General features: G+C 52.2%; 3 protein-coding genes across 7 annotated transcripts; 2 read left to right on the plus strand and 1 right to left on the minus strand.

Moving 5' to 3' along the window:
• Nucleotides 1–9875: 9875 nt before the first annotated feature.
• On the plus strand, nucleotides 9876–25729 carry Aifm3 (apoptosis inducing factor mitochondria associated 3). 2 transcript variants are annotated; one of them, XM_051150616.1, is made up of 20 exons: nucleotides 9876–10073; nucleotides 17496–17709; nucleotides 17808–17917; nucleotides 18116–18225; nucleotides 18320–18364; nucleotides 18560–18656; nucleotides 18739–18851; nucleotides 19680–19766; nucleotides 20149–20240; nucleotides 20332–20462; nucleotides 20577–20692; nucleotides 20775–20846; nucleotides 20935–20998; nucleotides 21518–21594; nucleotides 21730–21847; nucleotides 22942–23040; nucleotides 23926–24001; nucleotides 24392–24496; nucleotides 25113–25133; nucleotides 25348–25729. In XM_051150616.1, the coding sequence occupies exons 1-20, from the start codon at nucleotides 10043–10045 to the stop codon at nucleotides 25385–25387; spliced, it is 1818 nt and encodes a 605-aa protein (XP_051006573.1). In that variant the 5' UTR covers nucleotides 9876–10042; the 3' UTR covers nucleotides 25388–25729. The 2 variants fall into 2 exon arrangements, with proteins under 2 accessions (XP_051006573.1, XP_051006574.1); XM_051150617.1 differs by lacking the exon at nucleotides 25113–25133.
• A 1459-nt stretch (nucleotides 25730–27188) lies between these two features.
• Nucleotides 27189–45934, plus strand: Lztr1 (leucine zipper like transcription regulator 1). The gene is made up of 21 exons (XM_051150619.1): nucleotides 27189–27697; nucleotides 28089–28151; nucleotides 30260–30316; nucleotides 34438–34517; nucleotides 34910–35018; nucleotides 36922–37005; nucleotides 38026–38083; nucleotides 39158–39297; nucleotides 40134–40335; nucleotides 40580–40735; nucleotides 41125–41235; nucleotides 41842–41934; nucleotides 42025–42120; nucleotides 42205–42370; nucleotides 42667–42836; nucleotides 42994–43150; nucleotides 43823–43949; nucleotides 44073–44222; nucleotides 44753–44858; nucleotides 44936–45016; nucleotides 45193–45934. Exons 1-21 carry the CDS (start codon nucleotides 27507–27509, stop codon nucleotides 45307–45309), a joined length of 2514 nt encoding a protein of 837 aa, XP_051006576.1. The 5' UTR covers nucleotides 27189–27506; the 3' UTR covers nucleotides 45310–45934.
• Nucleotides 45935–47237: 1303 nt separating this feature from the next.
• On the minus strand, nucleotides 47238–50293 carry Thap7 (THAP domain containing 7). 4 transcript variants are annotated; one of them, XM_051150620.1, is made up of 5 exons: nucleotides 50170–50286; nucleotides 49922–50001; nucleotides 49371–49526; nucleotides 48082–48222; nucleotides 47238–47881 (listed from the first exon to the last, which is right to left on the minus strand). In XM_051150620.1, the coding sequence occupies exons 2-5, from the start codon at nucleotides 49999–50001 to the stop codon at nucleotides 47329–47331; spliced, it is 930 nt and encodes a 309-aa protein (XP_051006577.1). In that variant the 5' UTR covers nucleotides 50170–50286; the 3' UTR covers nucleotides 47238–47328. The 4 variants fall into 4 exon arrangements, with proteins under 4 accessions (XP_051006577.1, XP_051006581.1, XP_051006578.1 ...); XM_051150624.1 differs by lacking the exon at nucleotides 48082–48222 and having other exon boundaries at nucleotides 50170–50293; XM_051150621.1 differs by lacking the exon at nucleotides 50170–50286 and having other exon boundaries at nucleotides 49821–49960.
• Between the last annotated feature and the right edge of the window lie 8005 nt (nucleotides 50294–58298).

The raw sequence follows: 58298 nt of genomic DNA on the forward strand, positions 1-58298 counted from the left end.
CTAATGGTCATTGGGAGTTTGGGGAGGAGTGTCATGTCTCCCTGGGTGTCGCTTTCCAGAAAAAAAGTGGTAGAGATTAGCTCGCTTTGTCTCTGAAAGCTGCCATTTCTAGCCAGACCTGTTAGTGGGCATTCTCAGAGTTTAGGCCCCAAATTGCCTAGAACAATATTTGCCTTCTGGCCACTGACCCGGTTCAGCCCTAGGCCTTTGATGCCTGCTCTGGAGTACATGCCTTGTCCATGAAGGGCACAACCCCCAAGGAATCACACCCCATTACTGGGGCTCACACCTCATGCCTTACACATGCTAGATAAACCCTCTGCCAAAAACCCTGGCCTCTTTTGTAGCTTTGAGATGGGATCTCCATAGATTGTCCAAGCTGCCTTCTAAATTTCCATCCCAGCCTCACCTGGAATTACGAAGGTTGAGTCACCACACCCAGCTCTTTAGGTCTTAGACTGCATTTAACTTGAGGGCTTGGTGCCTTTGATGATAGCAGCTTGCTCAGCACACGCAGCCATTTTTGAGAGCAGGGTTTCCCTTCTCCGAAGCCTGTTGACCACGAAAACTCCATGTGGAGTACTTCAGGGTCAAAATATCCCATGCGCCTGGAATTTGGTCCATGTAAACATCTACAGCTTCCTCAGAGATCCAGAGCTGAGAATGAAGACTTCCCTCTCAGGATATGTGCCAACAGTAGTAACTTCCTGCCTTGGAAGCCCATCGATCTCTAATCAGGAACACTTCCTTTCGCACTGATAGAAAGAGGCATCTTGCCTACGTCCCAGTTCGGGGAAGACACTCGGTCTCAGAGGGGAATATGAAGCAGGGGGCTTTCCTCTTGCCATCATCACTGTTGCTCTGCGGTGTTGTAGGAAATACTGAGATGGCAAACCCACTCACTATGGGCTGTTTATCTGAGGAGACAATTAGGTAGTCGACAGCATTGACAGCTAGATTAAAACCTGTTGTCTGCACAGGACACCCCACCCCTACCCTGTGCAGAAAGCATCCTTGTTACTTCTGCATTGCTTTGAAGCCACCTGTTTCGGGGTTAACAGGGTGCACTGGCTTTGGTCACCCAGCTCAGAACCCTCTGCTCACCGGAAGAGACTGTGCCCTCTCTTGGAGTTGCACGTTCCTGGCACTGTGCCAGCCTTCCTCTACAGCTGTTTACAGACAAGATGGGCCAGGACTGATGGCCACTGCTCTTGTAACCTTTGCTCAGAAGAATGATGAGCATTTTTTAAAAAAGGGATGATGTGGTTTTGTTCCAGGTGTTTATAATTTAATCTTTTAATATTATGTTCATTAACCTCCTAAAATGAGTGAATTCTTGATTGTTTGGACACAGTACCTACAGCTCGTGCTTTCTGTCACCCTCACCATGGACCAGAGACCCACATCCCTGGTAGCTGCCGTGAGTGTGGACACCGAGCTGCTTACGTATTGTAAAGGGGCAGGAGGACAGTTCTGAGACGGGAGGAACAGTGGCCTTGCTTCCAGACGGTCTTCACTGTGTGTTTTAAGATGACATGTATAACTTAAAGATCATAAACATCAGGCAATAATATTTTCTGTGTAAGCTTTTAAAATTATTTTTGGGGATCATAGCTTGTTTTATTTTGTGCTATAAAATTAACAGTATTAAATGACTTATATTCTTAGAATACATTGAGTGTCTTTTCTTAACAGATTAGTGCCTTTTTATTTTTGTATTCCATTTTACGTTACTGGTCCCAGCATCAAAACCCTTGTTTCCATGGCCTGTTTGTACATTGTCTCAATAAAACGTGCACCAGCCGGCAGTGGCAGCAGCTTCGGTGTTTCAGTGTCTCCTCAGTCAGACCCACCAGCCTCTCCCCACAGTTAAGCTGTGGTGAAGCCCCTGGTACTCCTCATAAACCCACTCACGCTGCTTTTGCCTTCTTACCCAAAAAATGGCTGCTTCCGAACCTGGGACCCTCCTCCCAGAGAAAACAGCTGTTCTCTGGGTATGGCAGGTTCTGTGGAAGAGCCTAGCACTTGACTTGGTGTTCAAGCAGGAGGTGCAGGGGTCTGCACACTGTGAAGCTGTTTTCCTCCCATCACCTAGACCCGGATGCACTGCTCTGCTGAGTATTTGCCAAGCATGAACTAACCATGAGGAGCTCGGGGGTCAGAGAAAGCAAGCCGACCCTGCCTGATGTCTGCTGCCAGTCCTGCCTCTATTTGAATCTCCTGAGCTTTGAGGATCCTTGGGGAAAGAATGTGTGTTGGTGTCTGCCTTAAAAGCCTCGCAAACAGCTGGAGCGTGGTGGTGCAGGCCTTTAGTCCCAGCACTTGGGAGGCAGAGGCAGGCAGATCTCTGAGTTTGAGGTCATCCTGGTCTACAGAGTCTAGGACAGCCAGGGCTACACAGAGAAACTGTCTGAAAACAAACAACAAACTACTTTGGCTGGAGTCACAGTAGTGGAACATGAATGACCCCAGCAAGCACATTTCATCTTTTATGCACATTTTTTATGCCTATTTTATGTGTGTTGAGCCATTGAATCACCCTGCGGGAAGTGCTGGTATTGTTGCCATGTGCAGGCATACTTTGTCAGCTGTGTACGTAGAAGGGATGAGAAACCCCGCCCTGTTGTAGGCCTGCCTCTGAGATACCCAGACCTTTAGACCCCACACCAGCAGCTATGATGGAGATACACCCATGCCAGTTCTGAGCGCTGGAGGTTTTAGAACCACTGCCGGTGAACACCCCCCTCTGGTCCCAACTCCAGAAATGTCCAGGCAAGGAGCTGTGGTCCATCTAATATCTTGAATTAAAAGGAGCTAGGTCCCATGGGGTTCAGAATGGCCCTTCCCTTGGGGACACCAAGGCCGTGGCCATGGTAGCTGGGTCCTGGTTCTGTGCTTCCCAGCTTCCCACTACCATTTACTTCAGGGACAACCCATCGACGAGCCTTTGACCCGGGGCACCCTACGGCGTGCAAGTAAGGCAGGGAGCTGCCCTCTCCACCTTCGTACAGGAAATGTTTGCTCCAAATCGCTCTGCTGCACACTTGGGTCACCTGGACTTGAAACAGCCTCACTGGCCAGTTCTTGTGGTGCCCACTTGACAGGACACAGAGCGCACCTACTCTCCCAGATGCCATAAGCCCGGCCCCAGGAAAGAGCTATGGCGGCAGTGACTACCCTGCCTTCCAGGTGGGGGCATGGTGGACATCACATCCTGAAAGGGACACCCTAGCCCAAGGCTGGAGTGAGGGTGAAGGACCCCAGAGACGGTCCAACCCTCCTAGACACTCCCTATTACCCTTGTGTGGAGCAGGGTGGGTGGGAGTCGGGTGGACAGAGAGTAGGAGGCCATGGCGGCTATGTTTCTGCCCAAATGATTTTTTTTTTTTGGTTTTGGTTTTTCAAGACAGGGTTTCTCTGTGTCGCCTTGGCTGTCCTAGACTCGCTTTGTAGGCCAGGTTGGCTTTGAACTCACAGCCTCTGCCTCCCCCAAATGATTTCTTACATTAATGCCTTCCCATCTAGAAACTCACCTCACTGCCAGAGGCAAGGCAAACTCACCAGAACCTCCACACCAAACCAGCTTCCATGGGGTGGCCATGCCATCAGTCCCAAAGCTAGCTGCTGGGACTAGCTCACTGTTGCTTTTCCTTTCTCTCTGTTGGTCTTTCTTAAAGAGTGGGGATCACTGAGATGCCCTGGGGCTGGGAGCAGCATGAGGGGGTTCCCCATTTTCCCTACACTCATTACTTAAGAAACCAACCCTTCTTCCAGGCTGTACGTTGTGGTCATACACAGCCACTCCAAGCCACTGCCCTGTGTTTGGCATTGTCAGGACACCGGGGCGTGTCCCCTTGCCAGAAGCATCCTTAGAGCAAGATGAGGACCTCGGGCTGCCGGACTCAGCATCTTCCTGGGTCCTTGTGGGTTCTCTTGCCACAGGAGCCATCCTTAAGTCAGAGGCCCTTTCTGAGGGTAGCTGTCCTAACTAGTCCTTGGGGTTAGTGTTTGTCCTATGAAGCTTTTGCCACTTGTGCCCTCTGGGGCAGCAGGAACCTGAAGCTTGGTGCCCTGGGCCCCAAGGGTGCAGAGTGGACTTGGCCCGTGCCGACGCTCTTTCCCTGTGGCCTTCCTCTTCTTCACAGTGATGTTCTTCCAGCTTTATCTTTCACACCTCAAACTCAGCAGCCCCTATTCCACTTCCGGAAGCACTTCCTACATGCTTGGCACTGCATGTCCTGTCCTGCCAACAGTCCTGGGGATGCTGCAGCAGGGGGGTTCTCCAACTTCCCTGCAATTGCCATAAAACCTTATGCACTAGCACAGGGGACTCAGCCTGTCAGCTCAAGTCCCATCCCTGTCAACTGGCAGCTGTGTACTCTAGGGGAGAGGGGGTCCCTAACCTCTCTGAACTTCAGTTTCCCCATGTCTGACTAATTGTGAAGAATACATGCTAATCAGCCCTATTAGTTTATGACTAATCTCAGCTACCCAAGAGGTAGTTGAAATGAAAGTTCAAGGTCAGGCTGGACTACAGAGCCAGTTCAAAGCCAGCCCGGGCAACTTAGTGAGACCATGTCTCAAAATGGAAAGTAGGAGAACATAACCAGTGGTGGGTGGTGCATACCTTTAGTCCCAGCATTCTGGAGGCACAGGTAGGCAAATCGAGTTTGAAGCCAGGCTGGTCTGCAGAGTTCCAAAACACCGAACACTACAGAGAAACTCTTGCTTGAAAAAACAAAAACAAAGGGCTGGAGAGATGGCTCAGAGGTTAAGAACACTGCCTGCTCTTCCAAAGGTCCTGAGTTCAATTCCCAGCAACTACATGGTGGCTCATAAGCATCTATAATGAGATCTGGTGCCCTCTCCTGGTATGCAGACATACATGCAAGCAAAACACTGGATATATAATATGTAAATCTTTAAAAAAATAAAGGGGCCAGAGAGATGGCTCAGTGGTTAAGAGCACCGCCTGCTCTTCCAGAGGACCCAGGTTCAATTCCCAGTAATCACATAATAGCTCACAACTGTCTGTGAGCTGACTCCCTCACAGACACATGCATGCAGGCAAAACACCAATACACATGAAATTTAAAAATTATTTTAAAAAAAGAAAATGAAAAATACAAAAACAGTTGAGGGGGCTGGAGAGATGGCTCAGAGGTTAAGAGCACTGACTGCGCTGGGCAGTGGTGACACACGCCTTCAAATCCAGCACTTGGGAGACAGAGGCAGGCAGATCTCTGTGAGTTCAAGGCCAGCCTGGTCTATAGAGTGAGTTCCAGGACAGCCAAGGCTTCTCAGAGAAACTCTGAGTCAAAAAACAAAAAACAAAACAAAACAAAACAAAAAAAAGAGCACTGACTATTCTTCCAGAGGTCCCGAGTTCAAATCCCAGCAACCACATGGTGGTGTGCAGGCATACAGGCAGGCAGAACACTGTATACATAATAACGTTTGTTTTTCAAGACAGGGTTTCTCTGTGTTGCTTTGGCTGTCCTAGTCTCACTTTGTAGCCAGGCTGACCTCGAACTCACAGCGATCTGCCTGCCTCTGCCTCCAAGTGTTGGGATTAAAGGCGTGCGCCACAACGCCTGGCCCACATAATAATAAATCTTTTTTATTAAGTTGAGGATATAGGTTAGTGGCAGAGTGCGTATCTAGCCTGCATGAGACCACGGATTGAGTCCTCATAATTTCAGAAATAATAAAAATAATAAATAGCAAGTAGTAAGCCCGGAAGCTGAGGCTGAAAGCCTTCAGGTTAGGAGTGGGATAGATGGCACAGCGATTAAGAATGCTTACTGTGAGTGGTTCCCAGCATCCGTCTAGGCGGCACATTAACTCCAGTGCCATGGGATCCAGCGCCCTCTGCTGGCCTCCACAGACACTGCATGTACATGTGCACAGATACACAGGTGGGCAAAACACATGAAATACAAATAAATATATTTTAAAAGATTACAGGCATGGTGTGATGGCACACACCTTTCATCGCAGAGGCAGGTGGACCTCAGTGAGTTCAAGGCCAGCCTGGTCTACAAGATTATTCCCAGGACAGCCAGAGCTACACAGCTAGATTCTGGTTCAAACAATTCAGTTTTGAGCCTTTAGCTCTTGAATGTACAGGCCCTGAGTTCAATCCCGGGTCCCTAGTATAGGGCTGCATAGTCCCAGCATTAGGGAGAGAAGAGGGTCAGAGGTTCAAGGTCATTCTCAGTTACAGAGCAAGTTTGAGGCCAGCTTAAGCTAACTGAGACCCTACCAATAAATAAATAAATAAATCTCCCACAAAGAATCTTTTATTTATCCTTTTATTTCATGTACCTCAATCACAGACATCTCCAAGTCTCCGTTCCCACTCCACCCCTCACCCCCGGTGGCCAGCATGTCCGTCTCCTCCCTTCATGTTTTTTCCTTGCTTTTGCTTTTTTTATTTTGTTTTGCAACGTACTGAACCTTAATTAGTGCTGCCTGTTGGTTTGTGTGTGTGTGTGTGTGTGTGTGTGTGTGTGTGTGTGTGTGTGTGTTTAGGATTTTGTTTTTTGGAGACAGGGTTTCTTTGCATAACCTTGGCTGGCTGTCCTAGGCTCGCTTTGTAGACCAGGCTGGCCCGAATTTACAAAGATCTGCCTGCCTCTGCCTCCCGAGTGCTGGGATCAAAGGCGTGCGCCACCACGCCCAGCTTTGGTTGTTTTTCTTTCTTGCTAGGGTGAGGCTAGGGATACAAATCCTCAATGTGGAGGTGAGGCCAGCTGGTTTGAGGTCAAGGGCACCATGCCCCAGCACCTCCAGTGACGGAACTCTTCAATGGACGGGGTAGCAGGTGTGGAAGAAGAGGAACCACACTCAGGAAAGACTGTCCTGCGTCCTCCTTTGGGAGAGGCCGCCACCATGGCTGTCTTGAGTGTGCAGGCTCTGCATCTGTGTTCTGAGCAAGATTCAGCCCCTAGGACCGTATTTCCACCTACAAAATGGGTTGGGACAGAGAAAGTGAGCGCTGCTTGCTCACTCCCAGCAGGCCTTGGGCGGCACTATACGTTTTAGCAACAACAGAAGTACTGCCACCGGTTCCAGTGCTGGAGGGACAACCTCTAGCTGACCACAATGGCTCAACCATGGAAGGAGGTGGGCAAAGTAAAATAGTGGGAACACCCAGAAAAGTGGCAATCCTGGCTAGCCACAGACGGCTTCAGGAAGGGAAAGCACCAGGACAAGTCCCAGGAATTCTCCTCGAATACAGGGTGAAAAAAAAAAAAAAAAAAAAAAAGTAATAAAACGCGACAAGTGTGGGAGTGGGGTGAGATGGAGATAGGAGACCTAGGAGGGGGGCATGATTTGGTTTCCTTCTTCCGGGACATTTCATCCAGAAGTTCAACCGCCATCCCCTCCCGGGGAGTACCGGGTGCGCAGTGCCTCAGGGGTCTCAGGTGGCGCCCGGCAGCCCCCTCGTGCTGCACCGCCGGCAGGTGGCTGGAAGCCTGACGTTGACCTGACTTTTGCTGCGGGGCGGGGCGGACGCCTCGGGCTCGGGCCCGCAGTGTAGCCGCAGCGCCCGCCCCGCCCCCGCCCGCTCCGCCCTGCAGGCCGGCCGCAGCCCGGCGCGGATCCCGAGCGCCCGCCCGCCAGCCCGCCCGCCCGCGTCCGCTGAGCCAGGTGAGCGCGCCTGGCCCTGTCCCGCACGCGCCCCGCGCCCTGGGCCAGCGCGCTCGCGGATCTCTACCTTAGCGGCCGAGAGGGGCACTCAGGAGGCTGCAGCGACCCCCGGTCCTTGCTGCTGCTCCCCAGCACCCCTTTCGGCTCCCCGGAGCCCTTCCTACCTTCTGCTGGTCCGTTGGTTGGCCGCTGCGTCTGCCGAGGGAGCCGCAAAGAAGCCGGTAAGGGTGCTGGAAAAGGCTTCCCAGACCGAGGAAACTGCACGTGCCAAGGCAGGGAGAGTGGACAGGAGGTTACGTCAGGGGCCCCCTCCCCCCGAAAAGGAGAACCACACACTGATGCGCTCCTAGGTAGCAGTCCCCAGGGCAGCTGAAGACACTGAGGGGCCTAGGCTAAGGGGGTAGAGGGGGGCCGGGGGTGGGGAGAGAAACCGACCTCCCACTCAACACACACCAGGAGCTAAGAGTGGGACCTGAATAGCTAGTTTGCACCCAGGGGGGTCCTGGGAGCAATGCTGGAGCCGGGGATCCTCTGTAAGGTGGAGGGTAACTCAAAACCTGTTTCAGGTTGCTGGAGTCCCTGGGACGGGCAATGTAGAGTGTGCCGGGCAATGTTAGAACTTTTCGGGGCAACAAAATGCAGAGTCTCTCCCTGCAGGCCCAAGAAACTTTGCCTTTGAGTGGGAATCCCTGGCTCTAAGCTAGCCTAGCACATCCTAGGTGCAAAACACGGACCCTACCGAATCTCCTACCAGGCCTGAGCTCCCGAGAATAAACTTCTGGACACTGGGAAGGGAGGGACCCCAGATTCAAAAGCCAGTCTGCTTGTAGGACCTCAGGCCCAACAGGTGAGGGCTGAAAGCAGGCCAGAAGGAGGTGAGGCGAGCTGAGGCGCGGTGACGTGAAACCAGGACCTCTGAAACGGCTCTCTGGTTCTCAGGAAGGGAGCAAGTAGGGCAGCTGGCACCTAAGTTTTATAGACAGGCCTTGGTGACAAGGAGGAGAAAGGCTCTGGGCTCCTCCTCACCTGCAATTTGCAGCTAAAGTGGGGAGCCCTCTCCCACTCCCTCCTTCCTTTTAGCCTCTGGCTCTTTCCTGGGGGCTGGCCTAAGCAAGTGACTCTCAGCACTGCTTCAGTGTAGACTTCAGCAAGAATTTCCAGGTGGAACAGGGCTGACTGTGGGAGAGGATGTGGAGAGACTTTGTAAACAGGGTAGTTACACCTTTGTCCCGAGCCTTGGCCAAAGTCCACATCTTCTAGAAGGCCCACCTATGGCCCTAAGGACACCATGGCTGCACTGACCTATTGACCAAGTACTCTTGTCCTCCCGTGTGGAGCCCCAGAGTGACCTGGGGATCTCCCAGATCTCTGCTCATCTTAGGATTTATTAGGGTGAGGAGTGGGTCAGGCCACACTGATACCCCTAACTGCTGCTTGACCTTGATAAGACCTTGGATCCCCAGTCTTTTCTGTCTTCTGTGGGGCATGACCTCAGCACTGCACAGCCAGCATGGGGGTTGGGGGAACTTACGGCTGCTGGACACGGGGCAGAGGCACGGCTGTGTTTCCCCCTCCCCCCCCCAACTCCATCAATCCTGGGCTGGCTGCCCACTCTTTTCCCCACAGAGCTGGGTTTCCCTGGGGACCAGTGGCTTGGCCTAGCCCCACACCCACAGCCCCCTTCCTGGCCACAACTCTCGCTAGAAGGAGGGCTGGACCCTCCTGGACCCTGGCCCTCCCTTCCCTGCTGCCCGAGGCCCAGTCGTCTTTCTCCATTGCTGGGCTGGGAGCAAGGAGCAATGACACCCCCGGAAGGAGGTAGGTGACTAGGGCTTGCTAGTCAGGGTAGCAGCCAAAGCTGGGCCAAGACCCTTGTCATTCTCAGTGGAGGAAGGAGGACACTGGTTGCCAGGGTTTGGTGGTCTTACCTAGGAAAACTGAGAGTCCCCGAGTCCCCCAGACTTGTGGGATTTAGGAAGGGGAAGTCTGGGGCTAGGGCCTCTGTATTTGCAGGCTACTTGGAGAGTGGCAGACAGTAGGGCACAGAGGGTCTCCAACAGAAGGGGAGTGTGAGAGTCCTGTGCCTGAAAGCCCCAAGGGGAGAAAGCTGCTACCCAGAGCACTCTACAAACCGAGTTCTGAGCTCTCCATGTGGGGCTCTCCCAGGACCCCCTCAGGATGTCTCTGACTCTACCCACACCTGCATCAGTGCCAGAACCCAGTGTCCCATCTCCCCTCCAGGTCCTAAAGCAACTGGTATGGCAGCTCCAGCCTCTCTGCGGACCACCGGGGGTCCAGTCCTGCAGGGGACATCCTAGACCTTGGACGGCTGGACAGCCTGCCATCTGTGCTCCTGCCAGCCAGGCCAGATCTCAGGCCATTCACCATGGGCGGCTGCTTCTCCAAGCCCAAGCCAGGTACCTCCCCTTCTCCAGCAGCCTCCCCCTCCCTCTCTGCACTCCACCAGCCTCCAAAGTAGGTCAGGCTAGGCAGGAGCCCAGAATGTTAATGCATTGTGGGCAAGAGGGGTAAAAGGCGAGGCAGGCTCTCCTGGGCTCCGCTCCCACAGCAGCCCCTCTTCATCTGGGACTTTGGGTCTTAGTGGTAGGGACAGCAGCTGATCCCTCTTAGAAAGTGGAAGGCCCTATGCCTTGTTGGGGAAGGGGCTGCTCCCTCCATTGCTGGAGAAGTGAGGCTCTGGGGGTTCTTCTTAGCCCCAGCGTGACTTCTTTGAGTCTCAGTTTCCCACTCTACACAATGGACCTGGATGCTAACCTCTTATAAGGTAGCTGACAGGGTGTGATGGGAGGGGTCTCTTTACCTTTTCTTATCGCCTGTGTTTTCTCAAATGTCCTCGTCACCTTCGCTTCTGTGGGCCTCTTCTCCTGTTTTGTTTTTGTTTGGGTATTTGTTTTTTGAGGCAGGGTCTCGCCATACTGATAGACCACGCTAGTCTCAAACTCACAGAGAGCCTCCTGCCTGTGCCTTGCAAATGCTAGGATAAAAGGCATGCATCATCCCCTTGTGTCGTCTCCGTTTATATAAGAAGTCCTGGCCCTCCAGTCAGAGATAGGATCCGTCCAAGGTACTAGAAGACCTGGGATCTGCCGTGCCACTGGACTTATGCCTTTGGGTTTCTCCCTTCTTCCCTAGTTATAACATCTAGGAAGCAGGCCCCTTAACCATGCCAGGCATGCAGAAACCGAGGGCTTCAGAGCCCAGCCAGTGTTCCACTCACCCCTACACAACTTGCCCTGGCTGGCTCACCCCTGCTGGCTTGCTCAGCTCTCCTTACCTGATACCCATCCGCTCGGTTACCTTGGGACTTTTCTCCCTTGCTTGGGTCTGAGGTAGGACTCAGGGGAGAGGGCAGAGCTGTGATCCACTGGCGGTGTCAGTCGGGACTGCCCTTCCTCGCCTGAGTCTGTGCCGGGCCCTACAACCTCTGCCATAGGAGCCTACTGTCTTTGCCTCAGTTTTCCCTTCTCAGAGTGGACATGGATGTGCCAGCAGGATTCCACCCCAGTCCCGTACTGGGCACAGGTGGGACTGCTTGGCTGGCAGGAGACCATGGAAACAACCTACAGTGATTTTGAAGTAACCCCAAGAAGCTGGCCTAACCAGGGACCCCTGACTCCAGCACTTCAGATGCAGAGCTAGCCACTCTCCCCTGGCCCAGCCCTTGTCTGTCTGTCTGTCTGTTTAGTTTTTTAGAGACAAGATCTCATACAGCCCAGGTTGGCCTCAGACTCACTATGGAGTTGAGGATGACCTTGGACTTGTGATCCTCCTACCTGCGTCTCCTTAATTCTGGGGTTACAGGAGTGCACCACTGTAATTAACTTTATTTAATACTGGGGATGGAACTCAAGGCTTTGGGGGATGCCAGACAAATACTCTACCAATTAAGCTGTATCATAATCCTTTGCTGATGTTTTTTCATGTTTATTTTTATTATTTTGAAGTGCGTGTGTGTGTGTACGTATGTGAGTGTGGGTGCATGCAGAGGTCACTAGACTCAGAGCCCCTTGTATAGGTTGTTGTGAGCCATCTGACGTGGGTGCTGGAACCCACACTCTGGAAGAACAGTATGTGCTCCAGCCTTGCTTTCTTTTGTTTTTTGTTTGTTTGTTTGTTTGCTTGCTTGCTTGTTTAAAAAAAAGATTTATTTTTATTTTATATATCTGAGTGTTGTGCCGGCACGTGTGTGCCCGTGGTCTCTTGAAACTGGAGTTACAGACGGTTAAATGTAAGCCACGCTGTGGGTCTGGGAATCAAACCTGGGTCCTCTGCAAAAGCAGCAAATACTCTTCACTCTTGACCTCTGAGCCATCCTACTCCCCTACTTTTTAAAACAATATTTATTTATTTATTTATTTATTATTATATATACAGTGCTCTCCCTGCATGTGCACCTGCATGCTAGAAGAGTGCACCAGATCTTGTTGGTGCTGTGAGTCACCATGTGGTTCCTGGGAATTGAACTCAGGACCTTTGGAAGGGCAGTCAGTGTGCTTAACCTCTGAGCCATCTCTCCAGCTCTCCAGTGCCCCTTTTAAAGACAGAGTTTACTATGTAGCCCTAAATGACCTAGAACTCACTACATAGACCAGGCTGGCCTTGAACCTGCTGTGAGCCTCCCATATGCTGGGGTTACAGGCATGAGCTATCACACCTAGTTTGTTTTTATTTTGTTTTTGTTGTTGTTGTTTCTTTTTCTTCTTTTCCCTGAGACAGGGTCTCTCTGTGTAACCTTGGCTGTCCTAGACTCCCTTTGTAGACCAGGCTGGCCTCGAACTCACAGTGATCCTCCTGCCTCTGCCTCCTGAGTGCTGGGATTAAAGGTTTGTGCCACCACACCCGACCAGTTTATGTTTTAAAACTTTGTATTTTAAAGGAGGAGAGATTTGTTTTGGCTTACAGTTGAGGGCACATATGTGGTGAAGGCCTGGCTGAGGGTGGCTTTGTGATGGTGAGAATATTCAGTAGCTGGTCACATCTCTGTCTTCCCCTTTCTCCAGGATGTTGCTGTGTGGCTCTGGCTGGTCTCAAGGTGGCTGGCTAGTCTTGGTACTCACAGGCAATGTTAAAACTTGGACTCTTTAACTCTTGAGACAGGGTTTCTCTGTGTAGCCCAGGCTTGCTCTGTAGAGCAGGCTGGATTTAAAGTCACGGAGATACGCCTGATTCTGCCTCCCGAGTGTTGGGATTAAGGGCTTGCGCCATCACTCCTGGCAGCTCTTTGTTGCTTCCCTGTGTCAGAACCGGTGGAGATTGGCTGAGAGGATGGCTCAGTAAGTAAGGTACTCACACACAAGGTGATGAGGTCCTGGGTTCAGATCCCCAGAACCCACGTGAAAACCTGGTGTGGTGGTGTGCACCTGTAACCTGGCCCTGGGGGTAGGAAGAAGGCAGTGTGGCCAAGTGGCCAATCACTTGGGAAGCAGTGGCAGGATCTCTGTGAGTTCGAGGCCAGCCTGGTCTACAAAGTGAGTCTAGGACAGGCAGGACTTTTACACAGAGAAACCCTGTCTCGAAACCAACCCCCAAAAGTGGGTATGTGGCGGGGGTAGGTCAAAAGTTTTAAAGACTCCTGACGCCAACTACTGGCCCTCATATGCACACTCAGATAATGTGTATGTACATCCCCCTACACACACACACACGCACGCACGCACGCACGCACGCACGCACGCGCACACACACACACACACGCACACACACACACGCACGCACACACACACACGCACGCACGCACACACACACACACACACACGCACGCACGCACGCGCACACACACACACACACACGCACACACACACATCTACCCCCATCTTCAGTGTCCATCACACACTATTTAAAAAAAACAAAAACAGAAACTACTGGAAGTACAGTTCTCTTGATCTGGCCATCTCTTTACCTTCCCTCAGAGTTTTGTTCTTTATCATCTCTTCAGGAAGCTCAGAGCTCGCTGACAAATCTCTACTACTCAGGGCTGGGATGTGTAGCTCAGCTGTAGGGTGAATGTTGAACACGTTAGAGGCCGTGGGTTTAATCCCCTAGCACCAAAACCAAACCAAGCCCAATTTAAAAAAAAAAAACAAAAAAACCAAAACACCTGAGGGGCTGGAGAGATGGCTCAGAGGTTAAGAGCACTGACTGCTCTTCAAAAGGTCCTGAGTTCAATCCCCAGCAACCACATGGTGGCTCACAACCATCTATAATGAGATCTGATGCCCTCTTCTGGTTTGCAGGTGTACATGCAGGCAGAGCACCGTATGAATAATAATAAGTAAATAAATAAAAAAACAAACCTGAAAAAACTACTGCACAGTTCCAACATGGAGCCTTTGTTCTAGTGACATGATCAGCAAATGGGCAGGTGCCCATGGTTCCTCTCTAACCCTTTTTAAAAATATATATTTATTTATTCATTATTTATACATATTCTGCCCACATGTGTGCCTCTCTGCCAGAAGAGGGCACCAGATCTCATTGTAGATGGTTGTGCGGCACCATGTGGTCACTGGGAATTGAACTCAGGACCTTTGGAAGAACAGACAGTGCTCTCAATCTCTGAGCTGTCTCTCCAGCCCCCTAACCCGTTTTTGAGGCAGGATCTTACCTGGTAACCCAGGCTGGCCTAGAAATCATGGTGAAGCCCAGGCTAGCCCTGAGCTCATGGCAGTTCTCTACCTCAGCCTCCCAAGTGCTGCCATTCCCGGTGCAGGTCCCTCCCTTTTGCTGCTGTGCACAGCGGGACTCCCTTCAGTGACCTCTCCATACACCGGTCTCTCATTCTGTGGCTCCAGGCTCAGAAGGCTTGAGGCTCTGGTGGGCTGTTGAGGTCAATGAAGCTAGGGTTGACCCGGCTCTGTGTGGAGGTGGGGTCCTCCTCCTAGCCTTCCTTTCTGCTGTTTCTCCTGACCTCGGACTCCCCAGTGAGCATGCCTTGGAGTCTTCTAGAAGGAAGCAGAGCCTAGCAGCCTGACTTGCTGGCAACCGGCTTCCTGCCAGGCTGTTCCTGTGGACTCCCACAGCTCTCACCACTGCTCTCAGCTGAGCCTGACATATTTTTCTTCTAAACATGCTAACACCATTACATAAAGCGTGTTAGGAGGAGTCCCCACCCCCACATGACAGACTCTACAGAGTGGCTGTGTGCTCGTGGGTCCTCCTCACCACGCCCAGGCAAGTTGCTGCTCTTTGCCTTTGTCCCCTGCCTGAGTGGGAGGCTGAAATGCAGAGGAGGGGCACTTGGCCCAAATGCAAGGATCCAGGACTCATGTGGGGTGTACAAAGCCAGAGGACACAACTATGGGAACTGTACCTGAGCAGCTGTGTGTGAGCTAGCCACCATTGGAGGGATGGGGGTCCAAGTACAGGCCAAGAGGTGTGTGACTCAGAAGCCAGGCTGGTCCTTGTTGTTTCTAGGGTGTCAGGTCTGAGATGGAGGAGTTCAGAGGTACAAACAGGAGAGAGGCTTTGATGCCTGGGGGGGATGGGGAGAGGAGCCACCTGCTCCAGATAGCCCATGCTGGGCCAGCGGCTTAGCTTCTTCCTCCTCCCTACCCGAGCAGCCCAGGAGACCGGATTAGGGCTGCTCAAAATTCTGTTTATTGTTCTCTTCTAATTAAAAAAAAACAAAACAAAACAAAACAAAAAACACGAAACACCACAGGCATGTCACGGGGATTTGGGGGAATGCAGAAAAGTTCAAAGAGGAAAATTTGAGTGTCCAGCTCCCTCCTCCTGTTCTCCTGGAGTAGGCCCCATGGACACTGCAGTGCCTCTGCGTGGTGGCTGTGGACCTGCCCCTCTGTCCTGCCCATGTGTACCCTTAGTGGTTGCATTGCCAGGGCTGCAGACACAGAGGCGTCAACCTCATAGGGTCTGGTAAATGCTGAGTAAATCTCAAGCTGATGGATGTGGCCATATGAAAAAGTTGAAAGCCAGGCAGTGGTGGCACACCCCTGTAATCCTAGCACTTGGGAGGCAGAGGCTGGCAGATCTCTGTGAGTTCAGGGACAGCCTGGTCTACACAGTGAGGGAATTCAGGACAGTCAAGGGCTACACAGAAACCCTATCTAAAAAAAAAAAAACCAGAAGAAGAAGTTGAAACTAGGGGCTGGAGAGATGGCTGCTCTTGCAGAAGACCAGGTTTGATTCCCAGTACTCACGTGGCAGCTCACAACTGTCACTGCAGCTCTAGATCTAATGCCATCTTCTGTCTCTGTGGGTGCCACACACACACATGGTGCCCAGACAGACGTCCAGGGCAAACACCCATATACATAAAAAAATTTAAAAAAAAAATTTTTTTTTTTTGAGACAGGGTTTCTCTGTGTAGCCCTGCCTGTCCTGGAACTCACTTTGTAGACCAGGCTGGCCTCGAACTTACAGGGATCCACCTGCCTCTGCCTCCCGAGTGCTGGGATTCAAGGCATGTGCTACCACGCCCGGCTACATAAGACAACTTTTGAAATTTGACATGTAAGGGGCTGGAGAGATGGCCAAGCAGGTAAGAGCACTGGCTGCTCTTCCAAAGGTCTTGAGTTCAGTTCCCTGCCCCTACATGCCAGATCACAGCTGTCTATAGCTGTAGTCCCATGGGATCTGATGCTCTCTCCTATGTACAGATAGACATATAGACAAAACTTCCACATTTAATCCCAGCACTCGGGAGGCAAAGGCAGAGGCAGGCGGATCACTGTGAGTTCGAGGCCAGCCTGGTCTACAAAGCAAGTCTAGGACAGCCAAGGCTACACAGAGAAACCTTGTCTCAAAAAAAAAAAAAAAAAAAGTAATTATTTTTAAAAATCGTGTAGATAAAAAGAAGTTGAAGTCATGCCCTGTACTTGTGGCATTGGAGACGTGGCTGCGCCATGCTAGGCCATTCTGCTACCGAGCCATGCCCTGGCCGGAGTATACCTTTTCCCCCAGGTAGGAGCCCAAGGAGGACCTTAAATTCCTGATCCTCCTGTCTCCACCTCCTAAGTGTCAGATCACAGCTGTGTGCTGCCCACTCTGGCTTTTAGAAAATTAATTTGTTGTTACTGCTATTGCTGCAGCTCTGAGGATCTAGAGGCTGCGCGTGCAAGCACTGCACCACTGAGCGATAGACATTTGCTGGCTGTGGTCCAAGCAGGGCCCGCCTGTGAGCACACCGCTTGGGAAGCGAGGCAAGAGGACCAGGAACTCAAAGATGCCATCAGCTGTGTGTTGAATTTGAGGCTGTAATATAGTCTGACTACGCTAGACTGTCTAAAAACCAACCAACCAACCAAACAAAAAACCCAAAACAATAGTAAATACTTAAAGCTGCCACCAGGAAAGTTGCAAGGAATGTGGTCCCTGTCCCTTCCTCTATCCTTCTTGTCCTTTGATGTCGGGTCTCACTTTGTACTCTAGATCGGTCTGGAGCTGTGACCACAGGTCCGAGCCCCATTGTCAGCCAGAACAGTGGACTCTGTTCCCCGTTGCCTGGAATCACTGGAGCTGCAAATGTGTCTCCAAGCGGGGACACCATCTTTGTCCATCGTTAGAGAGATGAGTTGGCATGGAGGTTCTTTCCTCTAGACATTCCTAGATAAAATGGCTCCAGGCGTGACAAGAGCTGTGTTCTGTGACTCCCTCATTAAATTTCATCAGTGGGAAAATAAAAGTCTCTGGGCTGGCTGTAGCTCAGTGGTGGGGTGCTGAGCCTGACCGGAGGGAGACTCTGGGTTCTTCAACAAGAAGACCACACATAGAAGTGAATGAAGCCAAGCACCTCTTGCTGGCCTGTGGGGCGGCAACAGGGCTGCTTCGGCTAGGGCTCATGGCTGCTCTGTCCACAGTGGAACTCAAGATCGAGGTGGTGCTGCCAGAGAAAGAACGAGGCAAGGAGGAGCTGTCAACCAGCGGAAAGGGCAGCCCCCGGGCTTACCAAGGCAACGGCGCAGCCCGCCGCTTCCATGCCGAAGAGCGTCTGCCAGCCCCGCAACCCTACCCCAGCCCTCAGGACTGTGTGGAGGCTACTGTCTGCCATGTCAAGGACTTGGAGAATGGCCAGTGGGTGCTGGGCTGGGAGGGTGGTGGTAGGGCTTGGGGTGGAGGGCTTGATCTGTTCTGGGCTTCTGGCTTGATCTCTGAGCACAGCCCCTCCCCAGGATGCGGGAAGTGGAGCTGGGCTGGGGGAAGGCGTTGCTGGTGAAGGACAGTGGGGAATTCCACTCCCTGGGCCATAAGTGTCCTCACTATGGAGCACCCTTGGTAAAAGGTAAGAAAGTGTGAGGCACACAGAGGAGGTGGGATTATGACGTCCTTGCCTATATAGGGGTTCCAGCAGGCCGCAGGGCCCTTATTCATTTGTGGGGGCTCCTGGGTTGAGCAGAGGTCCAGCAAGATCCAGTTTCAAGGAGCCCTAGAGTGCAGTCACTGGGCATGCTCTAGCCTGGCACCCATTTGCCTCCCCTAGGTGTACTGTCTCGGGGCCGCGTACGCTGCCCCTGGCACGGTGCCTGCTTCAACATCAGTACGGGGGATCTAGAGGACTTCCCAGGCCTGGACAGTCTGCAGAAGTTCCAGGTAGGGCTGGGAAAGTGGTGTTGTGGGAGCCTGCGGTGTGGAGTCGGGGACCAAAGCATCTCAAAGTTTGGTGCTGATGCTGCCGCCCTCTCAGGTGAAGATTGAGAAGGAGAAGGTGACTGTCCGGGCAAGCAAGCAGGTACCAGGGTGACTTGGGGGGTTCCCGAGGCCCAGGTTTGAGAGGAAGGGTGTCAAACAGGCTGGGAGGGTATCTTGGCTGGCAAGAACAAACCTGTGGCATAGCCATGTGGTGGGAGGGAGCCTGGTCCGGGAGTGGCTTGAGGGATCGTAGGGTGGAGATGAAGCTGCCCTTCATCCCCCGCTCCACTCCCAGGCCCTGCAGCTGCAGCGAAGGACAAAGGTGATGGCCAAGTGTATCTCTCCAAGTGCCGGCCACAGCAGTAGCACCAACGTGCTCATAGTGGGTGCAGGTTGGTGTTGGGCTAATGGAGGAAAGGCGGAGCTTGGAGGGTGGGAGAGACCTTGGCCGTGGCCCATGGTCCTGTTCCTCAGGTGCTGCAGGCCTACTGTGTGCGGAGACCCTGAGACAGGAGGGTTTCTCAGACCGGATCGTCCTTTGCACACTGGACAGACATCTGCCCTATGACCGGGCCAAGCTCAGCAAGGTAGGAATAGGATGGGTCAGTACCTGGGTCCTTACTCCTCTGGGTTCCGGTCACGTCCACGTGGAGCCTGGCCTGTCACACACTGGAGGTCTGGCTGACTGTTTTCCCCTGTCTATGGTACTCCTAAGAGATCTGGGTTTGTGCAGTTCTGCCCTACAGCCCCCACTTGACCAGAGTGCCCTCACCCTCCCTGGCCTCCATGTCTTCTCTACAGTAAAATGGAATGTCAAGAATATAGGTGCTGGAGAGATGGCTCAGTGGTTAAGAGCACTGTCTGCTCTTCCAAAGGAGCCGGGTTCAATTCCCAACACCCATGTGGCAGCTCACAACTGTCTATAACTCCAGTTCCAAGGGATCTGACACCTTCACACTAATGCACATAAAATAAAATTAAATAAATTGTTTTTTTTTTAAAGTTTATTTACTATTATGTATACAGTGCTCTGCCCTACACCTGCAGGTCAGAAGAAGGCATCAGATCACATCATAGTTGGTTGTGAGCCACCATGTGGTCTCTGGGAATTGAACTCAGGACCTCTGGAAGAGCAGTCAATGCTCTTAACTTCTGAGCCATGTCTCCAGCCCTAAATAAATTATTTTTTAAAAAAAGAATGTAATGCATGTACCTCTCATGTTAGCACTTAGGAGGCAGAGACAGGTTGATCTCTGTGAGTTTGATACATACAACTAGTTCCAGAGCAGCCAGAGCTAAAACCTGAGACCCTGTCTCAAACAAACAAACAAACAAACAAACAAACAAACAAAAAAGTGGAATAGCCATCATCCCGCCGTCTGCCCTGACTCGTGGGCATGGTGGTGTTTCCCCAGTCCCTGGATGCACAGCCTGAACAACTGGCCTTGAGGCCCAAGGAATTCTTCCGGGCCTATGGCATTGAGGTGCTCACTGAAGCCCAGGTATGAGGGAAAGGCGGGAACGGGTGGTGAAAAAGCTCCCAGGGAACCAGAAATGACCCGAGGGCACGTGTACCCCTGGAGATGCCATGGGTGCTCGGCCTTGTGTCCAGGCCTGGGACCCACTAGGGAGTTGTCTTCCTGGGAGTGGGGGTCGGGGGGGAGGGTCTGATCCCGACAGATACCAGAAAAAACAGCTTTGAGGAGTCAGGGGATGCCTAAAGTTTAGAGAGAGGAGCCCAGGCTGTGGGGCTGCCCTGAGGTTACCGCCCAGAATTCTAACTTCCGGGTCCTGCGGGTGTGTGTGTGTGTGTAGTGTCTTGTGAGCAATGGGGGGGGGGCCACGCCTGTGCTGAGATCTTGCTCCGCCCACTCCGGGCTACAGGTGGTCACGGTGGACGTGAGGAATAAGAAGGCTGTATTCAAGGACGGCTTCAAGCTGGAGTACAGCAAGCTGCTGCTGGCCCCGGGAAGCAGGTAGGGTGACCGCCTTCTGCCCTAGCAGGCGCTAGGCAGCTAGCTGGCCATCCGCCAGGGCGGCAGCCCCACTAACACTGCGGAATCTTAGCCCTAAGACCCTGAACTGCAAAGGCAAAGATGTGGAGAATGTGTTCACCATCCGCACACCCGAGGACGCCAATCGCGTGGTGCGGCTGGCCCGGGGCCGCAATGCTGTTATTGTGGGAGCAGGCTTCCTGGGTGAGTAGTTTCAGGGGGAGATGGGCGGTGGTTAGCCGCCATGGCCCCGTCCTAGGCTGTGTTGGCCCTAGGTGTCCCAAGTGCCAGCCTCGCCACTCCCTGCCCATCACCCAGGGATGGAGGTGGCTGCCTATCTGACTGAGAAGGCCCACTCAGTGTCTGTGGTAGAGTTGGAGGAGACGCCGTTCCGGAAGTTTCTGGGGGAACGTGTCGGGCGTGCCCTTATGAAGGTGAGTCCGGTCCACTGTTCAGGTGGACTAGCCTGACCCCAGGCTCGTGTCTCACCCATGGCTCATGCGTCTCCTTGCACAGATGTTTGAAAACAACCGGGTGAAGTTCTACATGCAGACTGAGGTGTCCGAGCTGCGGGCTCAGGAGGGCAAGGTGGGCTTTTCTCTCTGCTGCTGCTGCTGTTTGTCTCCCCCTGGGCTCAGAAACTGTGCCCGCTTGCTCACCCACTCCCTCCCCGCAGCTGCAGGAGGTGGTGCTGAAGAGCAGCAAGGTTCTGCGGGCAGATGTCTGCGTGGTAGGCATTGGTGAGTAGGAAGCTAAGCAGGTGCTAGTGAGCAGAACTGTCTATGTGCCCTCCAATGACTTGGGACGCTACTTGAGCCTCAGTTTCCACATCTGTAAAACGGGACCTCAGTGGTACCCGCTCCACAGGACCAGTGGGAAAGGTGTGTACCTGGCTCAGCCCAGGCCTCTCATCAAGCAAGTGCCTGCTGTCAGCTAATACATAGGACACAGACAAGTCTTTTATTGGTTCCTATGCCCGTTGACGTAGTAGTTTGGGGAGGAGTTGAGATGGAAGATGGCAACACAGGGTTGGAGAGGCATGGCTGTGATCCCCATCAGAGAGTTGTATAGCATTTGTTGGGGCCCAGTGGGAAGCACAGAGCCTGCAGATGGGGTACAGAGGGCAGGATGCATGAAGACCCTAGGTGGGCAGCCTGTGGGTGATTAACCTTGAACAGGCAGGTACAGCAGGAATAGAGAAAGCTGAGACAGGAGAAAGGTGGGACCAGGCTGTAGACGCATGGCTTCTGTCCCGTTAGGTGCGGTGCCTGCCACGGGCTTCCTGAGGCAGAGCGGCATTGGTCTGGATGCCCGAGGTTTCATCCCGGTCAACAAGGTGGGGATGGATGAAGTGGGTGGGATGCTGGGTGGACCATGGCTGGACATCCATGTCAGCCCCGCCCCCACCTGTGCCCCCATCCCCCACCTCCCCTTCCATGCCACCCACAGAACCCTGGCCCTCTCCCCACAGATGATGCAGACCAACATCCCAGGCGTGTTTGCTGCTGGTGATGCCGTCACCTTTCCTCTTGCCTGGAGGAACAATCGGAAAGTGAACATCCCACACTGGCAGATGGCTCATGCCCAGGGTATGGCCAGCCCTTAGGCAAGTTAAGGGCTGGCTGGTAGGCCATCCCAGGGTCTCAGGCACCTTCAGGCCCATTCCCCAGTTGCCGATCCGGGTCTTAAGTTCAAGGCTTGGTGGTGGCTTGTTCACCAATCCTTATCCAGTGGTCCATCAGTGTACAGAGCGGGCTGTCTCCGAGACCCCCTGCATATACCAATTAGCTGAGCAAAACCCTCTTCAGTCCATTTGTCTTTTCACCATCCTTTTTTGTTCTTAAGGTCATGTATTTGGCAGAATTTCTCCTTGGCCAGCAGTCACCACAGAGAGGGAGAAAGGGTTTATTTGGTGGGCTAGCTTCATACTCAGGGCCTGTCTTTCTTGCACCATTAGGACCACCTCTGCGAGCTCAGTTGCTTTATGAATCCCTGGAGGCAGCTGGCTAACCCAGATGCGGCTGGGTTCTTGTGCCTTTTGTGGAATTGCCTCTCTCAACATCTGGTAGCCACCAGGTTCCCTGAGCCTCGTGGACTATGAACAACTAGTCTTAGTCCCTAAGATGCGTGTACCAGTGTGTCAACAGCCTCAAGACCTTATAAGCGACCTTCCCACTCCTAGTCTTGAACAAAGGACGTCCCCCATGCCTTGCTTATCTTCCCTTTCTTCTTCCATCACCACTATCTGAAGGCTACTCCTTGGCCAAATACAATCAGGACTTGGGGCTCCCCACAGATCCTTCAGTGTCCTCTGCTGTGGATTCAGGAGGAGCTTTAGGAGTGGAAAGCCACCTGTGCTAACTCTGCAGGCACTACATGTAGCTGTCATTTCTCCTCTGGCCTCTGTGTTCCATTGTCCTCCGTCTTTCTACCTGATATGTGTGATTAGTTGTCTGTGTACACAATTATGGAGTAGCTCACAACCCTGGTAGACCTTTCAGAAGTACAACAGATCATTCAAAGAGGAGTGACGTAAGTGGATCTCTTGGGGCCACCAGTTAACTGGTGGGCTATGTATGGGCTGAACACAATGCCTGTCAAGGGTCCCGAGAATGGGCTGGGCAGGCCGTGTCAGGTGCAGGTGGGGGGAGGGGTCCAGCTCTCATCACCTTGGGTCTTTCAGGGCGTGTAGCGGCTCAGAACATGCTGGCACAGGAGGCAGAGATCAACACAGTACCTTATCTGTGGACCGCCATGTTCGGCAAGAGCCTGCGCTACGCGGGTAACTAAAAGCCTGTCGTGGGGATGGGGGCTTGGCCTACAGCTGTTAGGGGTAGGGACTGAAGGCATTTCAGGTTTAAATGTGAGGGTTGGGTCCAGTATGGACTAAGAATTGGCAAACAAGAGCTGCCTTGGTGCAGGTGTGATTGTGTATTGGAATCCCAGCAGTGTGGAGGCTGAGAAGGGAAGGTCAGGAATCGGAGGCCAATTTGGGCTAAATGTTGAGACTTAGGTGGCGGGGCTAGGAACTAGTTAGGAGTAGAGGGTTAGTGAGATGGCTCGATGGGTGAGGGTTCTTGCTGCCTTGTTGATGATCTGAGTTTGACTTCTAGGACCTACATAGTGGAAGGAGAAAATCAACTCCTGAAAGTTGTCGTCTGACCTCTATACACACACACTAAATATATGTAATAAAAAAAGAGTAAGGGGGCTGGAGAGATGGCTCAGAGGTTAAGAGCACTGACTGCTCCTCCAGAGGTCCTGAGTTCAAGTCCCAGCAACCACATGGTGGCTCACAACCATCTCTAATGTGATCTGATGCCCTCTTCTGGCCTGCAGGCGTACGTGCAGGCAGAGCACTGTATACATAATAATAAATAAATAAATCTCTAAAAAAAAAGAGTAAGGGAGGAGCCAGGCATAGTGGCACAAGCCTTTAGTCCCAGTACTTGAGAGGCAAAGGTAAACAAATCTCTAAGTTCAAGGCCAGCTTGATCTACAGAGTTCTAGGATAGCCAGGACTACACAGAGAAACCATGCCTCAAAAAGCCGAGAGGCATGAAGGTGGGAGGGAGGCTGGCTGTTTGGACAAGAGTTAGGAGGGCAGGCTAGGGAGCCTGTGACGACTCTGTCCCCTTCCCCAATTCACACGGACACCCTCCCACAGGCTACGGCGAAGGCTTCGATGATGTCATCATTCAGGGGGATCTGGAGGAGATGAAGTTTGTGGCTTTTTATACCAAGTGAGAGCAATGGGGTGCAACGGGAGCGTGGAAGAGCGGGAGTGCTGTTGGGAACAGGTAGCGTTAGCCAAGCAGGAGGGCGAGGCAAGCGAATGGCAAGCAGGGCTTAGTCGGGCAGGAGACATTGCAAAGGGAAGATGAGGAGGAAACAGTAACAATCCTTCCATGCATCAGACAACACCGTGTCTCCTGGACATTTCTTTGAGGTGAGTGTCCACACTGAGGTAGGTGTCTACAATGAGGGAAGAGGTACTGGTAGAGAAAAGGTAATGAACACTAAAGCGGGGCCCACCACTGAGCTGTGCTAAGGGCTGGAGCTTCCTAGGGCAGCTAGAAGTGCTGGGACCAGCGGAGGGCTGGGTGCTCAGGACATCCTGTTTCCCTGAACAGAGGTGACGAAGTGATTGCTGTGGCCAGCATGAACTACGATCCCATCGTATCCAAGGTGGCTGAGGTGCTGGCCTCAGGTCGAGCCATCCGGAAGCGGGAGGTGGAGTGAGTGCAGGGTTGGGAGGCTTCGGGGTGTGGGGTGTTGGGGGTGGGTGTCCTGGGTGGGATCTATTCAAGTTATGTGGCCTCTTGTCCTCAGTCCTGTGGAGCTCTTCTCACTGTCAAGCCCCATGGCTCCTGGGTAAGATGAGGGATAGATTTGTGGTTCAGAAGTTGACAGGACGTGATCCCAGGGAACCAGTGTGTGTCCCAGAGAGGAGCAGCGCTGTTAGGTGGAGGCAAAGCCCACTGCATTGAATGCACCCAGCCCGGGGCTCCTGACCAATGTGATCTGTGCTAAGCTTGGCAGAAGCTAGGTGGGAAGATACAGTGATGTTGCCAGATGTGCCATACACGGAGAGTCAGGTGGTTACACGGCATATGGGAGGCAGTGGACACCAGCCCTTATCTTTATCCCATCATGGTGCCAATGAGAGTCCCCTATAGCTTGACCTGTGTGTACAGAGAACTTCCAGGGGCCAGGGCCAGGGCCAGAGGTGGCTGAGGAGCTGAAGGCTAGGTGATGGATAAACCCTAGAGTGGAAACAGTGGAAGACTCAGTACACCTGATAAATGACATGCTTTCTCTGGCCTTCTGTTTTTCCCTCTTGCCTTCACAAAGGTTGTTTATGCTGCACAGCAAGTACGTGTGTTCTCTGTCTTTCCTGTGGACTGTTCTGCATCTTTCTTCCCCCAGCCCAGTGGAGAACCCTCCTACCCTGCCCAAGTCCTTTCCCTATGGGGCACCCGGCTTTGATCAGTCCCTGCTGGTGTCTTCGAGAGTCATTTGCTCATGGTGCCTAGAGCGGGGAACCGGCCTTCTTCTGCCCTGATCTATCCTCCTCTCGTCCCTGCAGAACCGGTGACATGTCTTGGCTCACAGGAAAAGGATCCTGAGCTCTCTCGTGGAGTGGACTTGGGCAGGCCCCGGGGGCACCAAGGTCAGAGGCCAAGTCCTGGGGCAAGTGCCAATCTCCAATATCCCAGGATCTGCCCGGGTGAAATCTGAGTCCTCCCAGGGCTTGCCTTCAACTGTCTGCCTCCCCCAGAGAGAGGCTACTACTGCCTCCAGAAGATGGTCCGTCCCCAAGGCCTCAGCTGCCTCTGACAGCTGGGTTTACAGGCAGGACAGGCTCTGCCGCTGTGTCCTCTACCAGGACCATTTTCCCCAGCAAGACCTTGCAACATTACCTTAAAATTAAAGCAGACGTATCTGCAGATGCCTGTCCCAGTGTAATTGAGCCAACCAACACGTAAGAGGGAGTGCCAGGTATGAAGTGACGAATTGGTAATAGCAACACTCAAGGTAGAGGCAGGAGGATCACAGTGTGAGTCCATCCTGAGCTACCAGAGATCTTGTTTTGGCTGTGGTGGCGCACGCCTTTAATCCCAGCACTCGGGAGGCAGAGGCAGGCGGATCGCTGTGAGTTCGAGGCCAGCCTGATCTACAAAGTGAGTCCAGGACAGCCAAGGCTACAAAGAGAAACCCTGTCTCGAAAAACCAAAGGGGGAAAAAAAGGTTTGTTTTTTAAAAGCTTCAGAAGCTTTTGTATTTTCTCACTTAAGACAGAGAGGAGCTGGGACCTGAGGCAGACTCCATGCTCACAGCAAAGCAGCTGTTATTGTTATTTAAAAGTCACATAACGCAGGGTGTGGTGGCTCACACCTTTAATCCCAGCACTCGGGAGGCAGAGGCAGGCAGATTGCTGCAAGTTCAAGACCAGCCTGTTCTACAAAGCAAGTCTAGGACAGCCAAGGCTACACAGAGAAACCCTGTCTCGAAAAACCAAAAACCAAACCAAAAATAAAAAGCACATAGCTGGAGAGATGGCTCAGCAGTTGAGCACTGACTGCTCTTCCAGAGGTCTTGAGTTCAATTCCCAGCAGCCACGTATCTATAATGAGATCTGGTGCCCTCTTCTGGCCTGCAGGTGTACATGCAGATAGAGTATTCATACACAGGAGAGTGGAGAGAATCACATCTTTAACCCCAGCAGAGGCAGTGGCAGAGGCAGGTGGATTCTGTGAGTTCAGGGACAGCCTGGGCTAACACAAAGATACCCTGCCTACAAAAACAAACAAAAATCATGCCATTGTTATAAACTCACAAATAAAAACACTCAACTGGATTATAGTAGCCACTCAAAACCTATCCAATCCCAATCTGACCCCCCTCCATCTCTTTTTTGTAGAGTTGGGCTAGCCATTGTGAAGTTGCTCTTGCCTTTTACTATTTTACATTTATATGGACTAAACCACAAAAGAAAAAAAAATACCAACTAAAAACCCATTTAACTTTTATCCATTTTCACGACTTCATGCGTTCCTGAACTGTCTGAATCCTCATTTCACAGGCAAAAAAACGTTTCAGCTGGCATCACCCTACAACTTAAAAAATATGGGTTGTGGTGTAACCTAGTGGCAGAGCGCTTGCCCATCAGGTCCGGAGTTCAAAGCCCACCGAAGAAAAAGGGAGAAATAAATGAAGACCCTGCTCTTAAACAGGAAAGGAAAACCCAGAGGTTCCCCTTCACCAAGAGTCCCAGACAACAGAATGCAAAGGGGAGAGAGAAACAGCGAAGGCCAGGTTTAGGGGTCGCAAACACAAGGCGGTCAGTTGAGCTGCCTGCAAGCCGGAAACCTCCTTCAGGAGGGGGGGAACCTTCCGGGAGACAGCAAATCCCGACTACAAGGCATGCCGGGAGTTAGCCCGCCGCTGTCTAGGGTATAGAGGTGGCGTTTCCCGAAAGGGGAAACCCAAGCAGAAATGCTTTCCAGAATGTGACGTTCTCACGGTATGATAACGTGAGGAGCCCCGCCACTAAGCTCCTCGACAGCTCGCCGTGTCCCGGGGAGCGCGAGGCTTGTCGGGAAAGACCGGGGACCTAAAGCGCAAGCTGACCGGAAGTGCTACATCGCCGGCGCAGGGCTCTCTGGGAAGTGTGGTCTTTCGTCTCGGCCCGGGCGGTGGCCGAGAGTCCTGAAACCTGGGCGGCCCGTCCGGCTTGGACCAAGGATGGCTGGGTCCGGAGGCCCGATTGGGCCTGGGGCCCTGGCAGGAGGGGTGCGCTCCAAAGTGGCTCCGAGCGTGGACTTTGACCACAGCTGTTCAGACAGTGTCGAGTACCTCACGCTCAACTTTGGACCCTTCGAAACAGTGCATCGCTGGCGGCGCCTCCCGCCCTGCGACGAATTCGTGGGCGCCCGGTACGGATCCTGAAGGCTCTGGGGGTGGAGACGAGAGCCGTGGAGGTGCCAGGACGGGCTAATCTAGGGAGGAGATCGCGTGTGATGTCAGGAGTATGGACCGGTCGTTGCCGACGCAGAGTTCCCAGGGAGTTGCACAGCAGTGACCCTAGGCAGGGTACCAGACCTGTTGTATTTCTGAGGATTCAGTTTGGGTCCCTGAGGCATGGGTGTGAGGTGGGGAGTCTTTGCTGTCTGATGGAATTGAAGGATCTCTGTATATCTTGGCAGTTGAGAGGCTGTACCCAAACTTACGTGGCAGCCACCCTGTGTAGTCTCATTCCTTGGGTGCCAGCCGGGAGAGTCCCAGTCTCACCACCTTTCACTCTTTCTTTTTTTTCTTTCTTTCTAGGCGCAGCAAACACACAGTCGTGGCCTATAAGGATGCCATCTATGTGTTTGGTGGAGACAATGGGTGAGTTTGCCTGTTATGATGGGAGTGGGTGGCAGGGGACGATGGCAAAGCGACACTGTTGTCTGTGAATGGCCACATTAGCCCTGTGAGCCTGTTTGCCCATCTCTGTGGTGCTTTGTACTTGGTTCCAAAAGGTATGAACTCAGGTTTCCAGACTTGGTGGCAGCTGCCCTCACTTGCTGAGGCATCTCACTGCCCCCAAAAACAGTCTTATTGGTGCTCTGCATATCTTGCTTCTGGTAGAGATTTCCCTGTGTTGTTTTAACCTCCTGGAAAAATAGTCTCCCTGGAAATGACCTTCGAGCCCATCTCCATGCACACGGACTCCCACCAGTTATGCTGAGGTTATATGTTTGCGTAAGACCCCGTCCCCTCAGGCCCAGAACCTGGCTAAAGGCCAGGAAGGGTACAACAGCCTTGGTCCTGTAGACTACCTGGGATAGCTGATCTAGAGCAGGTGAGATTTTTCAGGAACTCTGGTAGGACATGCTAACTTGGCATTTAGCTCATCGTCACAGTGTCTTTCCCCAAGAGCAGTTGGAGATCCATTTACAACTGCAAGTCAGAGTGTGCCCCCTCCCTCAGCTGCCAGCCCTGCAATGTCTCTGCACCTCTGTGTAAAGCCCAGTCCTCGCGGGAGTTTATGGCCTGCTTGCTCTGCTTTCCTGTTTCTCAGCCAGCCCTTGGGATGCCTTGCAGCCGGGTTGTTCCAAACACCCTGCTGCCCAGCCCTTTGCACCTTTGTTCCTTCCCTTCCACTGTGCCTTACGGATGAGGCCTTTGTGACCTCCCTTGTGACTTCTCTTACCTCTTACTAATTCCATTTGCGCTCCCTGCCCCCAGCCTGAGAGTGCTGGCCATGATGCATGTCCTCTGCCAAGACAAGGCCACACTCTTCTCAGCTCTCTATACCATTGCCCGGTCCTAGTCCGCACTGACTGACTGAAAGGATGGGCCTTAGTGAGAATTCCCCACACCGAGGGAGATCAGTGCCCAGCATAGAGGGCCAGTGTCCTCAGCATTTTCTGTAGCAGATAGACTGCTGCGTGCTGATAAGCAGAAATGTTTTTTGGTATGTAGCTTCAGAAGAAAGTTAGAGGAAGTTTACTTACGCATCTATTTGGTATAAGCCAGGGCAGCCTCCATCAACAGAGTGGGAAAAGAGTTTCCCCTGGGCAGCAGCAAGTTTCCACATTGGAAGGTAGGAGCAAGTCGGGGTGGGGCCTGGTCGGTTAAATTAGACTTCTTCAGGCTTCCAGCAGGGGGGCTACCACACCTACTCTGGTAGACTGCAGTCATGGGCTTTCATGAAAAACTGGTAAGTTCTGGGCTCATCTGCCTGAAGGCCTGCGTTTATGAGACATTTGGCCCCAGTTACTATTCTGGTTTGCACTGATCTTTAGGGGCCTAGTATAATAACTTAGTTCAAAGCAGCAGCCTCCCATAATTTTGCTTAGCAAGTGCCACTAAGTTTAAGTAGGGGGTTAACCGATGGAGGGCAGGAACGAGGCAGGAGAGCAGCTTCTAAGCATCAACTTCCTGGCTGTTTGGTTATGCTTCCGCTCCCATAAAATGAAGTGGGGGGGGGGGGTTGGAATCCCCCTAGCACAGACTGAGCGAGGCAGGGAGGGATACCTGAGGTACGCTGAGACTGGTTGGTTGGTTCACCTTTCTTCCACATCAGCAAGTTGGTAACAGGCTAGAATGTAAGCTGCCCAGTGAGCAGGGAGTTATCTTGAGTGCATTATGCCAGATGGCAGGCAAAAGAATAGCATGCAGGGCTCCCTGATGGTTGAGCCGGACTGTCATTTTACTGTGGCCTTGGAAGGGTTAAGTGGAGAAGGAGGACTTCTGGAGGCTGGGCCCAGTTCCTGCTCTCATAGTGGGCTGCTGCTGGTGCGGTCATGCTGGCCTTGCCTGTGTGGGGAACTCTAGTTGCCAATATCAGCTGGCCATTACTTTTGAGCTTTGGGCACTGATGGGTTGTCTGAGCCCTTCCTGCTGTCTTCAACCCTGGGTGCATCCCTTGACCATCCTCGAGATCCCGGCAAGGTAACACCTTGCAGAGTAGCCTGGCTACCACTGCCCTCTCTCTGACTGCCTTTCAGAAAGACAATGCTCAACGATCTCCTGCGGTTTGATGTGAAGGACTGCTCCTGGTGCAGGTGAGTTGCCGCCGCTGGAGGACCTCGCCTGTCCCGAAGAGCCTCAGCAGTGCACCGGAATCACTGGCTGACAGGGCCAGCTCATCATGGAGGGCCAGGGAGAAATAGGACTGACGAGATCCTAAGTGAGAATTCCCCACACCAAGAGAGATCAGTGCCTGGCATAGGGTGCTGGTGTCCTCCTCAGCATTAGGATGAGCCTTAGGTGGCTTTCCTCTTTCTCATGGCTTTCTGTGAGAATGCGTATCCTAACTCCTGTGAGCAAGGGAGTATGTGTGATCTACTTGGAGGTCCAGAGATTCTGACTTGGGAGGGACCTTCAATCAGCAGAACTTGTCCTGAGCCAGGAGCTACTGTGGGAACTCAGACAGGCCATGGACAGGACTCAGCTAATTAGTTTTCCCAGAAGCCACCTCAAGGCTGGCAGCAAGGCCTCCTGTCCTACCCTTGTCTCAGAGGGCTTAGTTGTCTGCCAGTCCACACCACACAGGTATTGAGCAGCATGCAAACCCTATGAACCACAGCCCCAGCTGTGTGGCCTTGGTCAGGAGCTACTTGCTCTGTTTGAGTGCCACATATTTGTGTTACCTACAGTGGTGCCAGTCTGGGAGCAGTGCACACAGCTGATAGGAGACACAGACCTGAGGGTCAGGATTGTACTGGGCTTGCTAACTCCCATAATCTGTTCACACAGGAGCACAGCACCACCCAGCCCCTCTTGGTGCATGCTCTGTGGTCTGTGGGACAGCCTCCTTTGTCCCCAGAAGCCTTCTGGGGTGAGGTCTCTTTTCATAGAGGAGGATGCAGGGCTTGGGAGATGGTGTGACTGGCCTGGACACTGAGCCAGGCAGGACAGCGCCACTTGGCGCCATGCCCTGTCTTAGGTAGGGTTTCCATTGCTGGGCTACACCATGATCAAAAGTAACTTGGAGCCGAGTGTGGTGGCGCATGCCTTTAATCCCAGCACTTGTGAGACAGAGGCAGGCGGATCGCTGTGAGTTCGAGGCCAGCCTGGTTTACAAAGTCCAGGACAGCCAAGGCTACACAGAGAAACCCTGTCTCGAAAAAAAAAAAAAAAGTAAATTGGGCAGGAAAGTTTCTCTCAGCTTATAGTTCCTGTCACAGTCCATCACTGAGGGAAATCAGGGCAGGAACTCAAGGTAGGTGTCTGGAGTCAGGAACAGAAGCAGAAACCATGGAGGTGTGTGTGTTGCTCACTGTCGTGCTTCCCATGGCTTGCTCAGCCTGCTTTCTTACAGCACCCAGGACCACCTGCCCAGGGTGGCTCCACCTATTATGGCCTGGGGCCTCCCACTTCAATCACTAAATAAGAAAATGCCCATAGGCTTGCCTGCAGCCTGATGTTAAGGAGATGTCTTCTTTATTGTAGTTTTCCTCTTCTCAGATAACTCTAGCCAGTGTCGAGTTGACAAAAACAAGCAAAAGCAACAAAACCCCACAACCAACTAGGGCCCCACCTCCCACCCCCAGCCCCGCCTGGGCACTGGCATAGCAGCTGAAGGCCTTTCTCACACTTGGTCTTAATACAACTCCTACCAATTCTTTTAGTTCTTTTTTCTGGGCTGGATATAAAATCCAGGGATTAGTGCATGCCAGGCAAAGACTCCACCTCTGAACCTCTGAATTTTCTTTTTTTTTTTTCTTTTTTAGTTTTTTGAGACAGGGTTTCTCTGTGTAGTCTTGGCTGTCCTGGACTCTCTTTGTAGACCAGGCTGGCCTCGAACTCACAGCGATCCGCCTGCTTCTCCCTCCCGAGTGCTGGGATTCCAGGTATTTGCTACCATGCCTGGTCGATGCCGTGTTGGGTATCTAACTCAGGGTTTTGGCTAGTCATGCTAAGCAAGTTTAGTGTAGGCTAGACAGGCGCTTGACTAGCTAAGCTCCATTCCAGGTCCAGCTCTCAACTAATTAAAAAATTCCTTTGACTGGCCAGCGAGACGGCTCAGCAAGCCTGTGGCCTGGGTCCCATCCTCAGAACTTGAGAGAAGGTGGGAGGAGAGAACCAGCCATCTCTACAGGGCTGGCCTCTCGTCTCCACACACGTGCACGAGCACTGTGACAGACGGAAGTGAAAATCACTTTGAAGACTTTGTGTTAGTCAAAACTTGCTTAAGAAAGGCAAACTAGAGCCAGGCATGGTGGCGCATGCCTTTGATCCGAGCACTCGGGAGGCAGAGGCAGGCAGATCGCTGTGAGTTCGAGGCCAGCCTGGTCTATAAAGTGAGTCTAGGACAGCTAAGGCTAACACAGAGAAACCCTGTCTCGGAAAAAAAAAAAAAAAGAAAAAAAAAGAAAGAGAAAGAAAAGAAATGCAAGGCAAACAAGCTAGATGGCAGGTGGATTTCTGTGAGTTTGAGAATAGCTAAACTATGAAGTCAGTTTCAGGACTCACCCCAAAAACAAAGAAAACAAAACAAACAAGCAAAAAGAAAGGTGAACAAGATGGCATACACCTATGATATAGCACCTGAGACGTTGAGGCAGACAGATCATAAGTTCAAGGTCGGCCTGAGACCAAGACCCTCAACTCAAAAAAAAAAAAAAAAAAAAAAAATCTTTAGTCCCAGCACTGGGAGGCAGAGGCAGGCAGATCTCTCTGAGTTCTGGGCAAGCCTGGTCTACAGAGCGAGTCCAGGACAGCCAAGGCCATTCTACAGAGAAAGACTGTTTTGAAAAAACACAAAATCTAGGAATGCATGCACCTTAGTGGCAACAGTGCCTGCTTAATATGAACAAGTTCCTGGGTTCATTGCCCAACACTGCAAAAAATTCACACATAGTCAGGTATAGCAGACGCTTAACGTTCTAGTTTTGAGAAGCAAGCAGGAGTGTTGCAGATCTGGGACCAGCCTTGGTTACATAGCAAGAGCCTCTCAAAAACAAGTAAAACCAAATAACTTAGGCTGAGCATAGTGGTGCAAGCCTACAAGCCCAGCATCCTGAGACCAGGACCAAGTCAAAATCTATTGCCTATTTGAAAAAGCAAATTGTAAAATATCTTCCAAATGATTCCATTAAAAACAGAAACACAAACAAACAAACAAAAAAACCCCAAACTCTCAGCTCAGCATTACCAGTGGCTCTCACCTTTAACCCCAGCAGGCAGGCAGAGCTCTGTGATCTGAGGCCAGCTTGGTCTACACAGTGACTTCTAGAGAATCCAGGGCTATTAGTAAGACCCTATTTAAGGAGAAAAGAAAAAAAAAAAAAAAATCAGGCCTGGTGGCCTTTTTTTTTTTTTTTTTTTTTTTTTTGGTTTTTTGAGACAGGGTTTCTCTGTGTAGTCTTGGCTGTCCTGGACTCGCTTTGTAGACCAGGCTGGCCTCGAACTCACAGCGATCCGCCTGGCTCTGCCTCCCGAGTGCTGGGATTAAAGGCGTGCGCCACCACGCCCGGCTCGCCTGGTGGCCTTTTAGTCCCAGCATTTGGGAGGCAGAGGCAGGTGGATCTCTGTGAGCTTGAGGCCAGCCTGGTCTACAGAGTGTGTTCCAGGACAGCCAGGGCTACACAATGTGTTTTGTGTCTCAAAAACACAAAACAAAACCCTTCCGGGAGAGGCCTCTTAGAGGTGTGCAGTAACAGTGCAGAGCAGTGGCCTCCCTCCAGGAGGGAGTTGTGTGCTGTTCCTTTGGTTTCATCCTGATCAGTGATGTTTTGAAGCACTCTATGACAGAAGCACAGAAACAAAAAAAAGCTGATGCCAAGACATCCCATCTCTCCTCCCATCTCTTTGGGTGGCTGAGGCGAAAGATTGCATGATCCACAAATGAAAGAACCTGCCCAAAAGGATTAACAAATTACTGTAGTCATGGTGATGCCTCCCTCTAGTTCCAGTGTTCAGCTCTAGTTCCAGTGTTGGGGAGACTGACAGGATGATACATTTGAGGCCAAGCTGGACTACATAGCAGAGTGAGTTACATGGCAGCCAGCGCTACTGACAGCAACTCTGTAACTTGAACAGAAGGAGAGGGAGGATAGGTAGAAGAGAGAGATGGAGGAAGGAGAAGGGAAGAAAATGGGAAAGGAGGAGAGAGAGGCAAAACAGAGCATAGAGGTTGCCTGGCTGACCCCTCACTGACCTCACCCTGTGCCTCTCCCAGAGCCTTCACCACGGGTACCCCACCAGCTCCCCGTTACCACCACTCGGCTGTTGTCTACGGGAGCAGCATGTTCGTCTTCGGTAAGCAGCCCCCTGTCCTACTCAACCTTTCTCAGACTTCTTTCCACTCAACACTTCCACTGCCATGAGGCTCTGAGCCGAGCCGGGGTCTCTTCCCCGCTAACTGTCCACTGGATCACTGAAGCTCTGGCTTGAGGGGCCTGCTTGTCTCTAATGTCCTGAGCTCACAGGGCTGGGTGTGTCCTCTCTGGTGGCTGGGGCAAGAGACATCAGTGTGCCCATCTCTGCATCCCAAGAGCCCAGTGCAGGGTTAATTTGGGTGTGTAGTCAGTACCTGGGGTGGGAGGCTTGTACATGTTAACCAGGGACCCCACATTTCTACCCAGCCCCCACATTTAAATACTAAAGTAGTACCCTAGATCTAACAGTCTACTTGCATTATTCTCAACCAGGGGGCTATACTGGAGATATTTATTCCAATTCCAACTTGAAGAATAAAAATGACCTCTTTGAATACAAGTTTGCAACTGGCCAGTGGACAGAGTGGAAAATTGAAGGGAGGTAAGAGATTCATTCTGCTGAGAACTTTCACAGTAAGAGCGGCCAAATGGTCTTCAGCCTGGGATGTCCCTCCCACATTTCACATGGGAGTCCGTGGCTGGGAGGCTTCCTCTCTCTTTCTTTCTTTTCTTTTTTCATTTCGTTTTGTTTTGTTTTGGTTTTTGGTTTTTCAAGACAGGGTTTCTCTGTGTAGCCTTGACTGTCCTAGACTCACTTTGTAGGCCAGGCTGGCCTCAAACTCACAGTGATCCACCTGCTTCTGCCTCCCAAGTGCTGGGATTAAGAGTGTGCACCACCACCGCTTGGCTTTTTTTTTTTTTTTAAAGATAATTTTGTAATTATATTTATGTACAGAAAACTTAGCAGCGTACATTTAACCCAGTTTAGTGGCGAGTTCTTTAGCCTTTGCCTTTTCCAGCTTGGCAATGTAAGCCACAGATTTAGGACCCAGGATGTTGCCTCCCCAGTGGCGACAGATCTCATCCTTATCCGTTGTTCATTTAATTGGTCCTACTAGCTCCCACCAGCTTAGCCAGAGCACCCTTGTCTTCTGAGTTACCTTTTTTTTTTTTTTAAAGATTTGTTTATTACTTATTGAGTATTCTGCCCGCATGTGTGCTTGCCTGCCACAGGAAGGCACTGGATCTCATAACAGATGGTTGTGAGCCACCATGTGGTTGCTGGGAACAGAACTCAGTGCTCTTAACCCCTGAGCCATCTCTCCAGCCACTGAGGCTTTCATTAATTGCTTAATTTTCATCACTGCTGAGTCAGCTGGGGGAGTGGCTAGCTAGGCAGGTGTCTGCAGCTGTCAGGGATCGGTGCTAAGTCCCCGTTGCCACAGCCTGCTCCCCTTTTCCTGTGAGCTGCTTTGTGAGTACACCCTACAGCATTTTCAAAGCTGCTGGGCCACCAAGTTGGTTTTGGTTGTATTTTATTTCTCAGCACGGGGTTAGAACCCAAGGCCTTGTTGATACTGGCAAGCTCTCTGCCATCAACCTTTAAACCAGGTCCACACCTGATTCTTTTTAGATCTCATATAGGTTAGGCTAGCTTTGACCCTGCTGTGTGTCGCTGAGGGTGACTTTGAATGGTCTGATCCTCCTGTCCAGGCTCTGAGTGCTGGGCTTATAGGTGTACCGTGCCATGCCTGGTTTTTTTGTTTTTTGTTTTTTTGTGGTGTTGGGATCAAACCTATGGCTTCCTGTATGCTCGGAAAGCAATCTACAAATTGGGCCACATTCCCACCCCTTAGGAGGGTTTTAGTTTAGTTTGGTTTTAGCTTTGTTTTTCGCTGTTGTTTGTTTTGAGTCAGGGTCTCACATAGTCCCACTGACCTCAGGCTTGCTGTCTAGCCAAGGCTGGTCTTGAACTTCTAACCCTCCTCCTTTCATTTCTGTAGTGCCAGGATTTACAGACATGGACCATTATGTTCATTTTCAACATCTGAACTTTTTACACATCTGCTGCCCAGACCTCTTGTGCTATTGTTTGCTTCTAGTGTCCCAGCACCGGCCCTTGAGCTCAGTGTCAGTGTCAGGCAGATGTGGCCCTAGCTGCTTGATACGTGACACATGGAGCCCTGTCCTCCAGCCTGTCCTGATGACTCCTTTCCTCATTTAAAAAAAAAAAGTGTGTGTGTGTGTGTGTGTGTGTGTGTGTGTGTGTGTGTGTGTGCGCGCGCATGTGGTTTTTTTGTTTTGTGTTTGAGTGTTTTGCTGGCATGTATGTCTAAACTACCACATTCATGCCTGGTGCCCGAGGAGACCAGAAGAGGGCATCAGATCCCCTGGGGCTGGAGATACAGGGATGGTCGTGAGCTGCCACGTGGGTGCTGGGAACTGAACCTTCTGAAGAACAGCCAGTGCTCTTCTGTGCGGAGACTTTTTCCTTTGTGTTCTAGGTTGCCTGTTGCCAGGTCAGCTCATGGGGCCACAGTGTACAGTGACAAGCTCTGGATCTTTGCTGGCTATGATGGCAATGCCAGGTAGGCAAGCATGGTCACGTGTCCTACCTTTGCATGTCCCCAGGCGCGGCATAAGCTCTCTCGGCACCGGGTGCCCAGGCTGGGGTTAGTCACCCTGCTAGGTTCTAAGTTTCTCAGGAGAGAGTGGGGTGGCGAGGCTTCTGAGTGGAGCTCCCAGCCAAGGGTGTGATCCCTTGATTTCTCAGATGGGGGTATTTGAGTGACAGGAAGGGCTTAGAGGCAAGAAGCATCCCAACTCAAGTCCAGCTCTGGGTTCCTCTACAGTTTTCTCTTTATTTACCGTATTTTTCGGACTATAAGACGGACTTGACCATAAGACGCACCCAGTTTTTAGAGCAGTAAAACAAGAAAAACAGCAATCAGACCATAAGACGCACCCTAACTCCTCCCCTGACTTTTTTTAGGGGGACGTGCGTCTTATGGTCCCAAAATTATGGTATTTATTGTTTTCTGTTTTGCTTTTGTTTGACAACAAAGTCTCTATGTAGCCCTGGCTGTCTTGGAACCCTCTGTGTAGATGTGGCTGGCTTCAAACTCAACAGTGATCCTCCTGCCTCTGCTTCCTGAGTGCTGGGATTAGAGATGTGGGCTTTCACACCAGGCTTCCTCCTTATGTTAGAAAAGTAATTTTGTTATATTTGTCTAATAACCAAAGCAGCACATGCTCACTCTAGACTTGAACGCTGCAGAAACTAATAATGGCACAGTGGAGTGGTAGGTTTTATGGGACACATACCTTCTCCCTGCCCCAGGTAGCTGGTCCTGTTTCTTTCACCTGGTTGTTGTGTGTAAAGCTATTTCTTTCTGTCTTGGCTGGTCAGAGAGCCAGCAGCAAGTAAGAACTGCTGGGGCTGGGTGCAGGGATTTGAAATACCATCTTCTTCCCCTGAAGTTCTCATCTCTTCAAGGAACATGGCACAGTGTCCCCTGACCCACATGGCAAATGGTTCTTTGCTGGAGCTAGCCCTCCCAGCCAGGCTCAGGACCAAAAAGGATCCTGCCTTCTCTGTCCTGATGCAGGTTGAACGACATGTGGACAATTGGCCTCCAAGACCGAGAGCTCACATGCTGGGAGGAGGTGAGGGGTGCAGGTGGGAAGTTGGGGCACTCAGGGCTGCATCGCAGCATCCAGAGGCACGGGATGAAGGAAGCTGGTGAGCAGATGAGGAGCTGCTAGGGTGGGGTCAACAGCGGTTACCTTCCCCCCACCCCCCACCCCCCACCCCCCACCCCCATTACCAAGGCCTAGCCTCTTTCCCCCTTGACCTTCTCCCAGCCCAATTCCATTATTAGAGAAGCCAGTTGGCCTGGGTGTAGCTTAGTTGCTAATGTAGCATGCATGAAGACCTAGGTTTGATTCCTAGGCCCACATAAACTAGGTGTGGAGGTGCATGCCTGTAACCCCAACACAGGAGGTGGGTCAAGGTGACCCTCAGCTACAGAGTGAGTTAGAGGTCAGCCTGGGCTACCTAGAGAGTTCTAGGTTAGCCAGACCTGTACAGTGAGACTCTGTCTCCAAAATGAATGAATGATAGACGCTTTGGGTCTGAGGCGATAGTCCAGTGGTGGCGTAGCACCTACGCATCCCTGCCTTTGATCCTTAGTGATAAGAGCAGAGTGAGAGAGACAAAAGCTCTGAGTCCTGGATGGGCAGAGTGACACACGTGACACACGTGGATTATTCTAGTCTACCCTCGTGTGAACACAGGCAATGTTTTGCCCGTTGCTTTTCCTTAGAGCTTCATTTCTTGTATAGAAATGATATTTTTAGTTCCAAATGAAGCTCCTGATTTTAGCTTCACCTGATCAGAACTGGACCCATGTGGGTAAGCTGTGTCTTTATTCATTTCAAAGTGTAGGATAGCGTAGCCTCAGGCCTGCGGGGCCCTGACTGACTGAGCCTCGGGCCTGCGGGGCCCCGACTGAGCCTCGGGCCTGTGAGGCCCCGATTGACTGAGCCTCAGGCCTGCAGGGCCCCGACTGACTGAGCCTCAGGCCTGCAGGGCCCCGACTGAGCCCCGGGCCTGCGGGGCCCCGACTGACTGAGCCTCGGGCCTGCGGGGCCCCGACTGACTGAGCCTCGGGCCTGCGGGGCCCCAACTGACTGGGCCTCGGGCCTGCGGGGCCCGACTGAGCCGCTCTCCTACTCCAGGTAGCCCAGAGTGGCGAGATCCCCCCGTCCTGCTGCAACTTCCCCGTGGCCGTGTGCCGGGATAAGATGTTCGTGTTCTCAGGACAGAGTGGAGCCAAGATAACCAACAACCTCTTCCAGTTTGAATTCAAGGACAAGACGTGAGTTCTCAGGGTCTGGGGACACGTTCATGCTTGTGTTTGGTAACCGTTGTGATCCCCTCCTAGTTCCCACACACAGCAGGAGCAGACAGTCTGGAGGATGGGTATTTGGTACCCGCAAAGACGCCTGGGGTATGGCTGTAGCTCAGCAAGATATGGCTGACCTGGGTGTGGAGGATTCCTTGGCCATGTGTATTAGCTTGCTCATTGCCACTGCTAACAAGTGTGGCTGGTACCAACCAATCTCATGTGGTAGCAGAAGACAGGCAGGGTAAAGTAGGCTCTCTACTCCGTTTGGCTGCTGACTAGCCTTGGACCCTATGATGGGGCTAGCCTCTGGCACTGGAAGTAACAGAGGAAAAGGAACAGGGCTTGGGAGGGGACACAAAAGCTGCCCGACAGGTCAAGGTAGAAGGAAAAGCCAGAAATCCTGGGTGGAGGGATCAAGTCCTGGGGCTGGCACGGAACCGATGGGATACTGCATCTGTTTGCCTTCTTCCGCTAACCTAGCAGAGGGAGTCTAGTGTTTGGGCAGTGCGCTCCATTCCCAGAGCAGACTAGTAGAGCTCTGTCCTGTTGTTGCTGTCTGCTCTATGGTGATGGGAGGAGAGGGCATTGAGTAGGGCCCCATGGTAGGTTGCACGGAGCTGGGTAGGGCCAGTACCTGAGCTAAACAGGTCAAGGGATGCTGCGCAGTCAGGCTGGTGCCTTCCCTTTAGACCATAGGTTGACAGTACAAGGACTTTAGGAGGACTTCCCAAGAGGACTGCACACACAGGAGGAGTGTGTGACAGTCAGCCCCTATCCCAGTGTTGGTTCATGGTTCATGGCTCTAGGTGGACACGCATCCCTACTGAGCACCTGCTCCGTGGCTCCCCACCCCCACCACAGCGGCGCTACGGACATACTATGGTGGCCTTTGACCGCCATCTCTATGTGTTTGGGGGTGCGGCAGACAATACACTGCCCAATGAGCTGCACTGCTATGATGTGGACTTCCAGACCTGGGAGGTTGTCCAGCCGAGCTCTGACAGTGAGGTGAGTGATGACTGGGTTCCCTGGGCTCCATAGAGCCAAGCAGAGCCACCTGAGAAGCCTCACGGCCCTCACTCTTTTCATGCCTGCACTGTGTCTGGCTGCACTGGGCCTGAAGACCTCTGGGAAGCATTCCAACCACTCTCATGGCCTTACTCAGCGTCTCGGCCCTCCTCTGGAACCCATAGCAAGCCCTGGAAGGGATGGTGGCTTGGTTTATTTCCTTCTTGTGTATGTTTCCCCCAAGGTTGGTGGGGCTGAGGTGCCGGAACGAGCGTCCTCTTCTGAGGAGGCAGCCCCCCTAACCTCAGAGGAGCGGAGCAGCTTTAAGAAGTCCAGAGATGTGTTTGGCTTGGACTTCGGCACTACCTCAGCCAAGCAGCCTGTCCACCTGGCATCAGAGGTGCGTGCCAGGACCCTTGTTAAAGTGCTATTACTCCCTCCTGGAAGCAGGAACTCTTGTAAATGTGTAGAGCAGGGCTCCTGGAAAAGCTCGCTCAGGTGACACACCTGGCTCTGGGAGTCCCATGCTTTCTCCTTTACAGCCAGTGTGGCACTCTGGACTAAGGACTCTCTTTCCCCGGGTTCTCTGCAACTGGCCCTGCCCTCTGCCCCGCCTTATAGCCCCGGTTTCTCTCTGCACCTGCAGGAGCACCCAGGAAACCTCTGCCCAAGGGATGGGGAGTTTTAGCCTTGCCTCTTTTATGGCCACATGGAGCCATGACCTGGCCACAGCTTGGCCAGTGTTGGAGACTGCCCTGTCCCATGGTGGCTTTGTCTATTTGTCCTCAGCTGCCCAGCGGGAGGCTCTTCCACGCAGCTGCTGTCATCTCTGATGCCATGTACATCTTTGGGGGCACTGTGGACAACAACATTCGCAGTGGGGAAATGTACAGATTCCAGGTAAGTAGCCAGTGGTTCTGTGAGGCCTGCTGGGGTAGATGGCCCCCAGGGAGGCAACTGAGGCCCAGTGCCTGTTGATACAGCTAAGCCTGTGGAATGGCGGCATCTCTGAGTAGTCTAGTAGAGAGGGTTGGGTTGTGGGGGGCATAGGTCTAGGTAAACAGATGACACTAGGAATAAGGGAGCTTTAATACAAAGCAAGGCAAGCAGAGCCTCAGCCTAGAGGAGAGTGGCAGGTGAGCTCATAGGACCAGCAGAGGAGTGGGCCAATCTGGGCTCTATGCTGGGGCCTCCAGGGAAATCAGAGTAGCTCCGTCCCAAACCTGGGGAAACCACTGGTTAGGACAGGGGCTCCTGGCATAGTGGAGGCATAGATAAACCTATCTCAGTGGAGGGGAGAGGTAGGACGGGGTTGCCTGAATTTCTAGGTCTAGGTTTATTAGAAACGGCGCAGCCTGCCTAAAGCCTGAGGACCTCTGTCAAAGAAAAACAGTGGCTCAGGCAGGACAGTCCTCAGCCAGGCTCACCTGAGCCCCGGGCTGAGGGTCCCAGGGCTGGCTGGTCTCAGGATGACTTTTGTTGCTTGCTCACCGATTGTCTCTGCAGTTTTCTTGCTACCCTAAGTGCACACTGCATGAAGACTATGGGCGCCTATGGGAGAGCCGCCAGTTCTGTGATGTGGAGTTTGTGCTTGGTGAGGTAAGTGTGACTGTCCTGTATCTGCTGGCCTCTGTCCCCTGGGGCAGGGGCTCTGGGCTTTTGCCCACATAACATTCATTCTTTATGCAGAAGGAAGAGTGTGTGCAGGGCCATGTTGCCATTGTCACTGCACGGAGCCGCTGGCTCCGTAGGAAGATTGTGCAGGCTCGCGAGTGGCTGGCCCAGGTAAGGCCTCTCTCTTTCAGCCCCTGCGACTGGAACGCTTTGTCCACTGTACTGGGGTGCTCTGAGCTCCCTTTTCCCCCACAGAAGCTGGAGGAAGATGGGGCCCTAGCTCCCAGGGAGGCCCCTGGTCCCGCTGTGGGCAGGGCACGGCCACCTCTGTTGCGTGTGGCCATCCGTGAGGCCGAAGCCCGGCCATTCGAGGTGCTCATGCAGTTTCTCTACACAGACAAGATCAAATACCCACGGAAAGGTCGGCCTGGGGGGGTGGGCGGGGTGGACTAGGGTGGGCGGGGCGTGGGCAGCCAAGCCAGGGGTAGGTGGGGCGGACCAGGGTGGGCGGGGCGTGGGCCGCCGAGCCAGACTTGGTGCCGCTAGGGCTGTTACAGAGTGCCTGAGGCACTAGCCGTGGCCACCCTGGATGATAGCAGTTGGCATGCAGTCCAGCTGCCCTCTTGCAGCCCTCTGCCTTAGCCATGGCTGGAGCGCTGGGCTCTATTCTAGGCCCTCCTTTCCTGGGCCCCTAGGCTCAGGGGCTTTTTGGTGCAGGCCACGTAGAAGATGTGCTGCTCATCATGGATGTGTACAAGCTGGCCCTGAGCTTCCAGCTGTGTCGCCTTGAGCAGCTGTGCCGGCAGTACATTGAAGCGTCTGTGGATCTGCAGAACGTGCTGGTGGTGTGTGAGAGTGCTGCCAAGCTACAGCTGGGCCAGCTCAAGGTACAAGTTGGGGTTAGTCTGGTTGCCAAGAGCGCTGGCCAGTCCAGGCCTTCCCGGATAAGGTGGGGTACGTTCCCTTGCTCCCCACTACAAGCTCTGTTGCCCAGCCTGGGCCTCGGCCTGACCCCACTTGCCTGCTGTGCCTTGTCTGTCCCAGGAACATTGCCTGAACTTCATAGTGAAGGAGTCCCACTTCAATCAGGTGATCATGATGAAGGAGTTCGAGCGCCTCTCGTCCCCTCTGATTGTAGAGATCGTGCGGCGGAAGCAGCAGCCGCCCCCTCGCACACCCTCCGATCAGCCTGTGGACATCGGTAGGGAACTGCTCATGCTGTCTTTGAGTGCAGGGAAGTGGTGCCGGGAGACTTAGGAATCACCTACCTGCCAGGTCCTTGGGGCAAGGGTGGCTCTGTGACGCACCCAGGGGCTTCCAGGCAGAGGCAGGCATGTCTCCGAGAACTCAGGGGCTTTCAACAGCAAGCTGTGTGCCAGCGAGCCTGAATACCCATGAAACCCACTCCTCGGGGTGACCTGTGCCTTCTCTGATTGGCTGGTCACATATGATGTTTTGGGGTCCAATGGGGCAGCTGCGGCTGTGTATCACCGGGTGCTTCTCCTCCTACCCCGCAGAGATTGATAGCATCTTCACTTCCCCAGCTCTCTTTGGGGCGTGTACTGACCCTGCCACTGGCATCAGAGTCCAAAAGTTGGGCTTATTGGGGCGTCCAGCACGAGACCGGAAGCTGGTCACACAGGGCACGTTGTGGGAGATCAGCTATTGCAGCACCCATGAGGGTCGTAACAAGGCCTGCAGGGTCCAGGCGGATGAACTGAAAGCTGAGGGAAGGAGAGACTGGCACTTCTGCCTTGGAAACTTTGAGCAGGGCAGTGACAGGGTCACTGTGGAGAGGCTACACAGAAACAATGGTAGCCTCTTCACTCAGGGTCGAAGCGGGATCTTCTCAAGGTTCTCCCACACCCTGCAGGCACATCTTTGATTCAGGACATGAAGGCCTACCTGGAGGGGGCAGGCTCAGAGTTCTGTGACATCACACTACTGCTAGATGGCCACCCACGGCCAGCCCACAAAGCCATCCTGGCTGCCCGCTCTAGGTGTGTTGAGGACCTAGGAGGGAGGGAAGGAGCTGAGGGGGGGGATGGGGGGGGGGGGGAGGCAGGGCAGGGCCTCACTGCTGACTTCCTTCTGAGAGCTGGACTCTACATCTCTATTTGCAGCTACTTTGAAGCCATGTTCCGTTCATTCATGCCGGAGGATGGGCAGGTGAACATCTCCATCGGGGAGATGGTGCCCAGCAGACAGGCCTTTGAGTCCATGCTACGCTACATCTACTATGGCGAGGTCAACATGCCCCCCGAGGACTCTCTGCATCCTTTTACCTGTTGGTGCTCCTGGGCCACCACTGAGGAGCCTTAGAGTGTCCAGGGCCAGTGCTGGGACTACTGGTCTCCAAAGGCCCCAAGCAGGTGGGCAGCTGGAGGGGGCACTCTGCAGCTAGCACAGTTGGGTCCCGACCTTTCCAATGGTGGGACAGGCAGGCTAGTTACCACTGGTTAACAGGTAAGTGGATGTTGCTCGTGCTTCCTGTCAGTCGTGTCTCTGCCTTGGGTGCAAGGATACCTGATGGGGCCAGAGAGGGCTTGGGAAAATTCTGTGAACGTGCACATGGCAGTCAGAGCACTCGGGCTTCCCTGGATCTTGAACGGGGATCTTTGAGACCGAAATGGTTCAGAGCCGGTTCAGAGAGCAAGCTGGCTGGGGCCCGTCTGGAGCGCTGGCTTCTGGGTTTGTACAGTTCTGGCAGTCTCCTCCCCAGGAGGACAAGGGATGCGGCAGGATAGGTGGATGCAGGCGAATACATGTCCTTTGACTTGGCAGCTCCTTAACTTGTACCCAGCTACCTGTTTGCAGCGCCCTACTACTATGGCTTCTACAACAACCGACTGCAGGCATACTGCAAGCAGAACCTGGAGATGAATGTCACGGTGCAGAATGTGCTACAGGTAGGGCCTCAGGACCTTCAGGCCACACCTTCCCGGGGGGGAGGTGGCATAGTGCCTCATGGTTCCTGCCGTTGCAGATTCTGGAGGCGGCTGACAAGACGCAGGCACTGGACATGAAGCGGCACTGCTTGCACATCATTGTACACCAGTTCACCAAGGTCAGGCTCTGGCCCCAGTGTCCTAAGTCCCAGCCCTCCCCAGCTGGCCTGGGCTCTTGGCCATTGCCCACTGTCCTTAGACAGCCTAGCCCTAAGCAGGTTAGGCCCCAAGAGGACTCAGCTGCCCACCTTGGTCCTCCTGGGAGTCTGGTTTCATCTAGTTTTGGTCTGTGCAGGTCTCTAAGCTGCCAACTCTGCGGCTGCTGAGTCAGCAGCTGCTGCTGGACATCATAGACTCCCTGGCCTCCCACATCTCTGACAAGCAGTGTGCAGAGCTGGGTGCTGACATCTGAGGATCCTGGTGGGGACCCTACCTGTTTGGAGAGTGACGACACCCAACCAATTGGCCACATCTCCACCTGCAGAGTGACCACTCCTGTGAGGTCAAGGCAGGGCAGAGGTGTACAGGAACTCCCAAATGCTGCACTTCCATTGAGGACACAGGCCCTACGGGGAATGGCAAGTTAAGCAGGCTCCCTTTCCAGCTGGCACCTCTCCCTAGGAGACCAGGGCTCAGGGACACCACCGAGCAGTATAGCAGCGATGGCTCTGTGTTGCCCACGGCTGTGTTGTGGAACCAGCATGGAATCCTATTGTCAGAGGATGAGGAGGCAAGTTACTCTAGCAAGAGGCTACACCCAGGTATTGTGCATGGGGCCAGTGACAGTGTTCTGCTCCTACACAAGAACTTTGGAAGGTTTTGCTCCCAGCTCCCAGGGCAGCAAGCCTAGCTCGGCCTCCCAGAGAGGCTGCATATTCTGGCCGCACCCAGTGTGCATCTCTGGGCCAAGGAGAAGTCAGCAGAGATGATCCTATGCACGTGTTCTGTCACAGACATGCCTCTGGTACAGCTCTGCCAATGCTACTGACACACTTGGCTGGCATAGTTGCCACCACGGGCCTGCCTTCTGTAGCACATGATAGGAGAGTCCCCAGATGTGGGCTTAGCATATCTTCCCTGTTCTGCCCATGTTAACACATGGTGTCAGCTATAAGGGAAGGAAAACTACATACCTGTGATATCTCCTCAGAACCCTGGGCTGCCTATCCTTGTTAGCAGACTGCAGGCCGTTAAAGCCTACATCTCAGTACAGCACAGTAGACCTTTATTTGAGTACACGAACCTATTCTCTCTTACTTCCTAGCAAGCCACTACTCATTTAGGAGAAATGCTTGGCTCTTCCTGGCCTTAAAACACACCTCCCTCCTGTGCTCCATTCACCTATGCTGTGGGGCTCCAGGTAGAAAGGTGCCGTGTGTGGCAGTCCCATACGGACAGCCAGGAAGTGTGATAAGATGTGCTGGGAAGAGAGAGAGGGACCAGGCACAAGCTGAGCTCAAGAAGCAGCTAAGCTGAGTGAAGGGCACCAGCCCATGGCAGCCCAGGCAGGCTGGATAAGGGCCAGCTTGCCACTGTGTGAGCCATTCCCCCACGTGGCCTCGTCCAAACCTCTCTGGGGGAACACGTGAAAGCTTTGGTCTACAGCTCTAAATGCTGATGCCTGTAACTGGCCCTTCAACTATCTCTTCTACACAGGATATGAATAAACATATACAGCCAGGACTCCAAAGAGAACCTTGTGTACCAACCACAGCCAGAAGCTCAACTGTGCTTGGGCTGTGTGGCCACGCAACAGTAGGGAGAGGGCACTTGGTATTTGCTACAGACACAGCTGTAGTAAGAAGCCTAGGTTCCCAAGGTAAATATAATACCAAGGCCTGGACCTGAATGCTATATCCAAAACAGACTAACATTTCTCTAGGTATGGCCTTGCACACCTGACAAGTGTAGTGCCCTATGTTGGTTTTGAGGGCAGCAGGGCCAGGGGCAATGCAAGGGACTGGCCCAACAAATGAGGCCTGTGGACAGAAGCTTGTGCCTCTACGTAAGTTCCAGTCTGACACTGGCCATGACAGTACATGTCTATAATTCTACCCAAGGAAGGACAAGTAGGATTAGGGGTTTAAGGTCATCTCTGGCTATAAAGAAACCATCCTGGACTACATGAACCCCTGACTGAAAAAGGATAGGGTACAGAGTTGCACTCAGAGGAGCTTGCTTTCTTACCTCAGAACTTGAAATCAAACTTCCCTAGGGCCAGGAGGCTGCATGCCAGAGTCTGAGCCCTCTGGGACTATGGCCACTGTCCAGGGAGGAGCTGGAACCCCCGCTCCCCACCCCAGCTGAGCCAGACAGCAGAATCTCTTTGTAGCATCATCCACTTTATTGTGGTATCTAGCCAGCCTGGTGGACGCAGCTCCAATCAAGTCCCTCTGAGGAAGAGAGGCCACAGCCCTGGTGTGTCCCTCCCTCATGCCATGCTGCTGCTCAGCTGCATAGCAAAGTCCTGTACATGGTCCTTCAGCGTCTGCCGGGCATCTGCCTGTGCTCGCTTCTCCCGTGCCCGTTCCTGCTGCAGTTTGGTCAGTCGCAATCTAAGCCGTTGCTCCCGCCGCTTGCAGGCCTGCAGCTGGCGCTGGGCCTTGTCCAGAGCGTCCAGAGCCGCCTCAGCTCTCCTCTTCCAGAGCAAGGCGCTCCCCACTTGGTAGCTGTGCTCACTCTGGATGTAGGCTCCAGCTGGTGGGGGCAGCCGGAGCATGTAGGCAGATGGCGAGACGGGCCTTGGCTGAAGAGGGGAGGGGTGCCGCTCTGGTGAAGGCTGGGCGCTACAGCCTGCCTCATCTGCTTGAGCACCTAGAGGGCCCAGAAGGTCTGAGAAAGGGCTGGTAAGGCCAGGGTCCAGCCTCACAGCTGGAGATGCAGGCAGAGTGGCAGGTGCGGAGGCCTCTTCCACAGGAAAGCAGAGGATATCGGCAGGAGGAGGTGGAGAAAATGGAGTCGCAGGTCCTTGATTTTCAGAGCAGCTGGAGGGGAGACAGAAAGAAACTGACTAGCTGACCAAGGGCATGCCACGCTCCTCTCAAAAGCCCACTTAGTTTCCCTAACACCCAAGCGCCTTCACTGGATCTAGGCAGCAAGAAGCCTGTTCAGTGAAGATGCTGGCATTCCCAGTCCCTCAGCCCTGGGACGGGGGTGGGATGTAGCCCCATCCTGCAGCACATACCGCTTCCTGCATCGCCGGAGCCGGCTGACATCAGGCAGGCCAGGTGGAAAACCATGCCCCTTGGTCTTGGGTGTTCGACGCAACTTGGAGAAAGACTCGAATATGGTGGGGACTGCCCCTTCCTTCAGCCTGTGATACCCACTGTGGGGAAAAACAGCCCAGATGAGCTGAAGAAAAAAATGCTGCCACTTCCCCTGGAATCCCAACATGGGCGCCTCAGCTCTAGGGCTGACAGGCTCCAAGGCACACTGCCAGGCATAAATCTGAAGAATGCCAAGGTTGGTAAAAAGTAAACAAATCTTCCCTGTGAATGAGCGAGTTGAGTGGGAAAACTCCACCAGCAGGGATAGGTGGGCCACTCAAAAGAATCCTCATCTGTACACCTGCTGGACTGGGTGCCAAACGTGCCATAGAAAAACTTTTTTTGTTGTTGAGCCCAGGGGCTAATCTCAGGTGTCTTCCTTAGTCATTCTCTACGTTTGTTTTTAATGATTTTTTTCCTTAAAAACTTCTATACAAAAACAACAACAAAACCAAAACTTTTATACCTGTAAGTATGACTGTTCACCTAGTACACCCACAGAGGTCAGAATTAGTTTACTGACTGTTGTAAGCCACTCTGTGGATGGTGTGAAATGAACCCAGGTCGGCTTGAAGAACAGCCAGTGCCCATACCCTCTGAGCCAGCCCTATCTACTTTCCGTATATGGATGTTTTGCCTCCATTTATGTATGTGGGCCATCTGTGTGTCCGCGCCCTCCGAGGTAGGAAGGTGAGGAATCTCCTGGAGCTGGGAATCAAATCCATCTTCTTTAAGAGTAACAAGTGCCCTAAGCTGTTAAGCCATCTCTCCACCCCATCCACCTTAGTGTTTATTTTTTTAAAGACAATTTCTCTTAAACAACTTATCAACACTAGCTTGTCAGTAACCCCAAGGACCCGTTTGTCTTCTCCAGGCCTGGGTATAAAAGAACAGGCCATCACATGTGGCTTTTTTATTTGCATACTTGAATCTCAACTCGGGTCCTTCCTCATGTTTGCATACCAAGTCTTTACCTAAGGGTGCTACCTCCCCAGCCCAGACAGGCTGTTTCTCTCTGATGTCACTGGTACGGTGATCCTGTACAGAACTGAAGGAGGCAACAACATCCTTGACACTAGGTCTAGTCTGTGAGCATGCCGGTCCGAAGTTCATGGGCTTCCCCAGGGCCAAGAGCTGCCCCACTTGACCCACTGCTCTGATGCCTCCCTCACAACCTGCCCTGGTGTTGGCTGGCAGAAAGACCCACCTGATTCCCACCAGCTCAAAGCAGTTTTCCTCGAAGTGTTTGGAGCAGAAGTAGATGTACTCAGAGGCCGGGTCCCACAGGCCCTGGCCGCTGGGGTCCAGCCGCTGACAGTTGGCCAGCCACAAGCCGCGCCTGGGGTTGTCTTTCTTGGGAAGTCTGCAGAGCCACAAAACCGTGAGCACCAGACCGTTTGCAGCCCTGCGATCAGGATGCCCAAGCTCCCCAGGCAGAAGGGCCGACTCCCCGAGACCCTTTCGGATTACGTTACCACCCGCTAGGGAAAAAGAAAAAACTGAGGACAAGAGAAGGAACCGGGCCTGCTTAGCATCTTCTACCAGGAGAGAGTCAGAGCTGCCAATCCAAGCCAGGTAAGCGTCCAGTCTTTCTGGCTGGGCTCGAGACTACTCGACCGCCCCTCCCACCCTCCCGCTCACATGGTTCGAGCCTCACTTCGACCTCAGGAAGGCGCCGTCTCCTGCGCGGCCTAAGGTACGGCAACACCAGCGCCTGCGCATGTGAGCCCTCGCGTGCCACTACGCACGCGCGCTGACCTGTGGAAGGAGATGCCGCGGTTGCGAGTCTCGCGCGTATCCCGTGTGCAGCAGCCGGCGGCGGAGCAGTGTCGCGGCATCTGGGGAAGGGGCGGGATCTGGGTCGCGGGCGGCAGGCGGGGGAGGACAGTCTTCACGCCCAGCTGCCACTCCCTCCAGAGGGCCTGGGCCTGTGGGCTCTCCCTCGGCCCGACCCCGTCCCAGCCCAGTCCTAACTCGTTCTATAGACTCCCGTCAGCGGTACTCACGGTCTTGCCATTGCTGCGCCGCCAAAGTCTCGCGATGGGTGGGTCAATGCGGAAGTGGGTAGCATAGAGACTCCGTAGCCGGTGGCCACTGCTCCCCGCCCCCAGGGGCGGGACCGGAAGAGATCCTGGCGGGGCGGGCCGCCGGATGTTGGTCGCTAGCAACTTGAGATTCCTGGAGCTGTGGAGCTGTCGTTTGTTTTGCTTGTGTATCCAAGGTAACTGCTGAGCGCCAGCTGTTTGGACGAAGCTGCCCGGGTGTAGTCTCTGGTGCTCCCTGAACATCGTAAGCTGACACTGGTTGAAAAAGATCCATCACCAAGAAAAACCTGGGCTCTTGCTTGAAGGAACCCCCGACAAAGGGCTGGCGGGGTGGCCCAGCACTTGCTACTAACCCGGAGGATCTGAGTTTGATCCCCGGGACCCACGTGGAGGAAGGAGAGAACCAACGCCCAATAGTTGTCCTCTGACCCCCACATCTGGCACATATGCGTGCATACATATGCACAAAATAAAATGTAAAGACAAAAAAATTAGGGTAATGGAATTAACTGCGTAAGTAGAGGGGCTGCAAACAAAGCAAAGGCCCTTAGCTTTCCCATCGCCAAGATGGTGAATGTCAGGGTCTGAGCCTACTGGGATTTTGCCACTGTCCCTGGAGAAACCTGGCTTTCCCAACTGGGCCAGACAGCAGGATCTCTTTCTAGCATGTATGCAATTGTGACAGCAGGCAGTTCTGGCGGGTCCATTTAAGATCAAGTTCTTTAAATCAAGACCAGTGCTCTAAATTTACTCCCATACCAGCAAGGAGGTAGAGGTCACCCGAGTGCAGTCTGGGGACATACGATGAGTAGGCCGTGGAGGAGAGCTAATGAGGAAATGCATGTCAGAAACTGGGTTCCTACAGCCCTTGGGTGGAGCCACAGCTGCCCTCTGCTCCTGGGCCTCTCACCAGACCGGGTAGAAAGCCACTTAGGTGCACCTCATGTGTGGACAATAACTCGTGGTGCCCCAATTCCCTTATGCAGTCAGAAGCTTTTAACAGCACACAGACATGCCCATTAGTATCTTTTGAAAAACATGTGAGGCCCTTCCAAGGAAGGCATGTATCTAGACAGGGAATTTTTTTTTAAGGTACAGCACACAGTAAAAGTAATCTTAGTACAGAAAATAGTAAGTAAAAGCACCTAGTCATGTTAATAGAGGGAGGAAATAGAGGGATGGCTGCCAGCCACATAGCCTCTGACTCTGGGAAATTCATGCTTCGCAAGCGTTCTCCGATGCTGCAGGTCCTCCCAGGCCTCAGAGAACACCCATAGCTTTCCTCACATACCAGCGCATGAAGGCCTCTCTAGCATAAATGAGATTGAGCTTGTGATGTGAGCCCGGCTCTACGTAGGGGCAATGGTGTTGTTCAACATGCGCATGGCCTGCTGTGCCTTAAGTCTTCCCCAGGAACCAGGGAGGGCGGTGTTAATGCCCCCACCAGAGAGAGGAAACACGGTGACGTCTATGTTGGCCTTAGATGTGACAGTTGATTCAAAGCTGGGAACTGTGGACCCACTTTGAGCCATAAAAACTAGTACTATATTTTTGGAAATAACTCACATTTAATATTCTTTTGTGTGTGTGTGTGTGTGTGTGATATGGAGAGATTTATTTGAGGGAGAGGAATTAGGACCTGAGTGGGTCATGAGCATAGAGAAGCAGAGGCAGAGAGAGAGAGAGAGAGGAGAAAGGGGGCACACTTAGGGGAAGTGCAAGAGAGAAGTACGAGAGTAAGAGACAAAGTGGCAGGTTGCCCATTTTATAGTCTGGCACACACCTGGCAGCAGGTGATGATGTCAGAGGTTGCTAAGCAACCTATAAGCAGGCCACTTACTATCCCATCCATTCCTTCTGACTCCTCCTGCCTGTACTTGCACTTAGTATCCAATGGTTGCTTTGGTATTGCTTGTTCTTATTTTTATTTTTATTTTTTTACTTTTATTGAATGTCTATGATTTACACGTCATGCACCAAAATCCCTGTCCTCCCCCCAGTAAAATAAAACAAAATATAAACAAAAAATTTTGTCACAGAAGCTGTAGTGTATCACGCAGTATACCTTTTTGTCTGCATATGTTTACTTTCAAATGTTCATTGCTATGAGTCATGGGTCTGGTTTGAGGCCTACACTGTCGTTACTGGATCCTCACTGGGACTGCTGTCAGATATCCCATTGTTGCCATGTGTCAAGGAGTTTCTTAATTTTTGAATCTGCAGGTCCGGCCCCTTCATGTGTTCCAACAGGTCATACATAGGGTAGATTTTGGGGTGAGGTCCACTCAGAGTCCTGGATCAGGGCCCTCTCCCTGGTCCTCAGGGTAAGGCCTGCTCTCCTGCTCCCATGTCATCATGGCAGGGCCAGCTCTCCCACTCCCATGTCTTTGGGGCAGGGACAGCGCTCCTGCTCCTGCATCCTCAGGGTAGGACCCGCTCTCTTGTTCCCGTGTCATCATGGCAGGGACAGCTCTCCTGCTCCCGCATCCTTAGGGCAGGACCCACTTTCCTGTTCCCATGTCATCAGGGCAGGGCTGGACCTCCCGTTCCTGTGTCCTCAGGGCCAGCTCTCCTGCTTCCGGTCTATTTGCCAGATTGTTGCTGGCCGTCAAGGCCTGGATGTCCTCCTACTCCTGTGGGTACTGGATCTTGTGGGCCATCAAGCAGGTGGCAAGTGGAGGCTCCCCAAAGTCTTCGTTGAGTTGCTCGCAGAAACCATTGATGTTGGCCCAGCTCAAGCTTCTTGTCCCGGGGAACTTGTGGCTCTGTTGATTTGCACCTCCTGAGTCTCTGGTTCCGTCACACGCTCTACCAACCATGGACCTCTGCCTCAGTGCTGCCCCTAGTATCTACCTCTGCATGACCCAGCTCTGGGCACTGAGCATGGCCCTGGCCTGTGAGAGGAGGTCCGTGAGGCCTGTTGTGTAGGCTGGACTCGAACAGCACCCCCCCCACCTCCAGTGCCATCTTCTTGGCCCGCACTGGGCCGGGCCACAACCTGACAAGCAGTAGCCAAGGGTGACCTTGAACTCCTCATTTTCCTACCTCTAGCCCCCTAGCCCTGAGATGACAGATGTGGGCCACCGTGTGGAGCTAAAAATCCAAGTATTTCTAAACACGGAAACTAGTGCTTCTCCAAGTCCACAGTGAAACTGACCAAAACAGCACAAGGAGAGATGGCTCAGTGGTTAAGAGCACTAAAGTGGTGGCGGCACACACCTTCAATCCCAGCACTGGGCAGGCAGAGGCGCCCACATGGGGGCACCTCACAACCAACTCCAGTTCCAGGAGAATCAACACGCTCTTCTCATCTCTTCTGAACTCCAAGGACACCAAGCATACACGTGATACACATGGTGCACAGACATACATGTATGCAAAATACACATATACATAAACACATCTTCAAAAGAAGAGTGTAAACGGGTCTGCTCAAACTATTGCACTAACCAAGGACAATACAATAGTAAACATCAAACCCCTACTCTGATCTAGCCAATGGACAGGACATTCTCACAGTTATGTATAGTGCGGGGACTGACTTTGTCATGAACTCTGGTGCCACATATTTGACCACTTCCCCTTAGTGGGGAGGCCTGGTGGCACTCAGAGAAAGAATAAGCAGGCTACCAAGATGAGACTTGATAGCCTATGACCATATAGTGGGGGAGGAGGTCCCCCTCAGTCATAGACCTAGGGGAGAGGAATAGGGTGAAAGCAGGAAGGAGAGAGGGAGGAATGGGAGGATACAAGTGATGGGATAACAATTGAGTTGTAATCTGAATAAATTAATAAAATTAAAATAAAAATTTCAAAAAGAGTGTAAACAAAAAACTTGGAGCAAAGAGATTAGCAGGGTCCATTTGGTACTGAAGGACATTTCTGTGCGGACAGAATAAGCTGCAACGCATACTTCCTGATAAGTGAGATCTTTGCCCGCTCACAGGACCACACACTCAGCTGAGAGAGAACCCGAGCCAGGTGCCAAGATCTAGTGTTTTCCACAGCACTTGCCAACAGAGGCTGCCTTGAATGTCTCATTGACTGAGAAAATTCATCCTCTCAAATCCACAGGCTTGGTAATGGTAGAACAGTAAGTCTCAAAGGCAAGACATAAATGCTGGATTCTGTGTGCACTACAACACCCGATTCCCTCTTTAGGTCTGTCATTTTCATACATAGAGACTTACTATATCCATGATGGTGAAATCTAGTTTTATATCTTTCTGTTAGTTAAGCTGTCAACTTAAAAATATTTCTTTTGCCAGGAGGTAGTGGTATATGCCTTTAATCCCAGCAATTGAGAGACAGAGGCAGGTGGATCAGTGAGTTTGAGGCCAACCTGGTCTACAGAGTGAGTTCCAGGACAGCCAGGGACACCTTGTCTGGGAGTGGGGAGGTCTTTAGAGAGCATCTGTGCTATGGTATCTTTTTTATTTTTTTCATTTCATGGCCATTGGTGTGTGCCTGTGTTGCATATATGTCTGGGTAAGGATGTCAGGTCTTGGAGTTACAGAGAGTTGTGAGCTGCCTCTGGCTCATGCTTGTGGATGAGAGGACCAGTGCTTAGCTACGGCTCCAGCACGTACCCATGCCTGCTGCCACGCTCTCCACCACGATGGTAACGGACTCCAACCCTCTGAAACTGTGAGCCCCAATAATTTTTTCTTTTCTTTTTTTTTTTTTTTTTTTTTTTGGTTTCTCAAGACAGGGTTTCTCTTGTAGTCCTGGCTGTGCTGGACTCGCTTTGTAGACCAGGCAGGCCTAGAATTCACAGAGATCCTCCTACCTCTGCCTCCCAAGTGCTGGGATTAAAGGCGTGTGCTGCCACGCCCAGCTTATAAACTTTTTTTTTCCCTATAAGTTGCCTTGTTCATGATGTCTTATCACATCAATAGAGAGTAATTAAGATACTATGTGGTGGGGATGGAGAGATGGCTCAGTGGTTAAGAGCACTGTCTGCTCTTTCAAAGGACCCAGGCTCAATTCCCAGCCATCACATGGCAGCTCACAACTGTCTGTAATCCTAGATCCAATGGCTCTGACACGCTCACGCTAAAATAAAATTAAAAAAAAAAAAAAAAAAAAAGATACCGTGTGGTACCTAATCCACGCATACAGTTTGGTTTGTTTTTTGAGAAACGTCTTGCTATGTAGCCTAGGCTGGCCTCAAACACACCTGTACCAGTTGCCCAAATCCTGGGATTGCAAGCACAAGCCACCTCATCTGGGGTACAAAGCAAGTTGTGGCTTGTGAGTGTAAAGTCACAGTGTAAAAGCTAGAGGGGCCTGGTGCCTCCCTTGCACTGAAGGGGTAAGCTCCTCGGCATACACAGGTCATTCCACAGGAACGCAGTTCTTGCTCACTCCTACACCAGAGGAAGCACCTAGACTCCCTGATACACTGGGCAAAGACAGAAGATGTAACTCATTTAAGACATGCTTGGCTAATAAGCATAGAGCCTTGGATTCAATCCCCAGCAGCACACTACTGGGTGTGGCATCACAGGCCTCTAATTCATTTTTTTTTTTTTTATGGTTTTTCAAGACAGGGTTTCTCTGTGTAGCCTTGGCCATCCTGGACTCACTTTATAGACCAGGCTGGCCTTGAACTCACAGTGATCCACCTGCCTCTGCCTCCCGAGTGCTGGGATTAAAGGCGTGCGCCACCACGCCCGGCTACAGGCCTCTAATTCAAAACTGAGATGGGAGAGGCAGGAAGAGCAGAAGTTCAAAGTCATCCCCGGGGCCAGGGCAATGGCTCGGTGAGTACAGGTGCCTATTTTCAAGACGAGTGTGAGTCCACTCCTTGGAACCCACATGGCAGAACTATAGCGCCCCACAGGTTGTCCTGTGCGCTGACCCAAACACACCATGGCACACCGCTCATGCACATAGACAGACAGACAGACAAGCAGGCAGGCAGATATGCAGATAGAGATGATAGATACATAGATGGACAGAATCATGAGTGGTAGATGTACATAGCTAGATATATAGCTAGATACATAGATAATAGATAGATAGATAGATAGATAGATAGATAGATAGATAGATAGATAGATAGTGATAGATACATAGGTAGGTAGATATAGCAACGTCCTCCTCAGCTACATAGCCAAAAAAGAAAATACCATAAAAAAGTGAGACTGTTCTAATAGTCCTTTTTTTTTTTTCTTTTCTTTTCACATGCATTGGTGTTCTGCCTGCATGTATGTCTGTGTGAGAGTGTCAGATCTTGGAGTTACAGACAGTTGTGAGCTGCCGTGTGGGTGCTGGGGATTGAACCTTGGTCCTCTGGAAGAGCAGCCAGTGCTCTTAAGTGCGGAGCCATCTCTCCAACTCCCTGTTCCAATAATTCGTAATTGTCCCCTTGGCCCATCCTAGAGACATCAGAAAGAAGACGTCTTGGCTGAGGAAGTGGCTTAGTCACTTTGGCCTGTGGGCACGTCTCTGAGGGACTGCCTTGAATATTAATTTATATAAGATTATATATAAGATCTATATAAGATTATATATAAGATTTATATAAGATTATTGGCCACAGCCAATTGTGGGCAAAGGCATTCCGCAGATAGGTAGTAGCTGTATAAAATGTTGGCCAACCACAGGCTAGTGAGCAAGCCAGCAAGCAGCATTCCTTCATGGTTCCTGTCCCCAGCTTCCTGCCCTGAGTACCTCATGATTGTAGTGGATAGAAACATGCTTTTGTTTTGATCCCAAGTGTGGGATGGGGAGCAGACTTGTGAGAGAACAGGTGATGTTTATCCACTAGAAGATGAACCACTTCCTGGGTGGGGGGTGGGGGCTTGGTTTTTGCAGCTGAAAAACATCCTGGTACAGACTCTGAGAGGAGAGATATATGGGCCCAAAACAAGTGGCTGGGCTTTTTTGGGTCTTGATACTATTTGGCTGTTCATCACTCCACTTCGAGATGCTTCTAGAGAGAACCGCTCTAGGGCAGGCTTCAAGGGTTTGGGCTCTGGCTGAGGCTCCGGGATCCAGCAGCAACTTTGGCGGAATTGCTGGTCTGTTGAAATCCTTCTGACTATGCCAGGGGAAGCGTTCCCAGTAACTGATACCCAGAAGGTTTCGTTCTTGTTTTCCTTAGTCTCCTTTCCCTCCTGTTTAGGGTAGTCAGCCTGTAAGGGAGGTGCATTCATTTAATAAGTTCATAGTAAAGTATAATTGTTAAGGAAAGTGAGCCAACATACAATGACTTCCAGGAATGACAGATTCTCCACTGGAAGTGTAAGCCAAATAAAGCATTTCCTCCCCAGGGTGATTTATTTATTTATTTATTTTTTATTTATTCTGAGACAGGGTTTCCCTGTGTAGCATTGTCTGTCCTGGACTCACTTTGTAGACCAGGCTGGCCTCGAACTCACATCGATCCGCCTGCCTCTGCTTCCCGAGTGCTGGGATTAAAGGCGTGCGCCACCACGCCTGGCTTCCCCAGGGTGATTTGGTCAGTGTTTTGGTACAGCAACAGAAGGAAAATAGACCAGAGATATTGTCTCCAAAGAAAAGAATAAAGAACAACAAGCAAAGTGCATGATGCCGCTGTTGCCTCTGCCATCTCCCAGGAGGCAATGAAAAGTCTGACTCTTTGATCTTTCACTGGAAATACCTTGGGCTTCTAATATGGAGGAGACAAACTAACGCTTCGTGCTGACCTTCTCCCACCCAAGAGTTGGTCACCTAGGGGCTACTGAGCCCCTGACCAAGGCAGAAAGAGCCAGACGTGAACTTCACAGCTCACTTTATGGCTGGCGAAGTGGCTTTGCCCTGCAGGCCAAGATGTCCTGAGTCTCACAGTCACGAACCTTCTGGCTTATCTTCCAACAATATTATTACAAGCAAACAAACGTCTGTCCTTTTGCTGCTGTTGTTTTTTAGAGACAGGGTGTCTCTGTGTAGCCTTTACTGTCCTGGACCTGCTTTATAGACCAGCCTGGCCTCGAACTCACAGAGATCCGCCTGCATTCGCCTCCCACATGCTGGTGCCATTCTTTCTTCACAGATATTCCAGAGCCCACGGGGCTTTTCTGAGGGACTGTCACCCTCCCACATAAGCCTCTGTCCATGAC

Source organism: Acomys russatus, chromosome 8, assembly GCF_903995435.1.
Source record: "Acomys russatus chromosome 8, mAcoRus1.1, whole genome shotgun sequence".
Taxonomy (NCBI): Eukaryota; Metazoa; Chordata; class Mammalia; order Rodentia; family Muridae; genus Acomys; species Acomys russatus.

Bases quoted from the DNA above. Each gene is read 5' to 3' on its own strand.
- Aifm3 (XM_051150616.1), top strand. From the start codon at position 10,043: ATGGGCGGCTGCTTCTCCAAGCCCAAGCCAG. The intron at 18,852-19,679 runs GTAGGAATAGGA...GTGTTTCCCCAG, and splicing joins ACCGGGCCAAGCTCAGCAAG to TCCCTGGATGCACAGCCTGA. The intron at 20,241-20,331 runs GTAGGGTGACCG...GCGGAATCTTAG, and splicing joins CTGCTGGCCCCGGGAAGCAG to CCCTAAGACCCTGAACTGCA.
- Lztr1 (XM_051150619.1), top strand. From the start codon at position 27,507: ATGGCTGGGTCCGGAGGCCCGATTGGGCCTGGGGCCCTGGCAGGAGGG. The intron at 42,837-42,993 runs GTACAAGTTGGG...TGTCTGTCCCAG, and splicing joins TACAGCTGGGCCAGCTCAAG to GAACATTGCCTGAACTTCAT. The intron at 43,950-44,072 runs GTGTGTTGAGGA...CTCTATTTGCAG, and splicing joins ATCCTGGCTGCCCGCTCTAG to CTACTTTGAAGCCATGTTCC.
- Thap7 (XM_051150620.1), bottom strand. From the start codon at position 50,001: ATGCCGCGACACTGCTCCGCCGCCGGCTGCTGCACACGGGATACGCGC. The intron at 49,527-49,921 runs GTCAGCGCGCGT...GTGGCTCTGCAG, and splicing joins CGCGGCATCTCCTTCCACAG to ACTTCCCAAGAAAGACAACC. The intron at 47,882-48,081 runs GTATGTGCTGCA...TCTCCCCTCCAG, and splicing joins CTCCGGCGATGCAGGAAGCG to CTGCTCTGAAAATCAAGGAC.